Source organism: Brassica napus, chromosome C2 (genome assembly GCF_020379485.1).
Source record: "Brassica napus cultivar Da-Ae chromosome C2, Da-Ae, whole genome shotgun sequence".
Lineage (NCBI taxonomy): Eukaryota > Viridiplantae > Streptophyta > Magnoliopsida > Brassicales > Brassicaceae > Brassica > Brassica napus.
The window spans coordinates 44579570-44643082 of NC_063445.1; the positions used below are offsets into that span (position 1 = coordinate 44579570).

The 63513-nt window shown below is 34.1% G+C and overlaps 5 protein-coding genes, 1 non-coding gene and 1 pseudogene across 7 annotated transcripts; 3 read left to right on the forward strand and 4 right to left on the reverse strand.

Annotated features, from left to right (window-relative positions):
* Positions 1-14317: 14317 nt before the first annotated feature.
* Positions 14318-15602, forward strand: LOC106378412. Its single transcript, XM_013818542.2, has 3 exons — positions 14318-14546; positions 14731-14862; positions 14959-15602. Exons 1-3 carry the CDS (start codon positions 14318-14320, stop codon positions 15600-15602), a joined length of 1005 nt encoding a protein of 334 aa, XP_013673996.2.
* Positions 15603-20766: 5164 nt separating this feature from the next.
* Positions 20767-23190, forward strand: LOC106379953. The gene is made up of 2 exons (XM_048747889.1): positions 20767-21885; positions 22033-23190. The coding sequence occupies exons 1-2, from the start codon at positions 21628-21630 to the stop codon at positions 22603-22605; spliced, it is 831 nt and encodes a 276-aa protein (XP_048603846.1). The 5' UTR covers positions 20767-21627; the 3' UTR covers positions 22606-23190.
* A 7408-nt stretch (positions 23191-30598) lies between these two features.
* Positions 30599-32904, reverse strand: LOC106378409 (annotated as a pseudogene).
* A 3840-nt stretch (positions 32905-36744) lies between these two features.
* Positions 36745-39953, forward strand: LOC106381773 (triose phosphate/phosphate translocator TPT, chloroplastic). Of its 2 annotated transcripts, none has more exons than XM_013821708.3 (12): positions 36745-37124; positions 37202-37267; positions 37361-37426; positions 37863-37941; positions 38155-38275; positions 38353-38448; positions 38531-38643; positions 38731-38808; positions 38904-39020; positions 39088-39187; positions 39284-39384; positions 39739-39953. In XM_013821708.3, the coding sequence occupies exons 1-12, from the start codon at positions 36868-36870 to the stop codon at positions 39754-39756; spliced, it is 1212 nt and encodes a 403-aa protein (XP_013677162.1). In that variant the 5' UTR covers positions 36745-36867; the 3' UTR covers positions 39757-39953. The 2 variants fall into 2 exon arrangements, with proteins under 2 accessions (XP_013677162.1, XP_013677163.1); XM_013821709.3 differs by having other exon boundaries at positions 36797-37136.
* TRNAP-UGG lies at positions 38028-38099 on the reverse strand. Its single transcript has one exon. It is a non-coding gene; the product is annotated as a tRNA-Pro (tRNA).
* A 3414-nt stretch (positions 39954-43367) lies between the features above and the next one.
* On the reverse strand, positions 43368-44891 carry LOC106378408. Its single transcript, XM_013818540.2, has 2 exons — positions 44221-44891; positions 43368-43704 (listed from the first exon to the last, which is right to left on the reverse strand). The coding sequence occupies exons 1-2, from the start codon at positions 44889-44891 to the stop codon at positions 43368-43370; spliced, it is 1008 nt and encodes a 335-aa protein (XP_013673994.2).
* Positions 44892-54421: 9530 nt separating this feature from the next.
* Positions 54422-56251, reverse strand: LOC106381772 (F-box protein At5g46170-like). The gene is made up of 2 exons (XM_013821707.3): positions 54879-56251; positions 54422-54717 (listed from the first exon to the last, which is right to left on the reverse strand). The coding sequence occupies exon 1, from the start codon at positions 56026-56028 to the stop codon at positions 54907-54909; it is 1122 nt and encodes a 373-aa protein (XP_013677161.1). The 5' UTR covers positions 56029-56251; the 3' UTR covers positions 54422-54717; positions 54879-54906.
* Positions 56252-63513: the final 7262 nt, after the last annotated feature.

Genomic DNA, 63513 nt, shown 5'->3' on the forward strand with positions numbered 1-63513 from the left:
ACGTCAAGCTTACAGGGTTAAGTCTGCAGAATTTTCATATGGAACATAAATCAATTGGGGATACTGGTGACTTTAATTTTTTCCTATATTTTCATAATGACATACAGATCAGTTTATTTTTTTGAAAATAATATAAATATGTTTTAAGTGTAAACATTATAGGAAAAAGCCAGTTCACAAAAACATTTTTTTTTTGTAACTGAGAGAAGTTCACAAAAACATATAGGAAAAATACATTAGTAAAAGAGAGAAGTTGAAAGAAATAAGAGAAATAACCAACGACGAAGGAACAAGCTTTCCAGCGACCTCTTTGGGATCTTCGGACAGGATTGCCTCGAAGATCAACAGTTCCATCTTTTGTGTAATTATCTCCTTCCTCTTGTAATATCATTTCCTCTCTCTCTCTCTCTCTCTAGATCTCTCTTTCTTAGGTGGCTTCTGTGTTTTTTTCTAACATGGATGTTTGGGTGAATAGAGTTTGCATTTTTATCATATATGTAGACAATGAAGATGACGCACCACACAATGCGAATCTTTCGACGTAAAACGTAAATATGCAGCTTACATTTAACTTCGTTTTTTTTTGAACATTCGCTTTCCATTTAATATTTTTTGGGCTTATTTGCCCAATAACCAAATTCATAATAGAAATCAGGTGGATGGTATTGATGTTGACATAATAAAGAAACTATCATTTATGCTATAATTTATCCGGCTATATCCTCTTTAATTACAAGTGACCAGTGAAAAAAAAAAAAGATAACGTCATATGTTTTAAGGTGTTTACACTTTAATAGCTAACCGTTCGAAATGAGAGATATGGAAGACATCCATGTAATTTGTGTTTATTACCACATACAATTTTAAATTAGATTATTGATGTGGTTCCATGAAATAAATAAATGAATTAATGGTGTAAAAACTGAAACGAATTTAGTGCATAATGAAAAATAAAAAGATGGTTTCATTTCATATGAAAAATAATATATGACTCTAACCCAACACACAACTCTTAAATGTTAAACCCATACCTAATTTTTGAATACTAAACTCTAAACTGTTATACTAAACTCAAACCTCAATCTCCACCTTCCAAATACTAAACCCTAAATGCTAATCACTAAACCCTAAATCTTAATCACTAAACCCTAAACCCAAGTATAGACCCTAAACCCAGATAGAATGTAACAAAAAATATAATATGGTTTACTAAACCCAAACCTCTTCTTACTAAATTTAAACTCTATGCATGAACCTATAAACTCAAATACAATCTATAAATTATTTTTCAATATTGGACATTTGAAGGCACATTTACTTGGTTAGCATGTTACATTCTTCTATTCCATATAGTCTAAGTAGTATAGTACACGAATATTTAAAATAATCAAAAAAATTCAACGGTGTAGGCCTGGGCATTTTACCCGGACCCGAAGACCCGAACCGGAACCGACCCGAAAATACAGGTTCGGGTCCGGGTCCGGGTCCATGCTAAGTACCTATTGGGTCTTTTTTTTTGGACTCGCGGGTCTCGGTTTGGGTCCGGGTCCTACCCGAGACCCGTTCGGGTACCCGAAGTACCCGCAAATAATTGTATATACTAGGTATATTTGGGTGATTGGGTATATTTTTTGTATTTCGGATTTTTTTAAAAGTTTCGGGTTTGGATTTTCGGGTATAATTGTAGATTTTTGGTGAAATTTTAGATTTTTAGAAAATATAATTTGGGTATTCAGGTAAAATTCGGGTATGTTTTAGGTTTTCGGGTCTGAATTTGGATAAATTTTTGGGTATTTTTGCGGTTCTTCGGGTATTTTTAGAGTTTTCGGGTCCAGTTCGGGTACTTCGGGTCTATTTCGGGTCCTAAATACCTGAACCGACCCGGATCCGAAATATACCCGAAAATTTTGGGTATTTTACGGGTATTGAAATTATAGATCCGAACCGACCCGGACCCGACAAGACCCGACCCGGAACTGACCCGAAAAGTTATAGGTACCTATATGAGTCTAAATTGCTAGGACCCGAAGGACCCGGACCCGACAATACCCGACCCGAAGACCCGGATGCCCAGGCTTACAATGGTGTATCCATAGTATGAAATGCAAATAGTAAATTCTCTTCACCCGAAAAATATAACAATACAAGACACACCATTAATTATTAAATCTAAACCCTAATTAAGGAAGCATAAACCCAAATAGTATATATATAATATGTTTTACTATACTCAAACCTTTACTTAGTAAATCTAAACCCTAGGCACGAACCTATAAACCCAAATACAATCTATAATTTTTTTTCCAATATTGGACACTTGAAGGCACATTTTGAATATTAAACCTTAAACTGCTATCACTAAAACCAAGCCTTAACCACACACCTTCCAAATACTAAACTTTAAACTCTAATCACTAAACCTTAAATCCAAATATAATCCCTAAACCCAAATAGAATGAAATAAAATAAATAGTATAGTACATATTGGTGAACAAAATAGAACACTCTTTATTAATTGTCAAATGAAACGATACATGTTCACTAAACCCAAATCCCAACCCTGCCCTTTTAAATACTAAACCCTAAATCCTAATCACTAAACCGTAAACCCAAGTATAAACCCTAAACTCTAAACCCAAATCTCAAAATCTAGCCTCAAACTCACCCCTGATACTCTAGATACTTAACCCTAATCACTAATTACTAAACCCTAAACTCAAATATAAACTCTAAATCCAAATATCAAAATCTAAAACAATACATAATATTATGTAATATTAATTTATACTATATAAATATTATTTATAGTTGAGAAATGTAGTATAGTACACTAATATAAGAGTTTATTTGTCATCTATCCAAAATTGGTTTTAATCATTACACTTAAACCAATATAGTATGAATTTTATATTACAATCAATTACACAAAATGACATAGAAGAAAACTATCAAATTTGTAAATATGAAGATGATTACATTTTTAAGGGATTGTTTAGATACATATCCCAAAGAGTATAGTAACTTTACATAAATAACTACACTAAAGAATATATACTATACTATTACTTTCCCGAATATAGTATAGACGATAAGTTCATCTTCTTCAATTCTTCTTTTGCCAAACATGCTGATACACCTTCACTTTGTTCACCGTCGTTATTCTTCACTACCATATAGAGATCATCTTCATCTCTTCTCCTTTTTTTCCTACACGGCGACGCTTTTACCGGTCCGCCGTCGTTATTCTTCACCATTGGATCACTAAAACAAAAAAAAGAAACGAAAACAAAGTATGAAAACAAAAGCATGATGTGAAAATCAATGATTTAAGAGAAAGAGAAAAAGAAATGAAAGAGTTGTTATGTTTGCTCACCATATACGCCTTCATCGTTGTTCTTTGTTCTTCTCATGAGAAGAAATTCAGTTCAAGAAGATGTGTGCATAATAAAGACCATGTTCATTTTCATCTTCATGAAAGCTATCTAATTATTTTGAGAGGTGAGAGTGAATACAACGTGGCCACATATTTTATTTGTTACATTAATTAATTATTTATTTAATTATTTTTGGTAGTAGGTTTCACCGGTTGAAAATGTAGACAATATGGTAATAATGTATATTATGTACAGAGTATATAGATAAATGAGGGCTTTTAGATAGCAGGTGAATTATAATTTGTTTGAAAGTTATACAGTTCAATTTTCCATATTTTTTTCGGGTTTTTTTTGCTAAATCACCGAAAAAAAGATAAATTAGATTTTGGGAGAGAGAATAGAGAGAGATAGGAAGAGAAAGGAAGATTTTGGTTAGATTTTTAATTTTATTTTTTTTCTTAGCTACTTGGTCTAATTTCCCTTTTTCTTTTGTCAACTTCTTTCACGAAATCCGGCGGCAAAAGAAGTTCATTATTAGCCCAACACGTGAGAACATAACTAGATATACGTGTGACATATACAAACAGATTCAGCAAAATGGCAAAAAGAAAACATGCAAAACTTGAATCACTTTAATTCCACCGGTGGGGCCATCTTTCTTCAAACCACGGTCTCAGCTAGTGCCGGCTCAAACAATTGCAAGGTCCGCAAATTTTTTTATAAAAACTTATTTTATATAAAATATTCGTAACAAATCTAGTTATAAAAATATCAAAATATAGTTAGTAAAATACATATTTTTTTGTAAACTGGTAAAATACATATTTGAATGATTTTGTTTGTTAAATCATCTTTTTTAATAATCGAAAATGTAATAATATATGAAAACTAAGCTATTGTATAAAAACAGTTGTGGACATTTCTTGCTTCATAACATTTAAAAAAAAACAATATTCATTTGAAAAATATTTCCATGTTAAATCTTTTTAAATAAATGAAATAATAATTTCATTTCATTAATTATTCATCTTATCTCATCTGCTTTTTTACTAGTTACAGTTGCAACCATATTGAATATAGATTCTTTTCCTAAGAGTTTATATGATACGAGTAGTATCGATACTAGTATACGTCAAAAGGAGAAGATAATAAAACTATAAGTATGAACACTAATATACCGTGGTTATGCCATCAGTGTTTTTAAATTTGTAAAGCAACTCCAATTATTCACCAAATTTAGTGTTAAAATATAATAAATAGAACATTTTGATGTTTTACTTTAATTTTTAGTTCCAACTGAACTACCAAATTTCACAGTCAAATAATATTATATATTATTTTCAATTTTAATAGTACTTTAATTATTTGTACTGGTTTATGGGGATAATTGCTTTGTACCAGTTTATTGGTTGTAGTTATAGATAGCTATTACTTTGTACTAAATTTTGGCTTTGTAAAGCATCTATAACTACAACCAATTTATTTTATGTTAAAAAGTTTTCATGTTTAAGTGTAAATATTATAGCAAAGGACCGTACAAGTAACGAGCTTTCCAACTGCCACTTTGGGATCTTCAGACAAGATTGCCTTGAAGATCAACGGTTCCATCTTTTGTATGGGTTTATTTGCCAAATAACCAAAAAAAAAGAGTAATCAGATTTTTAGTAAGAGGTTAGAGAGAGATAGGAAGAGAAATAAGGAGAGAGAGGATGTTTTTGGTTAGACAGTGGGTTTGTGTTTTTTTTTTTATGGTTATAGAGTGCAAATTCCCTTTGTATAATCATCTCCTTCCTCTTCTAGTGTCATTTTCTCTCTATCTTTATTCTTTAGATCTCTTTTTTTTGGGCTGCCAGTTGTGATATATCCAGAATATTGTTATCTATAATGTGGGAATGTTGGTTGTGCTGATTCTTCCTATACCTTTGTATAGTTCGTTCTTGTTGGTTATGTTTTAGCTGCGGTTCCTAACTTAGGTTTCATTCCGTTGTATTCGAAAGTTATACCGATATGGGTTTCAGCTGTCTTTCTTTGAGTTTTTGTTTCCGAGGATTCTATAATCCGGCAGAATCTGTTTATGTTCCAACTTTACATATGAGCTACACCCCCAACTTTTAATGAATACTAGAGACTTTTCCGGGCCGGGTTTATTTTATAAATTGTTACAGTAAAATCTCTATAAATTAAGATTGTTGGGATTTTAAAATTTTATTAATTTATAAAGATAATAATTTACAAAAAATTTCTTATTCAATTTTTTCTATTTTTAAATATTTTTATTTATAAAATAAAAAAAATATTTGACTTTACCATATGTACATTATTTAAATTTTAGAAATTTAAATTTCATATTATTTTATTATTTTATTATTTTATTTGGTGTATATTTTTATATTTCATAGAATTGTTACATCGTTTTAGATATAATTTTACTGACGTAAAAAAAAAATATAATTTTACTAAATATTATCAAACTACTGTAGTTGTTTTAATATATTAAGTTATTTCTATTGGTATATTTAACTTATATATATTGGAATCAATGACAAATAAAAAGTATTAAAATGAAGTTTAAATTATTAGAATGTAAACGTAAACAATAATAAAAACACACATACTTATTCAAAATATTTTTACAGCAGAAAAAATCTGGTTTAATACATTGATAAAAGGTAGGCAGTTAATTGCTTATTGTATATTTTCTGAAAAGTTGAGAAAAATAGAATGGTTTTCATGAAGTTTATATGTCCTCAGTACCAGATATCTCTACCAAATGTTATTTTTCTATATGTTGTTCTCAGTTAAATATTATTTTTATGAGGTTCTTTTTCAGGATTTAGGAGTTCTAATGAGTTCGTTTTCAGCATTGATGTTTAACAATTCTTTTTTTTTCCACCAGCAGTTGGGTTTAGTAGAGATATGTGTTGATGGTTATGTGCATGTTCTCTGGTTGGGTTTAGTGTTTCTTCGAGCTAGTTCCGATGCCATGAGTAAGCAACCATCCATGAAGTTTATCTGAAACCAATAAAAGGAAATGAATAAAGAAAATGTGGTATTATATAAATTGTTAGATTGAGTTTGGCAGACATATAAACAGAGAAAAAGTGAACATATTAGAGTTAATGGCAGCCAAAGAGGTACTCTTGTCGATCATAGCTGATAAATACAAATGCCAACGAATTCATATCTGAATTTTACACTGAACTTTCAGAAAGAGTAACCATGTTGTTCCATTATTTGGTTGAGCATTGCGTGTCTCCGCCATATGAAGCATAATGGAGAATTGTACTCTTAGCACCTTCAATACAAAAAGAAAGAGACAAAGGGAAACAATAAGCTAGAGTTTAGCCTCTCCGTTCAAAATCTCAGCATCAATCGGGTAATATGATAATAACCTATAAGATCTATTGTGGTTCCATCTTCCACAGTGAACTGAGCAACAGAAGTTCCCAAATTCATGAGTAACTGCAGCGTCTCTTTGTGTGTTGTTCCTCCATCTGATGCTCTAAATATCACTTTGTGGTTAAAAGACATCTTCAGCTAATCATGAGAACTGAAGCCATAAGCTTTAACTCTTTCAAAACACTATCAAAACCTTTTGATCAAATCCAGCAACTAAGGATTTGTTATCCGTCAACAGGCTCCAGCAATTGAGACACTGGTATAAACTCGGAAAGCAATATCCTGCTACATCAAGGATGGCTATTTGAGCCGCGAGATGCAGAGCAGTACCTTTGTATAGGTAATCTGATCTTTGAATCTGTCAACCCAAAAAATCAAACACAATCATTGTGTCAATCTGTCAGAATAAGAGTTTATCAAATGCTTACATTATCTGGAGAGACTTTGCTTTAAGTAAAATAAGTTCAACTCAAAGTAAGTTATGTATTTCCATCGGGTAAAAAAAAACTAAAAGATTATGTTCAGATATGCAGAAGGAAATCCTAGAGAAGTACATAAACTTAAGCGACATAGATAATGGCATAACTAAAGCAACATGGAGCTGAGATTTGACAGGTATTAGCTACTAAATCTTGGACGCTTGGCTTCCTGCTCCACTTCACTGTCATTAGTTGGAGCACTTCCACCAGAAGAAGACCCAGTGTAAAAGGTTTCACCAAAGGCAGAGTTACATGTTACAATTGGCCCGGGAAGTTGCTCACCTTTAATGTCTGCCGTGACTGATCTGCTCAGGTGGTTCTTACATCTGGCAAGACTGGAGGACATACAACCTTTGAGACAGTTATGGTATTTTTCAGTGAAGCTGGGGTCAGAAACCTTCACTTTGACATTGTGGGTTTGGCCAATTGTATCCAACAGACCCTGTGGAGTTGTCATCTCATGATGAGGATCCATGGTTATAAAAGGCATGCAGTTAAAAAGGGTGCATGCATTTGGTTAAGAGCAAGCACTAATCATAGTAAATTTTGATGGTTATTTGTGTTATAACAGTTTTCAAACTACCTGAATAGGTTCCTGTCCGAGGAAGACATAGATCTCACCTATAGTAAGGGTTTCAACCTTGGTGACCTCTAATGCAATAAACATGGAAGCAACATATGGGTCCTCACTTCTCAGCCAACCTTGAACATGAACTCTGAATCAGATAAGAGTTTTGAAGTGTAAAATTCATTGCCACAGAAACACATACCAAGAGAGGTAATCAATTGTCGGAGGCACATCCTTGTCAATGAAAATTCTTGATGAAGACATGGGGCTCGGTGCAACATTGCCACTCTATTTGGAGGGATGGTTAACACATAGACGTCTGTTGGTGTTCCAAGCATATTTTCTAAAGAATTATCTATGATACTTTTTGAATCAAAATGAACCTATTAATTCTAGAACTCAGTATCATAAGCAGATGAAATCAGCAAAGACTACAACACGTTAATTATGTGAAATTTTAATATCAAAATATTAGGTGTAACATAATTGAGAAACAGAAGGATTTACCCAGCAATAATTTTCTTTGGATAATTACTGCAAATGTGAAAAAGAAACACATGATATAATAATTGATCGAAAAACCAAGCGGTAGTAAAACTCAGAATGATACTGGAAAATACTCATTTAGGGAAAATTGCACATGGACCATTAATCATGCTAAATGAATTGTTCAACTAAATAAACTCACATATGTAATTAAAGAAATTGCTAAATATTAAACAAAAATAAACTGAAAAGAAAAACAGAAAAAATAGACAACAACAAAAAGAAGCAAAATAATTCAAATCAAATCCCAACATCAACGTATGGTTGATATTGTCACGGGATGCTATTAAAAGCTAGAACCATATGCAAGGAACTCTTTATAAAAGCATAACTAATAATTTCATATATAGGTACATGTGTAAAGAAGCCAGTACCCAAAATTACACGGCATTTGAAGACCTTAGAAAACGTATTAACATGAAGCAACGTAGTGATCAGTCTCTCACCTGAGATTGCTCAGCATTAAAAGATAGAATTTCTACAATGAGTTCAATTAAAACATAGTTATTATGCAGAAATAGATTTGTATAGCGTGTTTTTTTCCTGGCTCAATAACAAACCCAGTCTAATACCAATCATTCTATTGACTAAAAGATATGCATACACCAAGGTTAGAACGCACTTGTTCCTAAAAGTAGCGAGGAGTACCCACAGCAGATTAAGCAAGCTCAAAGTAACCATCAATACTCAAAATTATTTATTTCAAAGGCTGCAGAAAAAAAAAACATGTGAAGCCCATATATTATGAAAGGATCACTAAACAGATTGTACGATGCAATACCTCTTTCTCGCTTCTAGTTTCCAAAGATGCTTGATTAGAAGCCTAAGAAGCTCAGCAAGATTGTTTTGCCTCAATCGAATTCACTCCTCATGACGGATCACAAAAGGATTTGCCATGTTCAAGCTATTTACGGTGACACTCAGATGAGGAAGATCAATTGTAGTGTTTTGTCAGTGGAGTTTCTCTGGATACTTCATAGGAAGGCCACGGTCAATAGAGCTGTCGGAGACGGGAAACTTTACGGAGACGAAGGTAGACTTCACGGTCAATCTAACAGATTTCATGGCCATGACTTTATCTTCTTTTGTGGAGGTAGTAGGTTTTGGTTTCACCAAAAATTGGACGAAGAGACTTAAATAGGAGGAGAAACAAAGGAAGATGGAACGAAACTATAAATAATAGAATAAAGAACATCATTGATTTTGCAGAGAATCAAAACGATGATGATTGACGACAAAGTGGAAGAGTCAAGCTTGCGATCTAGTTGAATGAGCCCATTTTGAAGTCTTTAGCAGTGAAGTCATGTTACATTTAATAACTAATCTTATCATTTAAATTTTGGACCTACCAAATTTTTTTATTGGGCTATCAATAATTAGATTTAAACAATAGAAGATCAATTGGATTTATAAATAGTATAAATTAAATAGATATAATTTAATGTTGTAATACTATACCTCTATATAATAAATATTTAAATATTTGTCGATGTTAACTTTTAAAATTCTAAATTTTTTTTTAAATAACAAAAATCATATTATCTAACAATGATTAATCTTTACTACCTTAAACCAATGAAAACAAATTTTAAACTATATAGTTTATTTTAAAAATTAAACAAAAACTAAATGTTTAATTATTTACTCGATAATATAAATCTATGAAGCGAAAAGTTTAATTTTTTTAAAACTTTATAAATTTGTGAAATGTTATAATATCTTTGAATATGACAATAAATAATATTTTACTAATCTTTATATATATAGTTACGATTTTAATAATGAAATAATAATCCGAAAATATATATATATAAAAAGATACAAATACATGTGAAAGTTTGAAACAATCTATTCAATGAAAAATATACAGTAAACTTATTATGTTTTAAAAATTGATAGACACATATATATTATAATATATATCAATTTAGAATTAAAACAAAATATTTATATAAAAATAAATGAAAACAAAAATCCGGGCGATTTGGCGGATCTGAGATCTAGTTTGGTTATTTAAATGAAGAATTATTAAGTACCATGGACGTGGAATATGATACGCTATGAGGCACCATATTTTGATGCGTGCGTGCGTAGCTTTATTTATTTAGTATAGATTTCTGAATTAATAGCAATTATTGAAAGTGAACAAAAGAAATTGTTGAAAAGCGAGTAAGGGTTAGTATTATGATATTATCAACTGTTGCAATTAATTGTTATCGATTTTATTTTTAAATAATTGTCAATTTTTTCTTAGATTCAAAACATTTAAGGATTATAGAATGGAGGTTCAAATTAAGTCTCTATCCAATTCGAAGGTGAACCTGAGGAAGGATCAACTGTTGCAATTTATAGTTATCGATTTTATTTTTAAATAGTTGTCAATTTTTTCTTAGATTTCAAAACAGTTAAGGATTATAGAATGGACGTTCAAATTAAGTCTCTATCCAATTCGGTACCAATTGGATTATGTGATGTAAAACCAACTCTTTGGTTAGTTCCGTCGGCCTTGTGTTAGTTACTACGAAAAATAGTTGGACTGTAACCGTACAGATTTAACTGAAAATTTTGTGTGTTTATATGTTGTAATTATATAATTATTGATGTATATAGTTTGCAGATATTTTTTATAACTTTATATTGGCTATAGTTGTAAGTTTATGATTGGAAATATTTTAAAATAAGACATGATTGATTAAGCTCTGAAATACATATTGTTCATAAGAAAATTAATTTTATTAATTAAATATATTATATTAAAATAAAATACAAATTATCAAAGATCATTATTGTTTTATAATATATGTAAAGAAATATCATGTTATTAAAATTTAATATTTTATAAAAATATATTAAATAAAAATATATATATTTATGAATGTTTAAAATTAAATTAATATTACACTATTTAAATGATAATAATTTACATATGAAAATTATATTTCTAATTATATAATATTACGAATGTTTTTACAGTTTTTACAGTCCAAACAATTGGGATGTATCTACTACAAACAAAAAAATGATATTTTTTTTATCTTTTATTGTATCTTTAGGAAAAATAAACTATATGATGATTGGTAAAAGTTAGTAAAATTTCATTGTAAACTATATAACCTTTAAAAATAAAAAATGTTTCATGACCAATTGACAAGTATATATTGATGATTAAAAAAATAAATAAAATTGAAGGAGTAAGTTAATGTCTAATCAATCATCCACATTATTGTTTAGGTAGTAATTGTTAAACCCATTTTCATAAAAAAATAGATGGTAATTTGTTGGATTGTCTTATATTCCCTACTCCACTGAGATATCTGATGTTTATTATATAGTTACTTTTCAACGGTTAGATATTCCATACTCCACTGAAATATATGATGTTTATTATATACTAGATTCTTTAACCGAATTACGCGCGGTTTATATTTTGTATTGTTTTTTTGCATTTATTTTTAAAAATTCGTTAACTTTATGTAATTTTATTTATTGAACTCAATTGTTTTGTCCTATAATTTTACGTGTTACTTGTAATTTTAAAATTTATAATTTTGCATATTTATCTATTCCTTTAAAATAGTGATCTGTTATTTGGATCATTGTGATATGACAATTTTTCTATTATTTGAACATATTATTCCATATACTACATGGGCATTTACACGCGAATGATGTGGTATAATTTGGTAAAACTTGTCATTTTTGTATGTATATTTTTGCATTCTAAATTTTATTTAGTGTAAATTTAAAATATATTCTTGTCTGACACATTTAAACCGAATGTTTTTTACTATGTTCTGCATATATTTTGTAGTACAGAGCTTTCTATTTCTATTTTTTTATTTTTGAAAAAGGCTTAAGTTTTTATTTTTAGTTTCTCAAATGTATCATAGATTATGTGTTGTAAAATAGGTTTCCATCATGCGAAACCAAAAAAGAATAACATGATTAACACAATAAAGATGAGAATATAGTGTATGGTTATTTTATTTCATTTTGTAAACTAAATATTACATCTAAAATTTAGCAGGATTCCAAATTATAAGAAGTGATATCTTTAGCTAAGATTCAGCGAAAGAGTTATAAAGAGAGAAACAACGGAAGTTGAAACGTCATCGTCTCTGATCTTGCAAGGATCAACGAAGGGAATTAAGTTTTAAAAAATGGAGGTTCATAAATGTAGGATAACGGTAATTTCAGAGACTTCAATAAAAACAACGAAGATGAATAGTTTTATTGGATTCAATAAATAGCGACATGACAAAAAAATCTTGTCAATAAATAGTAACATAGCAAAAAAATCATATTTCATTGGGTGATTTAATTTGCTGCGGTGGATAAGCTCAATGGAGCTTATATTCCCTTTTAAATAGAGTAAGATTCCATTTGGTTTCTAAAAAGTTCTCTACAATGAAAATATATTGAACCCCTAAATCCTAATTTACGAATTACTGCATGAAATTTGAGAAAAGACACACGGAACCAGTGGCGGACCCAACATTAGATTTAGACTGAGAATGGGGAGCGTAAAAAACAGTGGGAGATACGCAGGTGGGGGCCGCCCGCTTTTTTTATCCATTCACAAACAAAATTTGCAAAGATAAAAATGATGGGTGAAACACAAGTGGTCCAATATTATTTTGTCTTTTAGCCAAATAGATGGAGGAACCATCATTATCAGATAAAGGGAGTGGGTTGAGTGGAGCATAGTATGAGTTTATTCACACGATTCAAGATTCAAGATATAACAAAAAAATAATATTTTTTTTCTATAAATACACTGCTCTAATACATGTAACATTTGCATATCATACAAAAAATAGTCTTTACTTCTATCGCTAGAGTTCTATCACCGCAAAGCTTATTGCGTAAAGTCTCTTCTCCAAAGATCAAAGATCATAAGGTTTATCCTCCAAAGTTTATGAGGTATATATTCATATTATATTATTTATGTGTACTTGTAATTAGTTATATTTATAGAAAAGAACATTAGTTGCATATTTATTGGTAGCAAAGTTTTACAGTAATATTTATAATTTAAAATAGAAATAATTAAGTAAGTTAATTATAATTATATGATAAAAGACTATTAAGGTTTATTCATTACTACATTGCTAGTGTAATATACTCAACCATATAATAACATTAGATTTTATATTTTATGGTGATTCTTGTTTAAAATTTGTTATAAATTTATTTATAGTTGTGTTACGTATAGAATCTAAGCATTTCAAAATAATGAATTAACGAGATTCAATTAACAAAATCTGATTTGTACATATTAATAAAAAGAACTAATAAAAATGATTGTCTTAAACGTTAGGCCATTTATTTTCTTTTTGGAAATTTGTTTTACAATTGCCCTCAACGTAGTTGTAATAACATAGTAACTATTATATTTAAATCAATTAAAACTGTTGTCCAAAATAAAAGCAATTAAAATCTGACTTTATAATCTGACCATTAAAGATCAATTTTGTAAAGAAATTTAAAATATTATATTGTCAATAAAATTTCAAAATACACGTGAAGAAATGATAGTTTTTAGTTTTGATTTAAAAATTATATGTACGAATGATTCATAGTAATGTTAGTATAATAACTTTTTATTTTAATTTAGTTAAGCCAATAACTAAATTAAATATATTAAATATTAAAGTAAATTTATGATTATAAATTTATGTAAATAATGTAAAACCTAAATTTATTTAAATTGTGTGTAGTTATGTCGTCATCCAATCGTAGGCAAAGTTTAAATTCTTCAAGACAAGCAGACATCAATCTTCCTAGTGAAACATCAGCTCGGGTAAAATATTTGTTTTTATTTATAACATATTTGTGTTATAGTTGAATAAAAATAGTCAATTTATGAAAATTTGTAGAACGGAGCAAACTTCAAATGGACTTCTAGAAGTACTTTCAGATTGCTTGAGCTATATGATCAAGCTGTTGATATGAATAACTATCGTATAAAAGATCCCACGCCTTTTGGTAAACAGTTTATGGTTGAACAATTTAACAAAGAGTTCCAGTTAGATATAACTTATAAGTTTTTCAAAGAAAAACTTGATACCATGAAAAAAAAGTACAAGAAATACAAAGAGCTTCTAAGTTCAACGGGTATATCGGTTGATCCCATTACATCCGAAATCGATGCTTCTAAATCATGGTGGAAAGATCGTGAAGTAAGTTCAAAATTTATTTCACAGTTGAAATATATAATTGATTAATGTATAAACATAGTCTAAAATATATGTCTTCTAATTTTATTAATAGGCATGTAAGATTGTCCATGCATTTAGACGAAAACCACCACATGGATGGGATATTATGGAACGTTGTTTCAGATTATATAATGTTCAATCTCAATCTCAATATTCGGCCAGCCAAAGAAGAGAAGAAATGAAGAATGAAGAAACAAATGAAGATATGTTGTATGAAGACACGAATGGTGGTGAAATGTCAGACGATCAAGATCCAGAAACACAACACAACGAAGAAATCTATCGTGTTAACATTGACGATGAAACTCGTCCATCAAATGAGTTCATTCGTGCACAACCACGTCAAAGCTCTGTGACGGTGGATCCCATTCAAATTCCTGGTTCAAGAGTCCAACAAAGAGGCAGAGCAAGACGAGGAAGTACTTTACAAAGACCATCGGTCAAATCAGTTTTACAAGGGAGTGGTTCACGAGGAAGTAAGAAAAAACAATCATTTGAAACCACCCTAACAGATACAATGGCTGGATTTAGGGAGTTCCAACGCCAAAGCTTACAACAGTTACGTCCAAATTCCTTTGACCAAGATGACTACGATGATTTTGATGTGGCTGTGAAGATATTTGAATCGATGGGACTTCCAAATGACACCAAATTTTACTGGGCGTGCATCAACGAATTCAGGGAAGATACATTCTGGCGTAAGTATTTTATTGATAGAGCTGAAAATACTTTTGAAGAAAAGGTTCAGTTCTTACAAGCTTTAAGTGGATTTACACGTGATGATCAGTACATGGGGAAGCGATTAAGCTCTGGTAAACCTTTTGGGAGTCCAAGTTCTGGTGGCGTTCATTCAGGTAGTTCATCTTCTGGAGGTAATAATTCATGGGGGCAAACGGTAAATGGACAATGGGGTCAACAACCACGTGCCCCGCAGTGGGGTACACCACCATCTTCTCAACAATGGGGTACACCTCCAGCTGCTCAACAATGGGGTACACCTCCAGCTGCTCAATAATGGGGTGCACCACCAGCTGCTCAACAATGGGGTGCACCACCAAGTATGCAACAATGGGGTACACCTCCAACTTCTCATCAATGGGGTACACCACCAACTTCTAATCAATGGGGTACAACATCGAATGCTCAACAATGGAGTTCACCATCAGTGGCTCCACAATGGGGTACAACTTCAACTACTCAACCATGGAATTCTCCACCAGTGGCTCCACAATGGGGTTCATCATCAAATGATCAACAATGGAGTTCACCTCCAAATAACGTGCAGTATGGATTTTCACTTGAAACTCAGACCAAAAGTACAAGAACTGATGAAGAAAGAGTTGCAACTGAAACATCACCTAGAAACATATCGCGCACACGTAAATCAGGGGGATTGTTCAATATTTGGGGCACCCAACGGGGGCCTAATTTAAATGAAACCCATCAAACTGATTCAGAAGATGAAGCTTAATACAATATTTTATGATTCTAGTAATATAGATGTCTTCTTTTTATTTGAGTTTTTGTAATATCATTTACTTATGTGTAATCCAATAATGTCATTTACTTTCATATTCATCTAATTTTTTTTAATGAAATTTAGGTTTTTCGTATATGCCAACTACGGTCCCAAAGAGTTCAGCTTATAAATTACGAAGAAAGAGTTGAGTTGTGGAATTTGGAGAATGAACAATTTGAAGAGTTAATTATTCAACCGGCATTGAGTTACTACAATAGACATTTTGTAAGAGGACCAGCCCAAACTGATAATGGATTAGGGTGGAAAAATATTTGGCATGGATTACAAGAAGATCATGGCGCTTGTCTTCAATTACTGCGAATGTCACTTGATTGCTTTAGAACATTGTGTCATCAACTGGAAGCAACTTATGGATTACAACCAACACTGAATGTAAGCATTGAAGAGAGTGTAACTATGTTTCTACGTATATGTGGGCACAATGAAGTTCAGCGAGATGTTGGATTACGATTTGGTCGAACTCAAGAAACAGTGAAGAGGAAATTTTTTGAAGTTCTTAAAGCAACAGAGTTACTTGCTTGTGACTATATCCACACTCCAACACGGCAAGAACTCCATAGGATTCCCGAAAGACTTATGGATGGAAAATATTGGCCATTTTTTAGTGGATTTGTTGGAGCGATGGACGGGGTTCATGTGTGTGCGAAGGTCAAGCCAGAGTTACAAGGAATGTATTGGAATCGACATGATAGAACATCATTTAATATCATGGCCATTTGTGATATATGTTGTTCACATATGTTTGGAATGGAGCCCCATGATCTTGTCATGATACATCAGTTCTTACGATGGCGCAAAACAATGATCCTGAATTTCCGTCACCACCACCGGATAAGTATTATGTTGTTAGACTCTGGCTATCCAAATAAACAAGGTTTTCTTGCTCCATATAGATCTTCACGAAACATGGTCGTTCGATATCATATGTCACAATTCGAAAATGCTCCTCCTCCTCGGAACAAACAGGAATTTTTTAATCGTTGGCATGCATCTCTGCGTTCAGTTATTGAAAGGACATTTGGAGTTTGGAAAAAGAAATGGAGGATTCTTTGTGATTTTCAAAGATACAATATTGAAGTGCAAAAAAGAGTGGTATTGGCTACAATGGGTATGCATAATTTTATTAGAATTTCGAATTTTGTGGATGATGATTTTGCAGAAATAATGGGACAAACACATATTGGAAACACCGAAACAGAGATTGATACAAATGAGATGGAAACACCAGATATAGCTAACGGGGATTTGATGGATAATATCAGAGAACAAATTACAAATTTACTATGGGCAAATAAAAATACTATGTGATATGTTTTACAAATGTTGTATTTAAATTTATGTTATTTTTTTATAATATATTATGTATTTGTTGCATTAATTTTTTTAATAAAAGACAGTATCTGAAAATTAAATAAAATTTTGTACATTTCAAATTATAATTTGAACCACCTTTTATCCGCTTTCACCATTCAAACAAATATTTTAAACCATTAGATCCGCTAGATCCGCTCTCGTTCCGCTAAATCCGCTAGATCCGCAACGCTTGATCCGCTTTTTCCATTCGGAGCCTTAAGGTGGTTCAATATGTAACTTAAGAAAAAATTAAATATGAAATGGGGTCAGGGAGGGATCGAACCCGGATTTATGGGGTGTCAACAAGGGAAATCAACCATCAGAATTACTTAATCACAATGACATCGAAGCCCAAAAAATATTTTCTTAATATTTATGGTGTGTCATATGACCCCCCTATTTCTTTAGTGGGTCCGCGCGCCACTGCACGGAACTAGTTTCGGGAGCTTTATCGTCTTGTGATTTCAATTATTCACATGATAAAACATTAAAAGAAAAATCAATCTATTTGTTTCTTTTCTTGGAAGCAACTACTTAGGGTATGTGGTTTCTCCGCTACCATCCGTAAACGCTGTTTTTGCGGTTGGTAACAGTTGTTAGCGCTTTGTAACAATCGTTCAAACATTTCCAAACCGCTTCAAACCACTCTAAACTTCATAAATTCAAAAGCTGGTTCTAGCTAGCGTTTGCGGTTGGTAACAGTTGTTGGCGTTTTGCAACAATCGCCTAAATATTTCCAAACCTCTTCAAACCACTCTAAACCTCATAAATTCAAAAGCTGGTTCCAGTTAGCGTTTGCGGTTGCGAACGGTTGCGGGAGGATAATTTTTTTTCTTTTTTTAAAACAATATAAATACAAAAGTAAAAATATTCAATAAAAATTTAAATTGGAATTATAAAAATACTAAAATATATCTATTATATTTTAATTAATATTATAAAATTTTAAAATAAAAATATTTTCTATAATTTTTTTTAAAAAAATTAAACTATAACTTTCTACAAATAATCTGTATATTTATTATAATATTATGATTTTTGATATTTTATAATTATATAAAATGTTAATATTGTTAATTTATTATTTAGCCGCTGCTGTTTTTGGTAGTTAACCAGTCATAAGTATCCTGCAAACGCATCAATTTCTAACCGTAGAGTCAGTCGTACAAATCTCTTAAAACCGCTAGAAACCGCAACCACCCGCATCCGCAAACTCCCACAACTGCAACCGCTGCGTTTAAACCAGTCGAACCCTTAGATATTTACTCTTTGTTTAACAACAAATTTTATTGGATTTAATATTATAATTCCCCTCGGCATAATAAAAATATTTTATCTCATTTCACACAAATTATAATGTATTATATCTTATATGTAAGCTAACTTTTGGTAATTTTGACTATTTTAAAATTTTGGATTAGAAATTATATATTTATACCAAAAATTTACTATATATGTTATTTTGAAAACTAAAAAAGATCCACAATGATATTTAATTTAACAGAAAACTACGTAAAAATTAAGAACTTTCTCAAAAAATAAATACTATTAATAATTTAGTCATATAGTTACATTTTAATATTTTAGAGCAACTAAGTTACTAGTTGAGTGATATGTAGAGCTTGAAATTTATCTAAGAATTCTTGGATGAGGACTTGTCTATAATTATTAATCTCTCCCATGCTTTTCAAGCAATTTTATCTATTTTTATTATTAGATATTTTCTGAAAACTTTGAGGTAAAAGATAAAAAGAAGTTTTGACTACGCTTGCGGAGAGTGAAAATTTAGCAAAAAATTATTAAGCAGACATTTCTCATTCATCTAGAGATGTCAGATGAGTCATTCCGCGTCCAAGTAGCCAAACCCATAGCGAGTTCAACTTCTTATAGACCACGCGGATCGATCCAGTATGGATTAGAGTTTATATATATATATGTCTAAGTCCACCATGCCTAACCCATCGGTTTTGTGGGTCAGCCCGTGAATTTAAATATGTTATGTAATTTCTATGTTATAAATGTCAATTAAAATATGCTATGTAGTTTTATGCTATGAATGTCATTTTAGAATGAGTATGACTTATAGAAAACTCATAAACCTCTTTTTGTACATGATACACAGTAGTGCATTAGATCAAAAAAAGGTTCATTTTTTAACACAAACAAATGATAAGAGAATTATAGAAAAACGAGAGATCATAATCAAATATATTTTACAATACTCTTATCAGTAAATTATTTGCATATAGTATATTTGTTTTTAATTATCATCCAACATTTGTATCTAAGGATTAACGAAATTGAGAATAACCAATTCATTAATATATATATATATATATATATATAATGAATTGAGATACAAAAGCCAAAGATCATTCATAAATCTACTATATCAGCTAATACAAAGCAAGTGGAAGTTAAAGTGTTTAGATAGTGGATTACAAGATTTATTTCTTTGTGTTTGCTGTAATAATTAGATTCCAAAGGTGCTAAAAGAAACATAAAACCTAATTTATGTTGTGCAATATGAAATGCGATTTTTAAGATGTTTTGTTCATATTTTTTTCTATTTTTTTTCTTAATTTGTATTTTCAATGGCTTAAATTAATTTTGTTATAGATAATTAAATATTTAGGAAACATGTCTTAAGTTATTCATAATCTTTAGAATGGTCCATTAAAATTCTTATTTTTAGAAATGTTAAGCGGGATAATCCGCATCTAAATAGCCCAATCCGCAGTGGATTCAGTTTTAGTCCGTCCCAAATTGTTGTTTGTATATATATATATATATATTCAAGATCCGCCTCACTACTGGGCTACTTGTACATAACACGCGGGTTGTGGTGCAGTTTGACATCTCTACATTCATTTATCAACACATTTTAATGAATACATAATATCAGGTAGAGGGTCATCATCTCATGCATCAAAAATACATATAAGGGGATCTTCACAGACGATATATGCTTCTTAATCAGAGTATTATGCTTCAAAGTACAATTTAATTTTGCAATAGATTTTTTTTTTTTTGATAAATATGTGAATTTCATTAAGCAAATAATGATACATGAGATACAAATGACTTTGAATAACCAAAACCTATGTATCTAAGATAGCTAACAAGCAAGGGTCTCTGGAAGCCCCAAAAAAAAGATAAAAAGACATCCAGAGATATGAAGGTTCGATATTCCCTAAAGACAATCGAAGCTTAGCTAAAATGATTTCAGAACAACAGTAACGTTCTAGTAGTACGATGCTGAATCTTGAAGCCGGAACCTGCAGCAAGAGCATCAGACATAAGAGTAAATCAACCGGAGAACAAGCCTAGGATCCGAGGCTTGTCCCGAAAGCGACTTCGAAAGGGCATTTAGGCGAAGCAGGGTTGACTAGGTCCTGGTCCGACCAACATCCGATGAAGTCTACTCCAGACGTCGAAACAACTCCAGAGGCCAACAGTGAGGTTCCCTGAGAACCCTTTTCTCATAGTGAGGGGCCAGTAGATGAAGCGCAGAGGGTCGCAGGCGGAAGCAAGCTCTTGACTCCGGTCCCTTCGCACGAGCAAACCACTCAAAGATAACCAGCTTCAAACACGGAAAAGGCAGGGTACAACGACTGTCAAACCTCCTTCTAGAACTTGAAGAGCAGAGGAGCCGAGGGCTCCCAAATCATGAGTACGTTAAGGGCAAAACTTGATTCCTTATCTCGTGCTCAGCGCAACTCTCCAGCAACGGTTACGTTCTCTTCAACTTGGATTCAATGGTTTCAAACCTCCTAGCTCTTTTTGTTATGTGATTATTGCTAGGATATGTATTTACCACTTTTCAACTAAATAAAAAGTGATAATAATTAAAAAAAAAAAAGAGAGATCTACCGTAGCATGTTCTACCATCGCAATCTCACATATGCAATTCATTATTAATTTTTGTTGACGTGTATATTAAGTTTTCACTATTTATATACAAAACAGTTACAGAAACTGCCAAGATCCAAAACTATAAGATAATCATGTATTATTATTATATTAAGCCGAGTCGGATGAAATGAAGCAAAATGGATATTCCACACGTCGAAGATACCTCTAAATCTCAACTTTCTTATTATTCAGTTCCTTACTCTTTATTTTATATACGCAAAAGAAACTATTTATGCACATTTTTTGTGTGTATCTATATATACATAATTATAGTCAAGACAAGACAATCAAGTACAGAGGTAGAAAAAGGAAGAAGATGGAGATGTTTTTGAAGAAAGAGTACTTAGATCTTGTTCTTGTCCCATTTGGATTAATCATAGTTTTGTCTTACCATCTATTTCTTCTCTATAGAATCCTTTACTTTCCTTACCACACCATTATCGGTTTCATGAACATAGACAAAACCATTTGGGTTGAACGTATAATGCAGGCAAGTCCTCCTTCACTAATTTTTTAAAAAAAATTTTGCATTATCCATTGTTAGTTCAACTGGTTATAAGAGTGCTGCAAGGATATATTTGGATTATCTATGAAATTATACTATTATTCTTCTTTATGTTAGTTCATTTGATTACAGGCAAAAAAAGATGAATTGGGTTGTGCTCTAACTGTTCTTTCGAGCAGCATATCAGCTTCAACATTCATGGCATCCATTGCTTTAACACTGAGTTCACTTATCGGCGCATGGATTGGAAGCTCACCGGTCAACATGACTGTTTTTACGGGACATTTTGTCTATGGAGACACAAGTTCAATCACAATGGTCATCAAATACACCTCTCTCCTCGTGTGTTTTCTAGTCGGCTTTTGTTGTTTTGTTCAGTCCACAAGGTGTTTCTTACATGCGAACTATCTCATCACCACTCCTGGTGACGATATCCCACCAGAAATGGTGACGAGAGCCGTTTTGAGAGGTGGAAACTTTTGGTCGCTTGGTCTTAGGACTCTTTACTTGGCCCTTGATTTATTGCTGTGGCTTTTTGGACCGATACCGATGTTTGTTAACTCGGTTTTGATGGTTGTTTGTTTGTATTATCTCGACACGAACTCGGTGGTTCAGCCTCTTTACCACCGGACTTTCGAGGCGGAGCAAATTGTCAAGAGAATGAGAGGTGTTTTGCCTGATCCGTTGACTTTTAAATGTAACTGAATGCAAATTTATTTGACTATTCATCAATTTGCCAACTTGGAAATTTCCATCGTTTTAATATAACCAAGTGGTATATTTTCTATATTTAGTAATATTAAAACTTCAAATTATGGAAAAGACGTAAGAAATTAATCAATTATTGCATGAGATTTGAGAAAGCCGTACGGAACGGGAACGGGAACGTCTCTTCTTTGTGTGTTTTAATTATTTGCACGATAAAGCGTTAACGAAAACAAGTGAGCTGTTTAATTCATTCTTGGAAGCAACTACTTAGACATTTTCTCTAGCTTTGAAAACTGTTATAAATCCATGATATGGATATGTGGATTGCCATTAACCATCAAGGAGGTTTACATCTGACCCGACTATCCGGTCCGTCTACACCCGTCTCCGGTTCGTCTCATCCGTCCAAGACTAGTCAAGATGAAGACTCATTCAACCGGAGCATTTATGAGCTTTGACCAAGTCTAGATATTTGTGGTCAATATGTAATAAATGTGTAGATACTCTCCTTTGTTGTAAACCCTTGGAACCTCCACTATATATTGATAGTGAGAGCTAATGAGAAAGACACAACTTTCACAACAACACTTCTCTCATATTTCTAACACGTTATCAGCACGATTGTGCTCTCCACCTGAGAAATCTCTCTCAGCCGGCGATCCTCTTTCCGGCCAGCTCCTCCGGTGCTCAGCCTTTGCTCCACCGGCGCTCAGCCTCCTCTCCACCAGGCCACCTCTCTCTCTCCGCCGGAAAACTCCTCTCTCTCTCAAATTCCGGCCAACTCTCACGGTGGTCCTCTCAGATTCTTGTGGTGAAAAAGGTAAACAAATCAAAACCTTGAAATCTATAGAACACCATTATGTCTGAAACAAATCTAGGATCTATATGAATCCATAACTTATAAACAATCTATGGATTTAAAATATTGATCTTGTTTCTATGATCCATATGATCCATATGAAACTTGATTCTAAAAGTATCTTGAATCCATAAAACTTAAAATTCTCTAAAGGTTCTATGTTTCTCTAAAAAACTTATAAACTTATCAAAATACCTAAAGATCTACATGAATCTTGTTTATAAAAACTTATGAATCATAAAATTATTAGAGAAAGCTTAAACCTTTTTGATTCAATCCTTTTGTTTGGCCATTTTACCAGATGTGATAAACATAAGTGTATAATCTGGCCAAAACAAAATTCCATCAATCCCTTGTTGTGCCATTTTCGGCCAGAACTCCTAAAATCAGTCAACCCATCAATAAAATCAAAATTAAAATCATTCATTGCATATCTTTGACTATTAATATTTATTTTGTAACTATCAAAGTTTTAAAAACCTTTTATGATTTTATAAATGCATAATCGATTTTATAAATGCTTGTTTGATTTTATTAAAAGCATATCTTTGACTGAAAATTATTTCTAAAGTTTTATAAGCCATAGTCTTTATATGTCACAAGGTAGAATAAAATCTGGTTGAAATCATTTGATCATATTGTTAATTAAACCAACCATGAACCGATTTATATCATACTGAATTTTGATCACATAAGTTTGCTAGTTAAAATAAAACTTGATCTAGTTTCATCCTTGAACCTGATTCTATGATTAAATTATGTACTGATCATTTGCATACCTGATAGCATCATTTAGTAAATCATTAGATCGAACTTGAATCATCCATGAACTGACCTTTGCATGCATCCAACTATCATATTGTTAAAACTGGACATAGGTATCACATAATTGAAACCAAACATACATGTTCGCATAGCTTTAGCAATGATGATACTAGTGCGTCTGAAGTGGTTCATGTTGTTTGCATCTAAATGATTCACACTGTTTGCATATAGTTAGACAAAATCGGTTTCCATTTAAAATTTAGTACATTTGCTTTATTCAAAATTTTATAAACCAAGTTTTAACCGATTTTGAAAATCTACTTTGGTTTACAAATATCTTGAACATTATAAAAGTTATTTGTCTTGTCCATGATGCATTTTAATCCATCCATATTGATTGACAAAATTTTTATCTTAATGCATATAAAATATTTTCTAAAAATAAAATGCATAATAAATCATCAATCTCCTTGGCATATGAATTCAAATCCTGAATTATATTATGAATCCTTACTCCTTTATGGATATTTGATTCAGATGTCGAAAATCAACAACCTTGAATATGCTTCCCTCAATCTCTCCGGAGATAATTACCTCCAATGGGAGCTTGATACCAAAATCCTCTTAAGGTCCAGAAACCTTGGTGATACTATCACTGAAGGCACTGAGCCATCAGACAAGGATAATTACAAGGCACTTGTTGTCATTCGCCATCACCTTGCTGAAGGTCTCAAGGACCAGTATCTCACAATTGAGAATCCTCTGGAACTTTGGACAGAGTTGAAAACCAGATTTAATCATCAGAAAACTGTGATATTGCCAAAAGCCCTTTATGATTGGAGAAACCTGAGAATCCAAGACTATAAGTCTGTGGAAGAATATAACTCGGCTTTGTTCAAAATAGTCTCAAAGTTGAAACTTTGTGGTGAGACTATTACTGATGCTGATATGTTGGAGAAAACATTCTCCACATTCCACACCAGCAATGTTGTGCTTCAGCAACAGTACCGAGAGAAGGGTTTCTCCACTTATGCTGCCTTAATCTCTTGTTTGTTGCTAGCTGAGCAAAACAATGAGTTGCTCATGATGAACAGTGAGCTAAGGCCTCCTGGTGCTAAAGCATTGCCTGAGGCACATGCGGCCGTAGAGCCAAAGGATGAGACTCCAAGAGAGTCATACCATGGTCGCATGAGAGGCCGTGGTAGATGGCAAGGTCGTAACCGTGGGTTTCAACCACGTGGCCGTGGATTTCAACCACGAGACCATCTTGGTCGCAGCCGAGGCCGAGGCTACAGCCGAGGTCATCAAGCTAACCGTGGGTATAAGTCCGACTTCAAAACCCATGGCTCGAGCTCGACCAAATCTGCTTGCTATCGTTGTGGGATGACCAATCATTGGGCTAATAAATGCAAAACTCCCCAACACCTTGTTAAGCTCTACCAGGAGAGCATAAAGGGCAAGAACTCTGAGGCAAATTTGGTCCATTATGATAATGAGAATGATCTGGACCATGAGGATGATCAAGCCCATGGCAGAGATGGTCATGAGGATTTTGAGACTTCAGACCTCCTTACAAGTGGCTGAATATGAAGATTTCGATATCATATTGCTTTTGTTAACCTCATTTTAAAGAGTGCCAATATCAATACTATAGCAGGCACGGCCAGCCTTATTGAAGGCCATGGCCCGGCTCACTTAGTGATGCCTAAAGGCACGCATTTAGAAATTTCTAATGCATTATATTCTCCAAAATCAAAGAGAAATCTGTTAAGTTTCAAAGACATTCGCATGAATGATCTACATGTTGAAACTAGGGGCGAGGGAAAGAAAGAATTCCTCTTGATTTATGAAAATGCCCAAGGCCATAAGAAAGTCCTAGAGACTATCCCTGCTATATCAATAGGCCTCTATTGTGCCAATATAAAATCGAGTGAGGCTAACACTTCAATTCCTAATGAGTTCAGAGAAGCCTTTAAACAATGGCATGAAAGGCTTGGCCATCCTGGCAGATCCATGATGCGCAAAATAATCTCGAGCTCAACTGGCCATTCCTTGAAAGATAGGATAACTATCCCTATGAGCATTACATGTATTCCATGCTCACAAGGAAAATTAATAATAAGGCCATCACCTGGAAAGGTGAGTAAGGAAACATTAAACTTTCTGGAAAGAATACATGGTGATATATGTGGACCAATACACCCACCTTGTGGGACATTTCGATATTTTATGGTCCTCATTGACGCATCGACCAGATGGTCGCATGTTTGTCTATTATCATCTAGAAACTTAGCATTGGCAAGACTATTGGCACAGATCATAAGACTGCGAGCCCATTTTCCAGATTTTCCACTAAAGACTATACGTCTTGACAATGCAAGTGAATTCAGTTCTCAAGCTTTTAATGATTACTGTATGTCCATGGGGGTAAGTGTGGAACACTCCGTGGCACATGTACATACACAGAATGGATTGGCCGAATCCTTCATTAAAAGAATCCAGTTGATTGCTCGACCATTACTCATGAGGTCGAAGCTACCAGTATCAGCTTGGGGACATGCGGTATTACATGCTGCTGAATTAATACGCATAAGGCCATCCAGTGAACATAAATATTCTCCATCCCAATTACTCTCGGGTCATGAGCCAGACGTATCCCATATCAAAACATTTGGATGTTCTGTGTACGTCCCTATTGCACCACCACAGAGAACAAAAATGGGACCTCAAAGGAGGATGGGAATATATGTTGGTTTTGATTCTCCAACCATTATTAAATATCTTGAGCCTACTACTGGAGATTTATTTAAGGCCAGATATGCTGATTGTCATTTTGATGAATCAGAGTACCCAACATTAGGGGGAGAAAATAACAAGCTGGGAAAAGAAATTGTATGGAATCAAACATCCTTATCATGGCAAGATCCTCGGACTCAATCATGTGATTTAGAGGTCCAGAAAATAATTCATATGCAAAAGCTAGCTAATCAATTGCCTGATTCCTTTGCTGACCCGAAAAGAGTGACTAAGTCCTATATACCAGCTTGTAATGCACCAATAAGTATTGATGTCCAAGATGGACACAATCAAGTGGCTACAGAGTCTAAAGCACGTCTTAAGCGTGGTAGACCAATTGGTTCCAAAGATAAAAGACCTCGGAAACTAAAGAAAGGTGCAAAAGAAACCGAGGTCATAGATTGTCCAGACAAGGCCGAAATGGCCATGCCTAAGGTACCAACCAATGAGACTCGGGACGCCGAGCCTCATGGTACTGAAGGTGCTAATGATGAGATCTCAATTAATTATTTAATGTCTGGGACAAGATGGAACCGGAAAGATGTCGACATCAATGATATATTTGCATACCAAGTAGCCCTTGATGTTATGGACTTAGATGAGGATCATGAACCCACGTCTATACTAGAGTGCACTCAAAGATCAGATTGGCTCAAATGGAAAGAAGCCATAAACGTGGAGTTAGAATCTTTTAAGAAAAGGAATGTCTTTGGATCGATTATCCGGACACCTTATAATGTTAACCAGTGGGATATAAGTGGGTATTTGTGAGGAAAAGAAATGAACATGGTGAAATTGTAAGATACAAAGCACGGCTTGTTGCACAAGGATTCTCACAAATACCAGGCATCGATTATGAGGAGACATACTCCCCTGTGGTGGATGCAACTACATTTCGATTTTTAATAAGTCTGGCCATCAAAGAAAATTTGGATATGCGGTTAATGGATGTTGTAACCGCATACCTTTATGGTCCACTGGATAACGAAATATATATGAGATTACCAGAGGGTGTTGAGCTCAAAGCTAATAAAGGTTCTCGAGAAGAACACTGCATAAGGCTGAACAAATCCTTATATGGACTTAAGCAAAGTGGTCGAATGTGGTATAATCGCTTAAGCGAATACCTTGCCAAAGTTGGCTATAAGAACGACCCTATCAGTCCATGTATCTTTATAAAGAAGTTTGCAAACAAAGGATTTGTTATCATAGCAGTGTATGTTGATGATTTGAACATCATTGGAACCCCTGGGGAAATCGCCCAAACAGTTGAATATCTCAAGAAAGAGTTTGAAATGAAAGACCTAGGTAAAACTAAAGTCTGTTTGGGGTTACAACTTGAGTACATAAAAGGAGGAATCCTTGTGCATCAAAAGGCATATACAGAAAAGGTACTCAAGAGATTTAACATGGACCAGGCTCACCCATTGACCAGCCCAATGGTCGTGAGGTCCCTTGGAGTGGACACTGACCCATTCCGTCCTAAGGACGAGAATGAGAATGTCCTGGGTCCAGAAGTGCCTTACCTCAGTGCCATAGGAGCGTTACTGTATTTGGCTAGCCACACTAGACCAGATATATGTTTTGCCGTGAGTCTCCTAGCCCGTTTTAGTTCATGTCCGACCCAAAGGCACTGGAATGGAATTAAACATATCCTACGTTACCTTCAAGGAACTAAGGATTTGGGTCTATTTTATACCAATGAAACCAAAGATGGTTTAGTAGGCTTTGCTGATGCAGGCTACTTATCTGATCCACACCATGCTCGGTCCCAAACCGGATATGTGTTCACTCATGGTGGTACTGCAATATCATGGCGTTCCATGAAACAAACTATAGCAGCCACATCATCAAATCACTCAGAAATCTTAGCCATGCATGAGGCAAGTCGTGAGTGTGTATGGTTGAGGTCTATGACTCAACACATCCGATCAGATAGTGGAATGGTCGAGGACAATGGTCCGACCATCATATATGAGGATAATGCAGCCTGCATTGCTCAACTCAAAGATGGGTATATCAAAGGTGACCGAACCAAACATATACTACCCAAGTTCTTCTTCACACATGAGTTGCAGAAAGCCAAGGAGGTCAGCGTCACTCAAATCCGGTCAAGTGAGAACTCAGCCGACCTCTTCACCAAGTCACTTCCCACCAGCACATTCAGGAAGCTCACGCAGCAGATTGGCATGCGAAGACTCAAGGACCTTCAGTGATGTCCAAATCAGGGGGAGTAATGTGTGTTGTACTCTTTTTCCTGTCCTTGGTTTCCCTTTTTACCACATTGGGTTTTGGGTTTTCCGGGAGAGGTTTTAATGAGGCAACGTTAGCACATTACAAGCCCGATATGGTTATGGCATCCAAGGGGGAGTGTTATAAATCCATGATATGGATATGTGGATTGCCATTAACCATCAAGGAGGTTTACATCTGACCCGACTATCCGGTCCGTCTACACCCGTCTCCGGTTCGTCTCATCCGTCCAAGACTAGTCAAGATGAAGACTCATTCAACCGGAGCATTTATGAGCTTTGACCAAGTCTAGATATTTGTGGTCAATATGTAATAAATGTGTAGATACTCTCCTTTGTTGTAAACCCTTGGAACCTCCACTATATATTGATAGTGAGAGCTAATGAGAAAGACACAACTTTCACAACAACACTTCTCTCATATTTCTAACAAAAACAATTATTATTGGGCTGGACAACTATGTTATTGTACTTTTGTTTTCCACTTGTCTTACAAAAACAGCTTGGTGACATACTGACGTAAACTTTTTCTCTTAACACATGCTTAATTGAATATTGCTCATGCATTTTCACGTAAGTTGACATGAGTTTTTCTATAAAGTATTAGGCAAATATTTATAAGAGAAGTTCATTTCAATGGGGTGGGGGTGAAGGGGGGGGGGGGGAGTTGGTTGGAAATTTCAAACTTCTGCGTTGTAAAACATGAACACTCTAAATCGGTTGTGAAAACGTGAAAACGTTTTTATATCACAACTAAATCAGGATAATGTTCAAAAAAAAAAAACTAAAAACTAAATCAGGACCATTGAAGCTAGAGCTGACAAAAAAAAACAGGACCATTGTATACGTATATTTAAAATCATTAAAACTATGAATAAAATTAGAAAATCCGATTACATCACTCGCAGAAAATACTAACAAAGTTATAAAATCAGCAAAGAACCAACAATTTGATTATTTTCCCTTTTGTAGTTATTTGATTTCTAGTTAAATTTGATCATATATTTCTGAATTTTTAGGTTTTTTGTTTGAACTATATTTAGTTTTCTAATAATTTAGCTATTTATATATCCTTTTGGAAAAATACCACTTAATCATTCCTATTATCATTTTGAACTGTATTTTTTGTAATATAATATATTTGGTTTTAGTTGAAAAATTGACATGTGCCAAAATGTGATTAACTATTTAGCACATAGCCTAATAATAATAAAATTAGAGATATCAAACTTTACATATGTTTGGTATAGTTTGTCTAGGGTTCAGAAGTCAAAAATTTTAGTTGATAGGGATCCCATAGTTTGGTAAGCAGCCACCGTTATATTAGACTCGAGCATTTACTCAAAACAGAGAAACAACACAGCATTCTAGAAAAAAAAAACAAAGAAAAGAAAAAGGAATTTGGACTGTGTTATGGATACTAAGGTTGATGAAGAAGCTGGGGATCAATGGTGCTGGTGGCACGATCAAACAAGAGAAACTTCCACTGTTGAAGGCTATAGGTCAGACTTTTAAGACCACAACTTATCTAGCTAAGGGTCAATTCGTTTGCTTTACACTTAGCTTCACTGATTCTTACAGGAACTTGAATGGAACTGTTTGGTATGGACTTGCCACAACCAATGGTTTTTAGATAATCAATGGCAAAGCTGCTCTTCCTAAAGAACGTTCCAAACGCTAACGACTACAGTTTATAGACTTTGCACATGCCATTATGACGTTTTGGTGTTTGGAACCGTGGTTATATTTGATCAGAATGTGGTCAACTGTTACCACATGTTTGTTTCGGTTGTCTTCATCTAATCTTCCTTTTATTTAAATCCCCAAATCTCTGAGAAGATATTCTGAAGCTTCTCCAACCATCGTTTTATCCAATGTGTGACCTATAAGAACCTTCCATGTTCCTTTATTTGGAATACACCCATCAGCCACAATCTCGTTAACTAACTGAACCGCTTTCTGAAACTCACCCTTTTTGCACAAACACTTCACCAAAGAATCTAATGTCTCAACCTCAACCGAGATGCCTCTACTCCTCATGCTTTGATACAGTGTAAATGCGCGAGTTGGATAACTTGTACAAAGACCTCGGACTACTTCATTACTTGTCCTAACATGGATGTTCCAAGTTAACCGATTCGGAGTTATTCCTCCAACAATCATCTCGTCGAGGAAGTTGGCAGCTTCACGAAACTTACTGACAGCATAGAACCCACTGATTACTTTCCCATATAACCCATCATCAGGCTTCAAACCCTGAAGATTCATTCTATCGAAAAGCTCAACCGCTTCTTGAATCCCTCCTTGCAGAGACCGGTGATCAGAGTGCTGTAGGTTACCATGTTTGGCCTACATCCTCTAGCCATCATCATCTCAAATAACTCAATGGCTTGCAAAGCTCGCCCATCTTTGCAAAGACCGTCCAATAAAGAACTGTAAGTGAAAACATTCGGCTCAATGCTATTACTTTTCATATCTTCTAGATATCTCAACGCTTCCTCAACATTTTTCGATCCACAGAAACCGTGGATCATAGAAGTATAGGTTACAGCAGTTGGTGAACAATCTTTCACAACCATCTCCTCAAACAATTCTTCGCCTCATCTATCCTCCCGAACCGACACAAACCACTAATCAAGGTTCCATACGTATAAGAATCCGGATCACACCCTTGTTTAGGCATTTCAAGCAATATATTAACACCAGCATCCACCGTCTTCTCATTTCTGCAGAGGGCTTTGATCAGAACATTGAGAGAGGCAACGGTAGGAGGCAAACCAATTTCTCTCACATTCTTGTAAAACTTAAAAGCCAACTTTAACTGATTTTCTTCCACGAGAATCGCAAGAAGGGTAACGTAACCCTTGTGGGTAGGATCACAGTCAAAATTCTTCATCTTGTGAAAAACCCTCAAAGAATCAAACAGCCTGTGAACCCTACCGTAACTTCTGCATATGGAAAGCAATACATCTTCACAAACCTCAAGACCATGTAACCAAAAGAGCTCTGGTCGTGTAAGAACCCGTTTGCGTATTCTGCTGTTGCGGAGTCGAAAACCAAAATTAACTTTTCCACGTCCTTTTCAGCTCTCATCAGTTTGATAACCTGTGAAGGCGTGATTTCTTTTGACCACTTGAACATCTTCAACTTTGGTGCTTCCCATTATTTTTAAAATGAGGTATTTCTACAAGAAAGAGAGTAATAAAGAAACCCAGCTAAGCATTACGTCGAACAGTTGGTGGGCATTAGTGTTTACGAAAGCATCAAACACAGAATCTATCAAACACAGGCCAGATAAATCTTACGATAGAGAGAGAGCAATCAACACGTAAAGATGACGATCTCACTCATATTTTGTCGTCTGTCTCTGAAAATACGCGGGTTGTGATCAAAACACTTCTCTTGGGTATATGATCCTCCTTGGTAACTCACCAAAATAGAGTGAAGCAGCAGTGAAACTCGTTACGATTTTCATGGTGGATACAATCGCCGGAGAAGATCCTATAACCAGTTTGGCGACTCACCTTGAGGTTTATACAACGGAAAGAAAACACGGCCGGCTTTTCCGAGGCGAGACTTTTGAGAGTCTCTGAGTGATACAGAGAGTCTCTGAGTGATGCAGAGAGTCTCTGAGTGATGCAGAGAGTCTCACTATTATTATTTCTTTTTGTCAAAACAAAGTGTCTCACTATTATGCAAACAAAATGTATCGTTTGTACCTATAAACAATTATGGATTTTCAAAAAGGCAATTCTCCTAAATAGACTATTTTCAAGTTTTGATCACAAAAATAGACCATAAAGAGGAAAATGACCAAAATATTTCATTTAATACGTAAAATGACACTAATACTCTAGATATATAAAAAAATAAACAAACAAATTTTTTTTTATATAGTTTTAGATTATATGTTTTCAAATTCGAACTTTTTTTATAAATTTTTTTTTTGAATTTTTTTTTAAGTTTTTTTCAAAAAAAAATTTTGTAATTCGAAAATACTTTTTGAAACTATTTTTATTTTTATTTTCAAATTTTTAATATTTATTTTTTATTTTATAAAATTTTAAGCCTCAATCTCAAATCTCCACCCCTTAACTCTAAACCCTAAGATTTGGATTAGTTAACCCTAGGGGTATAAATATGTATTTACCTTGAAACATTTTGGTCATTTTGATCCTTAGAGTCTATATTTTTGACAAAAACTTTTTTAGTGTTATTCTAGAGTATTTCTCTTTTTGAATTATGAATTGGCAAATGCCTAAAATAAAAAAGTATAAGTATATTTTTATTTTTATTTTTATTTTATTTAAAATTAAAAAAAATATATTTTTTTCCTAAATAGCTCAAATTTAAAATTTTGTAAATTTGTTATCAGTTATAGGTGTCTTGATTAATTTAAGAAAAAAGTCTTTGTAGAATCGAAGTTTTGCCTTCTCTCTATCTTTCCACCGTCGTAAATAGTATCTCCGATGGAGTGGGCTTCCACAGCCACCGTCGGTCCGGTTTGTGACCTATTTTCCTTCTTTAATTTTTAACTACATTTTTTCTTGTTCTAGGCCCAATTAAACTATGACCCAGGTTAAATATTTTTCTGGGTCCGCCATTGGGGTGAAGCCTCCGGCGACCACTCGTTCAACGCCGGTCACCGGAGCAGACGGCTAGCTCACGAAGGTCGAAGACGAAGGTTGAGAGAGTTTTGGGGACCAGGAGAGAGAAAAACAGTTGATTTTGTGTTTTTGTGGCAAACTCTTTGCCCCGACAATCTGTGTAACGTTTGTCTCTCTTTCTCACTATTTTGTCGTTGCCATTTGCGATTGTAAGAGCTGCAGTGGGTTGAACTCCATGCCGACGTGCATTCCATTCCCTCCGAACCATGTAAACAGAGACTTGAAAAACATATACCTTTAAATTTGATTTGCGTCAGCTTTTTTTGTTGATGAATTTTTTTTTTCCAGAATTTACTTAATGAAAATCAAATTACTAAATACTGAACAATTGATTTATAAATAGTTATAGAGCTGCAGACATTTAAGTCGAAACAGAGGAAAGACAAAGGAAGAGCTGTACGGAAACCCCATAGCGATATCGTTGAATGGCGTATTCAATCGTCGTCAACGTAGATGGTCTCCTGCTTAAACAGTCCTCCGAACACTTTCCTCACCTCTTTTTCTGGTTCCTTAAGACGCTCTTCCTTTTGTTTGGACGCAAACGCAGCTGTGGCTGGTTTCACCACGGCTTTCTTGGGTGGCAAGTTTCTAGCCTTTGCCTGTCCTCTGACAGTAGCGACCTGCACTTTCGGCGTTTCTGAAGCGTTCTGAACCGCAGTTGCAATCTGAGAACCGAGTGTATTCCAGGAGAGTCCGGATCCAATATCAAAATTTCTTTTTGTAATTCGAAAATACTTTTCGAAACTATTTTTAATTTTTATTTTCAAATTTTTAATATTTATTTTTTATTTTATAAAATTTTAAACCTCAATTTCAAATCTCCACCCCTTAACTCTAAACCCTAAGATTTGTATTAGTTAACCCTAGGGGTATAAATATATATTTATCTTGAAACATTTTGGTCATTTTGATCCTTAGAGTCTATATTTTTGACAAAAACTTTTTTAGTGTTATCCTAGAGTATTTCTCTTTTTGAATTATGAATCGGCAAATGCCTAAAATAAAAAAGTATATTTTTATTTTTATTTTTATTTAAAATTAAAAAATATATTTTTTTTTCCTAAATAGCTCAAATTTAAAATTTTGTAAATTTGTTATCAGTTATAGATGTCTTGATTAATTTAAGAAAAAAGTCTTTGTAGAACCGAAGTTTTGCCTTCTCTCTATCTTTCCACCGTCGTAAATAGTGTCTCCGATAGAGTGGGCTTCCACAGCCACCGTCGGTCCGGTTTGTGCTTTCTTTTGTGTTTTTTTTTTTCTTTTCTTTTTGGATTTGCATGTCTTTAAGAAAAGGAAAGGGACCATTGTGTTGCTTCCCACCTTCGTTCTGATTCCAGGATGAAGAAGCTTCGTCAGTTTCGTCATCGCCGGCTTATGACTCAGGGGGTGAAGGCTTTCAAAGTCTTGTGTGGCCGGCTTTAGGATTTTGATCCTTCTATTCAGGGTGGGGTTATCTGTTACGTGTTTCAGACTTGTCAGCTTGGCTTTCTTGAATGAGATCTCGAATAAATCGATTGATGATCTCCGAGTTTGAAGCTACGGCGAGGAAGACAAACGAGATGGAGGTTCTGGATTTCTTTAATCATGTGATTGGCGGCTTGGTGGCTCTGGATGAGATCTCGATGTTGATCGATTGGAAGCTATCCGAAGAAAGGAGCACAACCGTGGAAGATGTTTGTGATCCCGGTGGAATTCTGTCAAAACACCGCTTGGTTTCTTTGGCGGCAGAGAAAGAATAGGGATATGTTGACACGTGTTTTCCTCGCTGTTGAGGGTTAAACACGTGTGTTTTGATGTGTCTGGTTGATTCGGTGTGTTGTTGGGCTTATCCCTTTTGGGCTTTTGTTTAATATGTTTTCGTGTTGGTTTGGACCTTTACTTAGGTTATGGTTGTATATTTTGTACTGGAAAAGTATATGTATAGCTACAAATCAAATATCGACATGTAACCAATAAAAAGAAAGAAATTATTATAAATGTTCATAAATATTCATAAATATTCAAAACCAGTAATTTTTAGGAAAAAATCAACTTTCCTGTGACTCTGTCACGTTCATAGATTTGAAGACCACTCAACACAATGATAATAAGAGGAAAAATATCTACAGAAGTTTATATCAACAATTACAATTATTATAGAGAAAAAGATAAAAATAGCACTAAATCAAGTTTTTGTTCCCAAACTAGCATTCAAAGTCAAAAATCACAAAAATAACACTAAATGTTTTATCAAAAATCACAAACTTAGGGTTTAGAGTTAAAGGGTGGGGTTTAGGATTTAGGGTTTAGGGTTTAGGGTTTAGAGTTTAGGGTTTAGGGTTTAGATTTTAGGGTTTAGGGTTTAGGGTTTAGGGTTTAGAGTTTAGGGTTTAGGGTTTATGGTTTAGGGTTTAGGGTTTAGAGTTGAGAAATGAGGTTTTGGGGATAAGATTTCAAATTTTGAAAAATAAAAAAATTAAAATTTTCAAAGGATAAACTTAGAAAGGTGCTATTTTGGTCATTTTAGTTTTTGAGTGCTATTTTTGTGATATAAACTTAGAAATGTGCTATTTTGGAGATTTGTCATTTATTATATTCAAAAGAACAAAACATTATACAAAACAGATAAATAGACGACGATGATGATGTGGAAATTCAGACGGCCAATACTCACTCTGTCTTTCCAGCCATACACTTTAAGATAAGATGGGCCCTACAGTCATCCAACCTAAGCCAATAATCTCACGATTCTTATCTAATCTCATCTTTCCTCACCGTTAGATCATATTACACTATCGATCCCCATGTCATATGGTACACCGCGATACACTTGATAACGAAGTATCCACTCTTGAAATACGCGAAAACCACATACTCCGCTTCCTTCCCTCTCACTGTCACAACTCATCGTTCCAAAAAACCCACTGTATCAACCTCGACGATGGAGTCACGCGTGCTGCTACGCGCCACAGTCACCGGAGTACCGCAATTGAGACGACCGATCGGTGCGATCCACCGTCAGGTCAGCACTGCGTCGTCGTTCTCGGCTTTTAGGTTTTCAGCTCCGATCGGATCAGTCGGAGAGGGAGGGAACCTGATCTCCGGTCGTCAGCTCCGTCCGATTCTCCTCCTCGATAGCTCGCCGGAGAAGAGAGAGATTCTCAAGCCGGTTAGAGCCGCCGCTGGAGATTCAGCTGGGTAAGCAATGAGGTCCGTTTCTGGCTCACTTGGTGTTGACTCGTTTGACTCGAGTGATCTGACTCGTTTATTTGCAGGGAGGCGAAGGTTGGATTCCTCGGGAAGTATCCGTGGCTCGTCACCGGATTCTTCTTCTTCATGTGGTACGTGTGTCCCTCACGCGCTTTTGCGGCTTTACCGCCAAAGTTTGATAGCGTGGATTTACGGTTTTGACCCCTTGTTGATTTTTATTACAGGTACTTCTTGAATGTGATTTTCAACATCCTTAATAAGAAGATCTATAATTACTTCCCCTATCCCTAGTAAGTAAAATACATTTAAATTGTTTTTGACATATGAAAAAATTTACATTTACATACATTGATATCTAGTCTTTTTGTATCTCTATTTGATCATCTGTAAAAAAAAAAAAATCATCTGTAAATAATTGTAAAGGTTAATTCATTATATTTAAAAGATTCGGTTTAATGTTTATATATGATCGAGAATAATATAGTTTTGGTCCAATTTAGAGTCGAATCTTAATAATGTTGTGGTATCAAGAGAATCCATTGTGCTGGTCCAATTCAGATATGGTTTTCTGTTTTTTTATTTAATATTATTTTTTAAAATGTTGTATAATTTCGTTTCAGACGCAAACAAATTACACTTTTTCCTTTCAATTGAATATAGCATTACATAAAAATCAAGAGAATCCATTTGTTCCTAAACATAAATTAATTTTTGTTCTGTTTTCAGTTTTGTTTCGGCTGTTCACTTGTTCGTTGGAGTTGTCTACTGCTTGCTGAGCTGGTCCGTGGGCCTTCCTAAACGTGCCGTAAGTTCTTCTCTTCATAGCTCATTACAGTTTTCATTAGTTTGTACGTTATAACGAACAAAAACTAACACTGCGGGCAAAAATGTGGGGCGTTCCGAGAATCGAACTCGGGACCTCTCGCACCCAAAGCGAGAATCATACCACTAGACCAAACGCCCAATTGGTTATTGTTTATCTTATAATTTACTTAACGGTTATTTATATCTATTGCAGCCAATTGACTCAAACCTCCTCAAAGTATTGATCCCAGTTGCAGTCTGTCACGCCATAGGCCATATCACCAGCAACGTTTCCTTCGCAGCCGTCGCTGTCTCCTTCACTCACACCATCAAAGGTTTCTCAATGTCTTGTCAAAAGCATTTGATACTAATCCATACATATAACATAACATGTATCCTGTCCAAAACGCAGCGCTGGAGCCATTCTTCAATGCGTCTGCTTCTCAGTTCCTTCTTGGACAATCAATCCCCATAACACTATGGCTGTCCTTAGCTCCTGTTGTACTCGGTAACCACTCTGATTAAACTCATTTTATTATGTTTTTCTTGTGTCCTAAGTATATTGGATTAACCCTAAAGGAAAATCGCAGGAGTTGCAATGGCTTCGCTCACTGAGTTATCATTCAACTGGCTTGGATTCATCAGCGCGATGATATCAAACATCTCTTTCACTTACCGTAGCATCTTCTCCAAGAAAGCCATGGTTCTTATTCTCTTCTCCCGCTCCTTATTATAAGTCTCTCAAGTTTGCATGTTGAGATTTGGATTGTGTTTTTTTTTTTTTTTGCAGACTGATATGGACAGTACAAATGTCTACGCTTACATCTCCATTATTGCTCTCATCGTCTGCATTCCTCCTGCCATCATCGTAAAGTCTTTTGAATCCACTCAAACTATTTATTATCAGTTACGTGTGTGTCAAGCAACTTAGTTATTAGGGCTATTTGTTTATCTCATGGTTAGGTTGAAGGGCCTCAGCTGTTGAAACACGGTTTCAGCGACGCGATAGCTAAAGTGGGAATGACAAAATTCATCTCTGATCTCTTCTGGGTTGGAATGTTTTACCATCTCTACAATCAGGTAATGTAAATTTAATATTCAAAGTTTCAATCTTTAACCTTAAATTTAAGAAATCGTATGATTGCAGTTGGCTACTAATACGTTGGAGAGGGTTGCACCATTGACTCACGCTGTTGGAAACGTTCTGAAACGTGTGTTCGTGATCGGGTTCTCCATCGTTATCTTCGGTAAGAGATTACAACTCTCTTCATCTCTTCTCTTTATTTCTGAGGTAAAAAAAAATGAAATAGCTAACGTAGTTTGAAAATGATTAATGTTTGCAGGAAACAAAATATCGACGCAGACAGGTATCGGAACTGGAATAGCCATTGCTGGTGTTGCACTCTACTCAATCATTAAGGCCAAGATCGAAGAAGATAAAAAGGTCAATTCATTATTCTGTCATTTTCTTAAAAACTTATACTCCTTCCGTTTCATATTAAGTGTCATTTTGACCTTGTGCACACAAAATAAGGAAACAATTAATTTTATATATTTCATATATAAAAACACAATTAATTATATGCTTAACTATATTTCAACCAATAGAAAAATAAATTACTGCATAAAATTAATAAATTTTGCATTGAAAATAGAAAACGACACTTATTTTGTAACAAAAAAATTATCTACAACGACACTTCATATGAAACAGAAAGAGTATTAGTAACACTTATATATATATTGTAATTTGAGGAAAAGATGATTAATGTGAGAAATGGATTTTCTTTTGCTTCAGAAAGGAAAGACGGCGTAGAGAGCGGCGGTCAACGGTTGCATAAACAATTCTTCCGGTGGATAATATATTTATATAATAAAAGAACCAAAATACAATAGTATGTTGTATGGTACAATCAAACATTGCTTTCGAGTTTTTCGTCTCGCTTTCTTTTAAATTATATACTACATTGTTTTTTCTGCCTCTTCTGTTTCCAATGGAGAACATTGTTACCATTTCTTCTGCATTGCTATCATCTGGACAGATAAATAGCATAATAACGTATATTTTTATTGCTCTTTTTTTGGAACTTTAACCCATCATCGTGGATTACAGTTTTTCTCTTGGTAGTTTGTACTGTTATATGTAGAATTGTGGATTGTTTAAGAGGATTCATATAATAAATATACACATATGTAAGAGATGCTCCAACTTTTTCGTTGCTATTAAAAACAGAAAATAGAACGTATACAAATACACCGAAAATTTGTATCTGTTATGTATCCTCGAGTACAAACAAAATATTTTAACTTCATCTTTCTTTTTGTAAATATAATATTTTTTCCTATAATCATCTAACCTAATTAATTTATCTAAAGGAGTGTAACATCTTTATACTTTCGGTGATCGATCATTCAAATTGCTTTTCCGCAAATCAAGGAGCAAAACTAATGAAACTATTTTCATTGCATTCTTAACAACTTTAATCTTATTTTACCAAACGTTTGGTAAAGTACGAATCACTCTTCTGACCAATTAACCCACCAAACGTTTGGCAATGGGTGCACCATCATATTTAAATATATAGCCTCTATTCGACCAACATAAACCCATGAAGAATGGCCCGATCACTAAATCTCACAGCCCTCCTCTCTTTCAACTTCTTCATCATTTCATTCTTTCTAACGCAAACACAAGCAACAAACAGCCAAACCATAACCGAACTTACCGATACAAACCGTAATATACCGGTGCCGGAGAATCACCCGAGCACAACAGATGGAGAAGAAGAGCAAGAGCCAGTCTTTGTCCGAGATACAGGACATGGTTATGGTCTATATGGCCGTCGCACAAGCCACACCAACAATGAAGAAGATAACTCAAACGAGAACAACGACAACGACAACGATCAGTTTTACTATAGAAGCGACGCCTTTGGAAACCGCAATGGTAGATTCTAAATATAGAGATTGGTATTTCTGTTTCGTTTCTTTTTGGGATTATTTTGAGATTTTGGATCGTTTTGGGTACATGTTTCGGATTGGCAGCTCTTAAAATGATATAAAGACTTCAAGTTTTTGTTTTAGGAATCGATAACTGTAAGTTGTAATCTTGTTACGACCATAGCGGTTGATGGAAGAAGCGTGATGTTCTGAATAAGCCTGAAGTTAACAAAACAAGTTCCATTGGGGTTGTAACTTCCAACTCCAGAAATCATCAACAACTCATCACGTCTCCCTTTATTCTAACGATTCTAACATCAACATCATTCAAAAAGCACTCACCATAAAGTTGAGATCAGTTATAGTGTTCTTTATCCACGATAATTATAGGTTAAAATCTTAGTTTAAGAGAAAAAAAAACTTTCAATGTTCAATCCCCCCCCCCCCCCCCCCCCCCCCACAACATTCCCATCACACGAGTTTTGATTGAAAAAATACCAACTTAACTCTTTTTTTTTTTTTTAAATTCTTTTAATACCAACTTAACTTTCTACTTCCTTTTGCTGCTTTTTTCTCTCATTAATACTCTTATTAAAATTGTTGGTATTTACTGCTAAATGATTATAAAAAACAACATATCCAAAGATATATCAACCAATAACATATATGATGAGTACTTTTTATTGTCTAAAAATAGCTTCAAGTTTAAAATGCTGGGAAAATTACGATTGTAATTAATTTGTAAATTTCTAAAGAATTCTGTCCAAAAGGTAGTAATGTTCATTCTTGAGTTGTACATGGGAAAAAAATTAAGAGAAAAAAAAATTATAAATGAAAGCAAAAACCTTAATTAGCGAAAAAAACTTTCAATGTTCAATCCCCCCCCCCCCCCACAACATTCCCATCACACGAGTTTTGATTGAAAAAATACCCAACTTAACTCATTTTTTTTTTTTGAAATTCTTTTAATACCAACTTAACTTTCTACTTTCTACTTCCTTTTGCTGCTTTTTTTCTCTCATTAATACTCTTATTAAAATTGTTGGTATTTACTGCTAAATGATTATAAAAATCAACATATCCAAAGATATATCAACCAATAACAGATATATCAACCAATAACATATATGATAAGTACTTTTTATTGTCTAAAATAGCTTCAAGTTTAAAATGCTGGGAAAATTACGATTGTAATTAATTTGTAAATTTCTAAAGAATCAAGTCCAAAAGGTAGTAATGTTCATTCTTGAGTTGTACATGGGAAACAAAATTAAGAGAAAAAAAATTATAAATGAAAGCAAAAACCTTAATTAGCGTGCTCGTTAATTGATGGTCAGATATATGCATTTAGCAAAAAACGTACCGCAAAAATAAGGTAATTTAGATTACCTCACTCTATAGGCAACAATGGAACAACAACAACAACATCAAGACAAAGATAGAGAGAGACTGGAGTACCAACAATAGATCGAACACCGGTCCCAAGGGTCTTAGATAAAGACACCAACCACTAGGACCAGATCCAATTCGGTGTTGACTAGCAATTATATTACAGTTTAACGTTAGCGATATTGCTTCCGTCAAATTAGATCCAGTAGACATAACCCGATAGGCCTGGACGTTCGGGTACCCGTTGACATTCGAGTCGGGTTTTTCGGGTTTTCGGATTTTCGTGTTTACACTTCTAGGTCTCATACTAAAATTTTATTAGTATAGATCGGGTTCGGATAATAACACTTCGGGTTCGGCTCAAAATTGTATTGCATCATAAAACCCATAAAATAATCATATATCGTACGGATTCGAGTTATATCGGTTCGGTTCGGATATAACCAAAGTAAAAAACAAATTTTTTGAAGTAAAACATAAAGAAAAACATCTAAATTAAATAAAAATTAATCTATAACATATAAAATTGATAAAATAACAATAAAATGTTAAATCAAGCATGAAAACAAACATCATTTGTAAAAAATATGTATTGCCTTATAGAGAGTAGACTTTTTATTTCAATGAGCAAATTATAAAATACTTATTTATAACTAATTGTGTACTTAAAGCATTTATTAGAATTTTAATATTTATTATTATATATAATATTATCACAAATATTAAATTTAATAATTGGAATACTTATATATATTTCAAAATATTTATATTGACTATTAATTTCGATTTTTTGGGGTTACCACTTTCGGATTTGGTTAATAACACTTCGGGTTCGGATATTTTTTGTACCACCATACAAGACCCGTTCGGGTATTTTTACGTTTCGAGTCGGATAACGGATCGGGTTTTTTGGTTCGGGTTCGGTTCGGATTTCGGGTTCCGGATTTTATGCCTAGGCCTATAACCCGACTAAGCCTGATTAAATCTGACGGGACAATTTTATGCATATGAATAAGGCAAAACACTTGAACAAAACATTAAGTATAGAATATAATTAAACAAAACGCTCGTACATACCAACCAAACAAACCATAATGATTAGGGATGAGGCCAGTAAGGGAACTTGGTAGAACTCAATATATCTTCCTCAGCGAAAAACATATTGCAACGTTTGGTGTTGATATCGTAAGTTCCAAAGTTGTATCCCGAAAAATAGATGCAATTAGCTCTGAGACCAGGATGCGAGCTAGCCCGGACGCAATAAGGTTCACCATGTCCAAGAAAGATACAAAGATCTCCAATGTCGTCTGTGTAGAACAATTGTTTTTTCTTCTTTTCTATAGGATGGTCCTCTGCTCTAAACACGATGAAGTCTACTGTTCTGCTTGTGACTTGCTTCGACCCTTTGTAAATCTCATATTCATCATAGAAAAACCTGGAAACATATGGGAAACTCATATCAAAATAATAATAATAATAATCCGTGGTTTTATTAAAACAAGAAAACGAAGTAGTTATTTTTTTGTTTTGTAAAGTGGGAGGAGTTATATAGGTTTCGTACCAGCCGTTGTTAACAGTTGAGGAATATATTATATGGACCAACAATAGAAAGAATGGCAATTCTCTCGGATAACCATTTTTAAATTTTTGTCACAAAGCTTTCAAAAAAAAATGACCAAAATAGCCTATTTTTATTTTGAAAGTTTTAATATTTAGTTTTTATTTTTTAAAATTTGAAACCTTATCCCCAAAACTCCACTTATAACGTTAAACCCTAAGTCTAGATTACTTAGCCCTAAGGTAAAAATATATTTTTACATTTTAATAAAATTTTTTTTGGTGATTTTTTTATTGAGGACTATTTTTGTGATAAAAATTTAAAAATAGCTATCATAAAGAATTTTTCTTAAAATAAATGAAAATAGAGAAAAAAGAATAGAGGTATACATACCATTTGACGAAGAATTGTTCACCTGAAGGTGGCTCCAAGAAGTGGACTGTCGTGGTAAACGTATTTACCTCCAACTGGTTCTCATTCAAATACTTAGTTAAATCTTCAGTCCACAAGCCAATGAACTCGGGACGATCATCTTCCGTTGACTTAGAATCCAAAGAGTACAAGTAATCTCCTCCAGGAGTTGGAACGTAGAACCTTTCATCTTTCTTAGAATACATGAGGCTCGAGGTTGTGTATATAGACGGAGGCATGTAGTTTACATCAATCCAAGTAGGTTTGTATGAGCGCCTAAAAAGCTTAATCTTAGAGCCATAGAGCTTGACAGCCAGTACCCAATCTTCATCCTCTAGGTCGAGATAAGAGGTCATCGCAATGTTTTGGATCACAGAACCTGTGGGCAAAGGAGGTGGAAGCACGTTCAAGGGGTTTGATCGTGTTGGTTGGAAAGGAAGGAGTAGACGCACGTCACTGGTTCTGTCTCCCGAGATGCCAACTTTGAAATCATTATATCGGAGAGTCATTGCGTTACGGACTTCATTCACCAGTGCCAGGTCCTTAATCACGATGTGTTTTTGCTCCGACCGTGAGTTTTTTCCTATGGATATGCGGCCATCTGAAGAATCTTTGCCCGAACTTGCGAGCTTAAGCATGTAGTCTAGTAACATGTACGGGTAGATTGGCTAGACGAGGACCACCGAACTACGTACTTGTTGTGTCTCTGCAGCGTGTAGTTAATTAGTACACTGACCTAATCGTACAAAAATAACCACTTTTGTATAGACAAAGACGAAAGAAATGCTTACGAGGATACTTTTGCAGACAAGGGGCTTCCTGATTCGGCTGAGAAGTTGGGACATTTTTTAGAAAATTTCTATACTAATTTGGTGATTTCTTGTGTTTTTTTCTTTCTCAAGTTCTCAAGTGTATTATCTAATAGAGATGAAAAGTACAAGCCTTGGATAACAAGTTTACAATAAAAATAATATTAAGGGTATGAATGGTGACCAATGAATGACGAGGAACAATGCATTCCCTAACGTTCCTAAAAAAAATCACCATTCACAAGAAATAATTTTTCCCTCTCATTCCCTTTCATTCTTTTTTCTGTAGAGAAATAAAGAACAAAATCATTCCTTCTAAAATTTGAGAAAGAACAGTCGTTCCTTTTCATTTCTGCTATTTTATTCCCCCTACATTCTTTTCCTATTGATTCCTCTTGTTTCTAGAATGGTCACCAGTCAAACCCTAAGAGAAAACTAATTTTAAGGAAATAAAAATGTTTGGACATCAAGTTAAACCAATTAAAAGGTTATAACAAATTTTAAGATCTTATACAAAAACTTTAAGAGATAGTCAAAACACGCCTTGGACACCAAGTTGAAACACATTGATTTTCATAAAAAATAAAAGAAGTAAATTACCCGATAACTTACCCAAGTGCATGTGCATCTAGGACTGGAACTCGGGTCCGGTAGTGTCTTGTTACGAGAAAATGTTAGGATTATATGCAGTAAAAGCATTTGACACCACTGGAAAATTTCATGCATCCTAGTTTTTCTAAAGAAAGACAAATAATTGATTTATAATTAACTTCTTTTTTTTTAGAAACTAACCAGTTTGATTTATTTCATGATAAACTGAATACTAAGGCTTCTTTTATATGTACTTACACTTATTTAAAAGGAAATGATGTAGTGTAGCCATAACTTGAAACAAAAAAAAATTATCGGTTAGGAATATAGAGGAAGGGCATGAGGCCAGTAAGGGAACTCAGAGGACCTTAATGATAAACACTAATGAAACACTCAAGTAAACCATCTTTGTTGTAAAACCAAATGAAAAAGGATATTGCAACATCAAGTGGTGATATCGTAAACACCAAAGTTATATCCTATTAAACAGATGCAGTACGTGTGAGACCAGGATTCGAGCTTAAGCATGTAGTCTAGTAACACACATTAGAAACTCTATAAATAAATACTTAATAAATTAATAAACATGGTAAATTAATACATTCTTCCGGTTCCAAATTGGGTCCATGTAAAATATAACATAATTCGATAAAGTAATAAGATAATAATATATAGAAAACTTCTAGCTAAATATATAGTCTCATTGAAATCATAAATTAATAGTTACGATATATATAAATTTTATAAAATTGTGCATCTCTTATACAAAATAACTGCATAATTTGCACATATATATATATGAAATTTCACCTTTTTGCTGATATGTTCTTTTTAATGGCAGTTTTACCCTTACCTTTCCTATAACACAACTCTCTCTCTATATCTCTCCCCTCTCTCCTAATTCATTTGTCCTCTCTTTTACATAATTTTTGTCTCCATCGTTTGTATGTTCTCCAGTCTGTGTCCAATGACTTTTTAGTCTTGGCGTTGTGTCTTTTTATGTTTTCCTTTTGTTTCTTTGTTCCGGTAGATCCGGTTCTTCTTTTGTTAGATTTTTGGTCCTATCTTGTAGATCTACGGTTATCTGAATATTTGAAGGTTTTATCCTCCCATGGCCGAGATTTGTATTAATCTTCATCCTTGGATCCACTAAAGTTTTGCGATGAAAGCTTCTTGCCTTCTCCAGCTTCCCCTTTTAGACTCTTGGGTCAACTTCAGGATTCTCCGATGATTTGAAGTCATAGATGCATGAACGAAGTATGGTTGTGTTTGGTCTTTGTTGGCCTTGGTTCTGTAGAAGAGTGAGACTTGCACAAGGAAACTGTGTGTTTTACATCGACCTCATAACTTTTGGGAGAAGGAAGTAATGGTGTAAAGCTCTTCGTCTTTCTTCTTCTGTCTTTTTCAAATGACTGCTAATAAAATAATTAGCTCAACATAAAAAGTTTTATCCAACTAACAATCATAGTGTCTGGATAATTATTTAATTTAACCGACCATTAATAAAAAAAAACAACTAACAATAATAATATATGAATAATTAAAATACACTACTAAATTTATTAGATATAAGAATAATCTACGAATTTTAGTCTATAGTGATAATTGACAGATCAAAAAGTCCAACTAACAATAATAATGTCCCGATAATTATTTAAGTTAGCCAACCACTTACTTAAATAATCAACGACCATTAAAGATATCTGGATAATTGATATACATTACATACATACATGCATTTAAATTAGCCGACCACTAACTCAAATCGAGTGTTCTGAGACGGAGAACTTCGATGTGACTCGCCGGAGATGAAATTCTGGTTTGTGAAGAAACAAAAGTTTTTAACCGATAAAACACCTATAATTCTTGTGAGAGACCAACTGAAGTTGTGGACCACCACATGGATCATACCTCTACTTCATCTTTTTAATGCAAAATACCATTGTTTATATAGTTGATTTATGTAAAAATTAAAATTATGTCAAACCCCTAAATAGAGAAAAAAATTCATGTGAAGTGATGCATTGATCGTTGCAGAAATGGTATACACGATATATCGATTGCATTGTGTGTATATTTGTATATGTAATGATCAAATCTCCAAAAAAATCGTCAACTAATGTTGTCGTATTGATCAGTATTTGCTGGCTATTTTTAGACATGTATATGCTACACAAATACTTACATTGTTTGTATATATAAGTCATAATTGCATGCATGTCTATCATTACAAAACTATTACACGTCCTCGGTAAATAACTAAGGAATAAGGGCACACTGGTCATTTCACAAGCTCTTGACGTGGGCCTCATGGTTGGGCCAACGTTTCTTCATCTTTGCAAATTACTAACTTAGTTGATATTTACTATGAAAATCGTTCTTTTATATATATATAAATAAAGCATTTTATCATTTATTAATTTTCAAAATGAATTGTATCTCTAATTTTTATTTTTCATTTCAAAAAATTGGTGTTATTGTATCGAATTACGTATAAAAACTCATTTGTATACTTCCATATATATTCAACATACATAAAATGAGTTAAATAATTTCATAAAATAGATGAAATTCAAATATATAAAGTTTTAATTAATATAAAATATTATTAAATAAAATATTATTTCCATCTTTTAAATAAAAACTATTTGTAAAATGGAAATTTTCTTTAAATTAATTATTCTATTATAGTCCTAATCTCTATAATATTATTTGAGAAGTCAGTTTCCTACGTGTCGCGTTCACGTTAACTTTCACAGTGGTTTATTACAATGATACCCTTAATGAACTAATAATATTATTTCTTATTGCCATTAATAACAATTATTTATGTTTTTTTTTTCTTAATAATTGTGATTAACTTATGTAATTTCCTTTTTTACTAAAGCATAAAAATAATAAAAATGAAATATTTGTAAAATATAAACATAGATTTTTATATAAACGATTTTTATTATTCTTTATGTTTCTACAACAAAAAAAATAAAAAATATCTATAAATTTTAAATATATATACTTATAAATATATATAAACATAACTTCACAAAACAAATTAAAAAGAGAATAATTCAGATATTCTTATAAATATCTTTTGATCTAATAATTTTTTTTTGATTAAAATTTCTATTTATCTAGTAATTAATAAAGAAAAAAATTCTAACAACATAAATGATTATTTAATATCTCATTCTCTTTCAAAAATGATTATATCTTATGATTATTTTAAAACCAAATAAATATTTAAAATTGTGAGGCTGTAACAAAATAAATAAGATTTCTTATTTATCAATATATTTTTGATTGAATTATTAGAGTTTTTATAGAAAAAATTATCAACACTTCAATTTTTTTCTAATTTTATCGAAAAAAACATATATCAAATTATACATAATCTTACAAAATATATCTTTCATCCTAAGATAAAAGCAAACAAAATTTAACTTAACAATATGTTATTATTTTAATTTAATTGTAACAAAAAAATTGCAATCAGAAAATTTGTACAATCCAGTATACTAAAACATAAATAACCAATCATTCTTAATATGAAAAAATAAATAAAAAATATTATGATTTAGTGTGTAGTAGTGTTAAAAACCGTGTATAAATTTTAAAAATATTAAAAGTTATGTTTATTAATACAACTCTGATTTAATAGTTATGTTTTCTAATTTTTCTAAAACATATACCCATTTATACAAAATTTACAAATATAAGAGAATGAACTGAACTACATGAAATTATGAAAATAATAATCCAATATTAAAATCACTGTTTAATTTAAATAATAGATGTAATTTAACATATCAAAAATAAATATTTGAAATAATACAAAATAGTATATGTGAAATCACATATTCAATTAATATGGGAAGATAATAATACATAATTTATTTTTATTATACATGAAAATTACAAAATAACTTAAAAATTATAAAAAATTAAAATTTTATAATTACTTTAATTCAATTATTACGTAAATGTTTATATCCGTGCATGAGCACGGGAGAATCACCTAGTATTATCAATTTATAGAGTTATTACTGTATATGGGTAGATTGATGTAGACGAGGACAATCAAATACGTATATCTGATCTAAATTGTAACATATGCAGGTAAATTGAATTGTTTTTAAGGTCCGAACATACTACTATAGTACTGTCAAATAAAAATCGATCAAACCAGTGCTACAACTTATTTTATTGAACTAGAGATATATTTTTACTTGAGAAATCTAATCTTAACTTAAAACCCCGAGTAGAGCATAAACATTATTTCTGTCTTATTCAACCTAAATTCATATAGAGATTTTGTCATTAACAACATTCGCACTCTCTCTCTATGTATAAACATTCTCCTCTTCTCACCATCACACATTAAAATGTTTGATCATAACAAAAAAAAAAAACAAAGACACTAAATCAAGAATCTTTGATACTCTTGTGCAACACCATGTACATGATCATTGAGAGTACAATAGGAAGAAAGATCACAATCCTCTTCGGGGCCCGAACAGCAAAACTATCGACGCAGCAACCTTCTTCAACAATCGTCTCAAGCTTTGGCAAGTTTGCGAATTGTTGTTGTTGTTTCTGGTGGGTTTCAATAAGCCTTGGTGATACCTCTCCCCATGTTTGAACAAACCTCATTCCCTTGGCCATCTTTTGTCTTCTTTCACCCAACAGAAGGGAAACACTTAGTTTGAGAAAGAAAAACAACGGTGTTCTTTTTTGCGGATGAGGAGGGCAGAGGAAGATTAAAAGGTGGTTTTGACTAAATGAACGAAATATCTTTGAATGGATGAAGGACTTAGAGGTGCATATGAAGTGGAGGAGACCAATGAGAGAGGTTAAATAGAAAGACTCAAGGTGACAAATATGGAAAATGAGAATGTTTTTCGGGATACCGAAGAACAAAAATGTGCGGTTTAGAGATCGCCAGTGATGCATTCTCTAATATGCTTTTGTTAGATTTGCTAAATTTAGAAACTCAAAAACAGGTAATACCCAAATAAATCCGTCACATTAGAGGTTTGAGACTTCAAAAAGGGTCAAACAATTATCTTATCACCTTGAGTCTCACAGAAGAAACAAAGGAACCGTATCAATTTTCTAGAACTATAGGCTCATAAATTTGTTAATATACTCCCTATATTTACAACCAAATGAATTACGGTGTTATATATACAATGGTGAATCAAAGACAACTATATTTATATTAAACGAAAAATATGCCGAATAGATGATATAAAAGAATGGGAAAATTTCATAAAAATACCCCAACTAAATCTTGTTTAACTTTTTAATATCTAAACTTTTTCGTTACCCAGTTTAATACTCCAACTAATTATTTTGCTCATTTTAATATACAAACTTTTAAATCTATGCCCATTTTAATACCTAAACTTTGTTTATTTTAATTAAAAATACTAATGGATTTCAAACGAAATTCAAAAAATCTCTAAAATTTACAAAATAATCTAAAAAAGTAACTAAATTTTGTATTATCTTTAATTTTTTAATAAAATTTTCAAGTTTTAAATATTGAATTTAGTTTGTTTTCTGAAATAGAAAACAACTTTATTTATTTTCATTCAAAATTAAATTATAAAATTTTCTCCCTAATTTATTTACCTTCTTTCTTATGTATTTAAATAACTTAGAAAATTTAATATTTTTTCTTAGATTTTGGAGATTTTTAAAATTTGTTTGAAACTTAATAGTATTTTTTAGTTAAAAAGTTTGGGTATTAAAAGAGTACAGTTTTAAAAGTTTGTGCATTAAAATGAATACTTTAGTTAGTTGGAATATTAAATTTGGTAGCAGAAAGGCTTAGGTATTAAAAAGCTTAATGAAGTTTAGTTGGGGTATTTTTATGGAATCTTCCTTATAAGAATTACAGTGTACATTTCTAATATCATCGATACATTGGATATTTTGATATAATCAAAAACATATCGAGTATATCGTATAGTTAACAAATGTTAAATTATGTAATGGATACTAGAGATTGACCGGCGCATCCGCGCGAATATTGGTTTTTATACTTTTATACATTAATATTTACTTTTTATAATTAGTGTTATATATATTAGATGAGTCGTAATATAACTAATTGAATTCAAAAGACTTGGACCGAATCATGTAATATGGTTATTTTTTGGTAAAAATATACGAGTCCGTTTCAGATACATTTGTTATTTAAATATTTTTAAGTTCATATACATCAGAACCAAACTATTCATATCTAGAAGGACCCAACTCAAACCCACACATAAATTTATAATATTCAAGAGGGACCTAATTTTTTTATAAACTAATAAAAATGACTCTTTCTATGTGTTTGGCTAAATTAAGTGAAATAAAAAAAAAATTATATAATAAAATAATTATATGGAGTGAAAAATTAAGTGATAATAAATGTAATACATTTTTATTATTTTTATTTAAGTTATTATTTTATTCACAAAATCATGTATTTGAATTATTTTTTTGGCTATGTAATTTTCCACCGATTGAAATTAAAAAAAAAGTTTTACTAAAACAAACTATACCGAACGTTTAACCATATGCAAAACCTGGTTATTTTACATTTTTGATTTTATAATTGGTACAAAGTTAATGTATATTAACTAATAAATAAAAATCTGCACTATTATTGTTATGGTAATATAATTAATGATGTGATGTATTGTTAATGTAATATAATTAATGAAATTGTTAAAATGAATAAAATATGGAAATATAATTAATGTAATTATACTAATGAAATTACTAAAAGGATATTGTTAAGATATATAAATTGACTTTGTTATGCTAGAACAAATGAAATTCGTCTGCTCTGGTGGATCTTTTTACATTGGCTGATACCCCTAAACCAGAGTTCAGTGCCACTTGACACCAAAGTCCATTTAGTTTTTACTCAGGTTTAAATAAATTTTGGGTCCGCCACTGACTGAACTCTTTTTTTTTATACTGATATCTTTTCAAACAATTTTCATTTACTTTTTTTTTTGAAACCCAACAATTTTCATTTACTATTATCATGTTTCTAAATATTACCAAAATATACTTTAGTTTTAATAATATAGATATACGGTATAAGAGGATAGTCGATGGTAGGAGGTTTAGATTCCGAAGGGCTGTTCTTGCAATTTTAAAGAAAGTTTTATGTCAATTTTCGATAAATTAAGCTTAATTGGTGGAGAAGGCAGAAGAGATGGTTGATCCGTTAACCAAACCGAAACCACCATGAAAAGAGGGAAGCACTTAACTCGCTTATATATAATTTAAAAAATACCAAGGTTTCACGTTTCTGATGCTGATCAACGTTGCATAGAATCAAAATATTATTTATTCAAAGACCAACTTAGCTAGTCGCTCTATATTGTAGGCATACCTTGGGAGATCTAGAAGCGAAAAACTATGATTAAACGCATTAGACAGTACAGTGAGAAGTCTAAGGTTAGACTTGGACATAATCATTATTGGCTTATTATACATTAACAACCACAATAATGAAATTAGCTTGTCCAATTCCCCTCATGCCTACAAATACGTGGGTCCAGCTTGTTAACATGATCCCATTATCCATATCTACGGAATACTTTTAAAATAAGGTTTATGCTTTTGTAAATGTCTAGTGTAACAAGATAATACATATCAGCACTCTTAGGAGGTTTTATTAGTTTATATATTTTAATTGATTTAGAAATCCATATAGTATTTATAAATCCAAGTAAAATATGTAAATTCAGAAGTTTTCCTTCGGATTTGAGTCTTTGTATTTTTAACTAAAAAATCCATTATAAAATCAAATATATTAGTAAATCCATATGATTGAATAACACTTGATTTAATACAGAATTTATGAATCATTAAACCAATAACACATGATTTTAATACAGATTTGAAAATCATAAAACTAATAACACTAGATTTAGTTCGAATTTTCCAATCCATTAAAATACAACGATCAATAATCCTTATTTAAGCAAATGACTATTATATTAAACACGTGGACCTACAAATACGTGGGTCCAGCTTGTTAACATGATCCCATTATCCATATCTACGGAATACTTTTAAAATAATAAGGTTTATATGCTTTTGTAAATGTCTAGTGTAACAAGATAATACATATCAGCACTCTTAAGCAAATGACTATTATATTAAACACTTGGACCTACAAATACGTGGGTCCAGCTTGTTAACATGATCCCATTATCCATATCTACGCAATACTTTTAAAATAATATGTTTTCCGTATTACATTAAGTGGTGTTTTGAAAGAAAAAAATTATTTTATTTTAAGTGATGTTTTCAAGTTTTCATGCAAAAAGTAAATGCAAGTAAATGCAATTTTATGTTTTTGTCTATTTATATTCTACAGTATGATTTTTAATTGGTTGAATTATCTGTACATATTGTTGTTTTTATACAAACAATAAAGATTGAATAGAATTTTGTAATTCCTTAATCGGCTTGCAAAAATCTTAAAATCCACTTATTTGCGATACAGATGGGAGTAAAGTTTATGCTTTTGTAAATGTCTAGTGTAACAAGATAATACATATCAGCACTCTTAAGCAAATGACTATTATATTAAACAATGGCAATCCGAATATGCTCTCAATTATGATGAAACAGTCAAACATCACTTCTACACCAAATTGCACTTTATCTAATACTAATATATAGTTGGTCTGTCAAGTAAAGACAGCTCTGCTAAGTGAAAAACGCAGCTTACTGTTCAAAGAAAGCATAAAAGTTGCTCAAAAAAGTCAGAAAAAAAAAAGTTGACTCTGTTTTTTGCTTTCCCTTAAATAACTTTTTAGTGACAAGCAAATGTATTTCTCATACCTACAAATATTCACATAAAAGTATACAAAGCTGAAGACTTGACATGCCAAAAAAAGCTCTTACATGACATAAGTAATTTGTTGATATACGACACTGTGATCCTGCATAAGCGTAAGCTCCCAAGAAAAAAAAATTGCTAGCAGATGTAGTAGGCAACATGATTGGTTTCTGGATTCATCATTCATCAAAACTGGATTTAGTTCATTCTCTTCTTCTCCTTCTCCCCATCAATCAGAACAGCAAAGAAAGTCGTGAACATAAGACATATTCCCAAATTACATTCTCAATCTATGATGACAAATGCTTAACTAATCATCAAGTTATAAGTAACAATGCAAGACAACAAGTCTTTAACCTTAGCAGAATAGAAGATCGTACCGCGGATATGACTTATAAACCCTTCAAGCTAGAAGGAGTTCATTTCTAGACAGTACGTCCTTCTCTTAACAAGCATCTTAGCAGCTGTCTCGTAAGGCTCCTCAAAAGCCGAAGACACCCAATTCGCATCAGACACATCCTTCTTCGACTCACTAGGCCTTATCGCCACTAAAGTCGCACCTTTCAACACAGTTCCATCAGGCAACTCCAAACTCGGAGCATACCATAGTCTCATGTTCAAGGCAGGCACAAGGGTCCTCTTCGAAGCCGACGAAGCTGACAACGGTTTCACCCTAAGCTCTTCAAGCTGATCCTTGTTCATACAAAGCACACCTTGCCCATCTGAATCAGTGAGCACTAAACTCTTCAGCGTCTTGTGCTCTGAGATTATAGGCTGTAGCAAGTAGTGTCGTGCTGATGCGGCAATCAATGAGCTGATTGTCCATACAACACGGAGCTTTAGACCTCCGTTAGTGTAAAACGATTCCGGTATACTCCCGTTATCCTCGGAGGCGTCGGGAGCTTGAAGCGTATGAGAAATTTCCATTGGACTGGGTTGAATCACTGAGGATGCGCCGAGGATCACGCAGTTATCTAACGTTGAGCCAAACTCAGCTCTCCATTTCAACAAGACTCCTTCGTCTATACCGAGCTCGCCGCTAGGTAGCTCGATCCGCAAGAAACGAATCTCATCGAAGTTTCTCAAAACCTGCGTAGGAGAATGGTGCGTGACGCCTCCTTGTTCGATCTCTCCATTCATAAACAGAGAAGACGCGGAAGAAGATCTATTCGTGCCGAGTAATTGACCTAAGGCTTGCAACGGCTTGACAATGCCGCCGACGACGAGGCTAAATACGGCGGAGAAAGACGAGGACGCGGCGGAGGGGGGTTTAACCGAGGATAGGGAGGAGTTATCGTCGTCGGAGATGACGCAATCGACGCGGACGACGACGTTTTCGACCTGGGGAACGAGGGAGTGGAATCTGCGGGAGACGGCGCAGCATCGGCCGAGGGATTTGACGTCGGCGATTCTGTTGAGGACGAGGAGGAGGATCGAGTCTGGGAGCCGATCGAAGTGGTCGATTTGTTCTAGGGGTTGGGGTTCGGGGTGGATTCGTGAAGGTGGATCTGATCCGGGGATGACGGCCATTGATTGGATCTTGGATTCGGGGGAAAGTTTCTAAGGTTTCGGAGAAGGAATCGAATCGGGAATCTATGGTGTTTAGAGAAGATAACGCATGACGAAGCTTCGAGAGAGAGATGAAAATGGTGGACGAAAGAGATACACGAGTTTTGTCTCTATTTTAAGCGCGTGAACATATCAGAGCGCGTGTGACATTTGAAGAGAGCGAGATAGAAAAGCATATTGTCTGTAAAAATTTACCCTAGAGGACATTATCACTTTGGAACTACACTTGACGCTTTCCACTTGTCTTTTTTATCTTCGACTAAGGCACAACTATACATTCTTAACTTTCTCTAGCTAATTTCATCTCAACTAGATAAAAAAAAAAAAAAACTAATTAGAAATACAAACCTAAGTTTCTAATCTCTTTCTTATCAATACTTTCGAAATTCAGATTTACTTTACTCAGTTCTCAGATTTACTTTAGAATTTCATATTTTTTATCTTTTTCAATTTGTAAAACACTATGAAAACCAAACTCATCTTCTGCTTTGTCTATCATATCTCTTCTTTCAAACAGTTCAGATAAAAAGAGCTAAAATGATTGCATTTTTTAATAAAACCAAAAAACAAAGTGAGGTTAATTGCTTCATAACTTATACCATATTTGTCTGGATTATGGAGTTTTAACTTGTTTATCCAAGTTTAGATTCTATAAGATTCATTTTTGTTTTGTTGGTTTCTTAGATTCGTTGTGGATTTCAAAACTCAGATCTGCGAAGTTTCAATTTTAATTTTGATGGGTAGAGTGCGGTGTGGACTCAGGAGGGGTACATGGGTGGTATGTGGATGAAGTTTGTGTGGCTGGGCGGTGTGTGGACGGTTGATGTGGGGATGGGTGATATGTGGATGGGGCGTCATGGTATTGCTCTGTGTGGACAGGATCTCCAAGGATTAGCAGGGTGACTTCTGGTTGTTGAACTGAAGAGAAGATAGAGCTTGTACAATAATAGGGCAAGCTCTAGAAGATGTCCAGAAGAGTTCAATCAAGCTTCAGAAGTGTTCTGAAGTAGTTATCTTGAGAAGTTAAGTCTAGGAAAGACTTAGACTGATCATGTGAAGGATTTGGAGGAGTTTGGGAGAAGATGGCAGTATGGTGCAAAGCTGGGGCGTTCAGTACGGCCATGTACGGCTAAGGGCAAGCCATGAAGATGTTTGGTGCAATCAAGAGGGAAGATAGGGCAATGTACAAAGATAGGACAAGTGGTACGGACAGGAGCTCCGTACCAACGACAGTACAGCCCACTCCTCTCGCCCAAGTCATCCGGTTAAGCCCAAATCAAGATGTGCAATGTGAGGGCGGTTTACTTTGATCCAATCCTTTCCTTATGTCCGTTGGGGAGTCTTGGAGGCAAAGGAAGAATCAAATGGATAAGGTGAGCTGTTGGTATGAGCTGGAAAGGTAAAGGTGCTTTACCTTTACAGCCTTGACTCATCTGATCCATCCAATTCAAATGAAGCAATCTGAGCCCTCCATTCAGTCCAACCACGACCAGCTAGCACCAGAACATCAAAGACCAGCTTCCTCTCATCCTAACCATCCATTTATCTTTAATTTACAGCCTTAGGATCTAGGTTTATGATCTGAGTTGTGTAAAGGCATAAATAAGCCTCTTAGGATCATTTTGTAACCCTTAAGCTGAGAGAGTCTCTCTTCATCATAAACTTGTTCTTGGATCTTATTCTCTGGTTACTAAGTCTCTCTAATCTCCTATACACGTTCCTAATCTCTTAGTCTCTCCCATACTCTCTCTGATTCTCTTAAACTCATTTTTATTCTTCATACTTCATCATACACAAATCTCTCATCTGTTCTTACATCGCTCAAGCACTTGTACTCTGAAAATCTCACATGGTATCAGAGCCAGGTTGCTCAGACTCCTGGTAGAAGCTTCCGCAACAAACACAAGCTCCAACCCACGCCAGTTCAGCTCATTTCACTCAGCTCCCAAGCGCCAGCCTTTGAAGAAGTTCCTTGACAGTTTTGCTCTTTCCAGCCTCAAGATGGAGTCCAAAAGAGCCATTGTCATCCCAGTCACTCTCAAAGGCCCCAACTACCTTCTCTGGTCACGCCTAGCCAAGACAGCCATAGGAGGAAAGGGTTTATGGAGCCATTGCATCTCAGATGCTCCAAACCACTCCAAAGCTGTCGCCACACAAGCTGAAGGTGAAACAAGTTCCAAACCGGTCTCTGAAGACAGATGGCTACAAGAAGACCTCACTGTCCTCTCCATACTCCAAAGCTCCTTGGATCCATCCATTCTTGAAGCCTACTCCTACTGTGAGAGTGCTAAAGAGCTTTGGAGTACACTTAAGAAGATCTATGGGAACCTGTCCAACCTCAGCCGAGTCTTTGAGATCAAGAAGGCCATCAACAACATGTCCCAAGAAGAAGAGGAGTTCACTACTCATCTAGGAAAGTTCAGAGCCCTTTGGTCTGAGCTAGAGATGCTTAGACCTCAATCATTTGATCCGGATGTGTTGAATGAAAGAAGGGAGCAAGATAAAGTGTTTGGGCTGCTCCTAACTCTCAGTCCCACCTTCAGCGGCCTCATCAAACACCTATTGAGGTCTGAGAAGCTACCTACCCTTGAAGAGGTGTGTGCTCAAGTCCAAAAGGAGGAGGGCTCACACGGATTGTTTGGAGCAAAGGAACCACTTACCTTTGCCTCACACGCTGAAGGAAGCTCTCAGCCCATGAAACCGGTGTACAAGAAGGGGGATAGAAGAGGCCTGAGGTGTGAGCATTGCAAGAGGGATGGACACACCAAGGAGAGGTGTTGGATACTGAATCCAAGCCTCAAACCTGCCAAGTTCAAGTGAGCCGTGTCCATGGAGGTTCAAGAGATCAGCTCGGATCTCTTGGTTGTAAGCAAACCTCCTAATCCTTAATAAGAGCTTGTGTCTTTATTTATTGTGCTGTGAGTGGTGTCTAGAGTCCCAGAATCTCATGTTTTGGTTATTGCATTGTCTTGTGTGTTGCCATAGCTTGAATCATCATGAATGTGTTGTAGAATTGAGTAGAATGTCTCTACTGCTTGCATCATGTTTGAAAAGCTGTTTTGCATACATAAGCATGTCTCATATTGTCTAAGTTCAATCCGAGTGTGTACTGATGCTAATGCCTATGTTTAATCCATCAATGAAAGTCTAGCATCAATTAGAAATTGTCTAAGTTGCTTGCATCATTGGTTTTGATTAAAACTGTTGAGCATAGCTTTAATATGTCTCATGGATTGAACCTGTTGCATTCATATAGTTAATGCTTTAGGATTGTGCATTCATGTATTGATGCATTTAAAAATGAGCCTAAATTGTCAATGTATTGGTAAAGCTTGCATTGTCATTTTAGAGATTGAAATCTGCTTGTTCTTGCCTTGATTGATTGGCTTGTTTCAAGGTTTATATATTGCTGTGGCATTGGTGATCAAACATGATGAATTATCTTGGTTTGATCCCAATGGGATGATCTGATCTTGCATTGAGTTGTGGTGGTGTTAGGTACACAAGGAAAGTGATACCTGTAACTCGCCAACAGCCAAGAATGTAGAGACAAAGGTCTTGTGCCATTGCATATCGTCACGAGGACATGTTAGTCCATAATCTACAGGAAGTGTAGTGTGATTGATTAGCAATGAGAGATGGCCATTACATAATACCATTGGACATATCCAGTCCAAAGTCTACAGGAAGTGTAGCATGGGTCATTATGCAATGAGAAGTGTGTCTTGTGAGGCTCTCTATGGTGATTCAAACACCCTAGTTCCTGGTTAAGGAAGAGAGTAAACTCACAAGAAGAAAGCTATCATGAAAGATTGATAGTTATAAGACCATGGGGATGCATATGATCATCACAAGCTTAGCTCCTTCTAGTCTCGGTTCTAAGCTTGAAGGGGAGTCTTAATGCATATGATCCATGGTCAGTAACAAGTCTTTGCAAAGGCTCCTACAAAGGATCATCAGCCGGAGCTATTCTAGGCAGTCTAAGGGTGAAGGTGAACTCATCAAAGCGGCTTCTATGGTGAAGTGATTGATGAGAAGCTGATGAATCCATTCTGCCTTTCCAAGAAGTTGATGATGCCATGGAGATGGTGCAATGGCCGAGTGGGAACTCACCAAAACAAAAGGGAAGTGTCCTAAGCTCAATTCAATTCAATACATTCATCATTTCAAATCAAAGTCTAGAAATGATACTTAAAATGTTTGAATGGATTGTGTGATGTTTCTTGATAAGTACTGATGCACCTTTGGGATAATGTATCAGGTACCATTGCTTGAGTCTCACTAAAGATGTTCCTGGTCATTTCCTAGCTTCTCTAAGGTGGCTGTGAAGTCTGTTGAGAGGGGGATATCCAAACCAGTTCTATGAAGAGGGCAAGCATAGTTTGAAGTCTTGCTCATCCTCACTGATGCCTAAAGATGATCCGGTCGCATCCTTGCCTTTCTAAGAAGGCTATGAAGCTTGTTGAGAGGGGGAGTCCCAAACCGGTTCCATGAAGAGGTGAAGCTGAGGTGTGAAGTGTGCGCAAAGCTGTGAAGTGTTGCTGCACCTATTAGGCCGTGATCCAGAGCTTCTTGTGTCCAACCACACTGGTTCTAAGGCACAAGAGCTCACTGGCCAATCCCTAGGCTTTGGAGAGCTCTACTCTTTTTCCCTTGCAAGGTTTTGTCCTAATGGATTTTCCTTGTAAGGTTTTTAATGAGGGAGACTCTTCAGAGTTCCAAGCTTGGCTTAGGATCTCCTAAAGTCAAGCTTGAGGGGGAGTGTTGAACTGAAGAGAAGATAGAGCTTGTACAATAATAGGGCAAGCTCTAGAAGATGTTCAGAAGAGTTCAATCAAGCTTCAGAAGTGTTCTGAAGAAGTTATCTTGAGAAGTTAAGTCTAGGAAAGACTTAGACTGATCATGTGAAGGATTTGGAGGAGTTTGGGAGAAGATGGCAGTATGGTGCAAATCTAGGGCGTTCAGTACGGCCATGTACGGCCAAGGGCAAGCCATGAAGATGTCTGGTGCAATCAAGAGGGAAGATAGGGCAATGTACAAAGGTAGGGCAAGTGGTACGGACAGGAGGTCCGTACCAACGACCGTACAGCCCACTCCTCTCGTCCAAGTCATCCGGTTAAGCCCAAATCAAGATGTGCAATGTGAGGGCGGTTTACTTTGATCCAATCCTTTCCTTATGTCCGTTGGGGAGTCTTGGAGGCAAAGGAAGAATCAAATGGATAAGGTGAGCTGTTGGTATGAGCTGGAAAGGTAAAGGTGCTTTACCTTTACAGCCTTGACTCATCTGATCCATCCAATTCAAATGAAGCAATCTGAGCCCTCCATTCAGTCCAACCACGACCAGCTAGCACTAGAACATCAAAGACCAGCTTCCTCTCATCCTAACCATCCATTTATCTTTAATTTACAGCCTTAGGATCTAGGTTTATGATCTGAGTTGTGTAAAGGCATAAATAAGCCTCTTAGGATCATTTTGTAACCCTTAAGCTGAGAGAGTCTCTCTTCTTCATAAACTTGTTCTTGGATCTTATTCTCTGGTTACTAAGTCTCTCTAATCTCCCATACACGTTCCTAATCTCTTAGTCTCTCCCATACTCTCTCTGATTCTCTTAAACTCATTTCTATTCTTCATACTTCATCATACACAAATCTCTCATCTGTTCTTACATCACTCAAGCACTTGTACTCTGAAAATCTCACACTGGTGATGTCTTGTTTGGTGAAGTGGGTGCATGTGAGCTGTCCGCAGCCAATTGACTGATTAATAACATTGCGGTTGATGTTGCAGTAATGGGAGCTATGTCATGGTTATATTGGAAGCTTTTCAGGTCTTGTATGTGCATTTTTTGTTTACTCTTTTTGAATTTACAATATAGATTGTTATTTTGTAGTTGCATATCACACATAACCCAAACGTTGGTCCAATCTATTACGCAACTTGTGTTCTCGTTTATTGAATTTTCTATAACATATATATATAGTTATGATCACATCCATATTTCTCATGCCATCCACAAGTTCTACTTCAAACCACGACTTTCGCCAAACTGGCAGTTTCAATCCACAAAGAAGATTTCTCATCCACACAACAAATGTCCACACATCATCTGAGTATCCACACTTGTCGTTTTCATTAAGAGCCAAATTGTCCACAATCTATAACTTGTCCACAACAAAGTGTGTCACATGTAAGAAGTATCTGTAGTAGATGTAAAGAAAAGTGTACCTAAGTATAATCGACTTTTTTTTAATCGACGGTGAGACAATTTTTTTGTATTTAGCCCCGACGAAAATCTGTTATATAACTCGATATATACTCATAACGGACTTTATAGTTAGCTGTTCCACATGAAATATCCTAAGGCTTTTATTTTGTCTAAATATTAATAAAATAAAATATTTGATTGACAAGAGTAAAAGAAAGAAAACAATTCTCAAAAAAAAAAAAAATAGAACATGTAATAAGCAAAGTCAAAACAAAAAAAAAAAATGCACAAGGACATGTACAACTCTACTCCATTTTCTGCTATAGACATCATTTTGGAGTAAAATCTTCTCCAACTTCACTCTAATTTTAACTATCTTACTCATTGCTCTATTTTTGAATTGAACTTTTTTTATTTATAAAATAGTCCTTTAAATCTTTAATGTTATTATTTTTTACTTAAATAATCTTTAATGTTCTTATTTCTTACGATCACTTGATAATTTTACATAAAGATGAATAAAATAATTAGAAAAAACAAAAAAAAAACATAATTAATTAAAATAAAGATAACATAAAATAAGTGATTTAATAATCTGGCAAATCTCTTCCGGATCCACTCAGATCGGTGAAGTATTGCCCAAACGGAGAAGATTGAAAAATAGCTTGTGATTCAGCATTTCACTTTGATATAATTTGAATTTGTTGATCTTGAATATATGCACATACATTTGGATCTTGTATGGAACTCAAATCACAAAGCAAAACTTTGTTTTCTTCTTTAAGTGCATGATTTTTTTTTTGCATCTCCATATGGTGCATCCTTTCTACACTTGTCTACTTTAATTGTTCCAAGAGTTGTTTACTTCCTTCTTCTAAAGTTCTTATAACCGTTGATGCTTGATCATCAAGTTTTCTTTTCATTTTTGACTTTTTCACCCCACTTGGATGTTGAGAGGAAGATCCACTGATAATTTCGTCGTCATCGTTTGAAGTTTGGAGAAAATGAAAACAAACCTGGAAATACTTGTGTCAGAGAATTAATGACATGATCATTAGGAGAGGTGGCATCATCAATAAACGTTTTAAGGGTTTTAATCATATTCCAAACATGATCAAATTTTCAATCCGTTTTGAATTGTGGATCTTTATTTAACATTATTATGGCTTGATTAAACTGCATATTATTAATAATAAAAATCACAAATTTGAAAAGCTCCACCTCTGGATATCAAAATTGC

Coding starts and splice junctions, on each gene's coding strand:
- LOC106381773 (XM_013821708.3), top strand. CDS start 36,868: ATGGAGTCACGCGTGCTGCTACGCGCCACAGTCACCGGAGTACCGCAA. Junction 37,268..37,360: donor GGATTCTTCTTCTTCATGTG/GTACGTGTGTCC, acceptor TTTTTATTACAG/GTACTTCTTGAATGTGATTT. Junction 39,021..39,087: donor TTTACCATCTCTACAATCAG/GTAATGTAAATT, acceptor GTATGATTGCAG/TTGGCTACTAATACGTTGGA.
- LOC106381772 (XM_013821707.3), bottom strand. CDS start 56,028: ATGGCCGTCATCCCCGGATCAGATCCACCTTCACGAATCCACCCCGAA.
- LOC106379953 (XM_048747889.1), top strand. CDS start 21,628: ATGCACATTTTTTGTGTGTATCTATATATACATAATTATAGTCAAGAC. Junction 21,886..22,032: donor GGGTTGAACGTATAATGCAG/GCAAGTCCTCCT, acceptor ATTTGATTACAG/GCAAAAAAAGATGAATTGGG.
- LOC106378412 (XM_013818542.2), top strand. CDS start 14,318: ATGAATAACTATCGTATAAAAGATCCCACGCCTTTTGGTAAACAGTTT. Junction 14,547..14,730: donor ATCATGGTGGAAAGATCGTG/AAGTAAGTTCAA, acceptor ATGTTCAATCTC/AATCTCAATATTCGGCCAGC. Junction 14,863..14,958: donor AGAAACACAACACAACGAAG/AAATCTATCGTG, acceptor TGGATCCCATTC/AAATTCCTGGTTCAAGAGTC.
- LOC106378408 (XM_013818540.2), bottom strand. CDS start 44,891: ATGTTACTAGACTACATGCTTAAGCTCGCAAGTTCGGGCAAAGATTCT. Junction 43,705..44,220: donor GAACAATTCTTCGTCAAATG/GTATGTATACCT, acceptor ATATGTTTCCAG/GTTTTTCTATGATGAATATG.